General features: G+C 40.9%; 2 protein-coding genes across 2 annotated transcripts in view; one reads left to right on the forward strand and one right to left on the reverse strand.

Moving 5' to 3' along the window:
* xpnpep2 (X-prolyl aminopeptidase (aminopeptidase P) 2, membrane-bound) overlaps positions 1 to 3,224 on the reverse strand; it is an 11,208-nt gene extending 7,984 nt beyond the window's left edge. Inside the window, exons 1-5 of the mRNA XM_030765472.1 lie at positions 3,176 to 3,224; positions 2,327 to 2,382; positions 1,215 to 1,325; positions 948 to 1,011; positions 298 to 402 (exon numbers count right to left, since the gene is read on the reverse strand). Coding sequence (XP_030621332.1) covers positions 298 to 402; positions 948 to 1,011; positions 1,215 to 1,325; positions 2,327 to 2,382; positions 3,176 to 3,224 — 385 coding nt within the window. The remainder of the gene's footprint in view (positions 1 to 297; positions 403 to 947; positions 1,012 to 1,214; positions 1,326 to 2,326; positions 2,383 to 3,175) is intronic.
* A 38,688-nt stretch (positions 3,225 to 41,912) lies between these two features.
* apln (apelin) lies at positions 41,913 to 60,691 on the forward strand. The gene is made up of 3 exons (XM_030766558.1): positions 41,913 to 42,082; positions 54,973 to 55,145; positions 59,117 to 60,691. The coding sequence occupies exons 1-2, from the start codon at positions 42,016 to 42,018 to the stop codon at positions 55,137 to 55,139; spliced, it is 234 nt and encodes a 77-aa protein (XP_030622418.1). The 5' UTR covers positions 41,913 to 42,015; the 3' UTR covers positions 55,140 to 55,145; positions 59,117 to 60,691.
* Positions 60,692 to 62,909: the final 2,218 nt, after the last annotated feature.

A 62,909-nucleotide genomic window follows, 5' to 3' on the forward strand; every position in this document is an offset into this window, starting at 1 on the left:
GTCTTCCACTGTTTGTTTTAAAACCAGACTTGTGTATAGCCTGCCATAGGCCGCTTCATACACTGGCCTTGTATTTCTTCTCTATTTCTAATGTAGTATTTATTTATTTTTTGTTGAAGTTATGTATTTTAATCATGGGACACGTATGTTCTGACATTGCTGGTTTATTCCGCATACACAATTCACATTACAAGATGTTATAGTATTTTTTTTTTTTTTTACTTTTCCTGACGTTCTTATGAAGTCTGTTTATTTTTATGTTCCGGGTGTAGTGTTGATAGCATTCTGTGTACTCACCTTCTTTTTCCAGGTCCCAGATACAGTACATTTGGCGTTCAGCCTGAATCCAATACCTGCTGTCTGTAAACAGTGCTGCTTTGTTCTGAGTAACCACTGCTGTGCCTTTAGAGGGGAAAAGAGCCAAGTCAGTCATGTCTACCTCATTTGGCTTGTTGTTGTTTAAGGCCTAATTTCAGCTGTATACAGTTTCAATCAGATGTGTATAATAAGTTTGTATTCTGCATTAATTCCAGATGTAAATTGTAACCACAGTGTAATTGCAAAATTTGTAATCACAAGTAATATGGTCGTGTTGTTATTAGGAACACTAATCAACAAAACTCAGTAGGAACCACACAACAAAGGAATCATTCCAAAAAATCTTTGGAGCAAATCAGCAAAGATCCACAGTAACAGCTTAAAAAAACTATGTTAAACTTGTAGCTATCATGTTACATGTGTTGTTATATGTGTGATTAATGCAGCAGTGGCAGCTGAATTATGTCTTCAACTAAATATCACAACTAAACACGGAAGGAATGTTCTCACACATTCCCGATTTTAGAAATGACATGTTTTTACATTAAAACTACCGCCACTGAGGGAAAGGGGGCCAATACACAAGACATTATACTCAAAGGGTTTAAAACACACACACACACACACACCTGAGGAGCCTGTGAAGCCAGAAATAAATGTCAATCTGGCATCCCTTTGGGAGATGTACTCACTCTAAGAGAGAGAACAGAAAAAACCATCAGCAACACTATATACCTTCCTACACACAGAAGAGTACAGAAGAATACAAGACAATAGACAACATAGAGGAAATGCAAATCAAACACACCTATATGCTTTTAAGTTCAACAAATCAGTCAATTAAATACTGAAGAGAAGAGAAGAGAAGAGAAGAGAAGAGAAGAGAAGAGTAATACCAGGTGAGCATCGGTCCCGGGGATGATGTAAGCACCGATGTTTAAGCGCTTCATACCATCTCTCAACTGACGGAGTCTCTCAGTCGTGTCAACAGCCGTGGGAGGATGATACTGTCACAATAAGAAAATCACTCAGCCTTTTGCTGACTTTTCACTGTTTCCACAGATTATTACAACTACATCACCAAGATGCAAAGACGAGAACGACACCTTTTGACAATATCCAGGCTTTCTGCGCTGCCAAATCCGTTTTGTGAAATATTATGTAAGTGCCTGCGGAGCTGAGGGCAGTGAAAATGTTTGTTTACAGAAATACACTTCACTATCTGTTGTTACAAATAGAAAGGTCAGAGACCCCAGATTCAGTGCTGTCTTTGTCTTTATGTACCATAGATAACAATTGTTGAAAAAATGATGAAAAACAATATTGTACAGAAATAATGGCTGTCATCCACTGTTGTATTTCCCGACATATTTTTGTGACTGTATTTCTAAATTGACTTCATATTAGATGTCACAGCATTGGAGATTTCAATAAATCCAACTGAGTCTTTCACGCTTGGTCTCACTGGACATGCCCTAACATTCATCCCTCTTCAGTCTGCGCACTGATGCACCAGGCACAAGTACACACAACCAGACACGATAAAGACTTTTAGATAAGATCCTGCACATGACAGGATGTGTGTGCGAGACGCTTATGGAGAGACATCCTGAAAATTCTGGGCAATTTCTCTTGTGATGTAAGCAGAACAGAAATATAGTTTCCCATTTATTTACAGTAGAGTTATTCGGTAAACCAAAAAGGAAGATAAAAATTAAGTTTTGTCCTCTGTGTAGACTTGAACACTAACTGCAAGGACTTCAAACGTCAACCATTATTTGCTGATCAGTTTTTGCTGTGTGAATGTCTTGGGTATGGATTGCCTCTTCTTCCTATAAACTGTGACTTTGAGTGTGAATGGATGCTGGCAGCATGTGAATGGAACTGAATGTAAATGGATGCTGTGCAGTCAGGTATATGTTGGATAGTTGTTGGTAAAACAGTCAGATAAGGAATGATAGAGAGGGGAAAAAGCAGGGGAAGGAAAAAAACAGAGAAACGGTCGTACCGGAGGGGACACGGAACAGTTTCTCTCCTCTGCCTGAGCAGCGTTACTGCTGGCCCCTGTTAGAGAAAAGAGTGGCAATACACATGCAAAAACCTTTAGCAATTAAGCGCAAGCACTGTTCTTGTGGTCATGTCAGCAAATTTCAAGATCAAAGGTACAACTGGGAAGACTTTTTTTTTTTTTTTTTTTATCATGCACTGACAAGAGCAATAACGCCTCAGCACACACCTCCAGCAACATGACAATTCAGTTAACAGCCTATTACAAGCCTAACAAGCTCAAACAAGCTAACCTTGTTATAAACATGTATCGCCTAACACAAAATATTTACTCATACCTTCTACATTTTCAACTGCTTCCTCACACAGACATACAATCACCATAAACTACCTCTGGGACATTACAAGAGGCTCGTGTAAGTTTATAAAAAGACTCATGGTATTATATATCGCCTTCATAATGCCTTAAATGTGCTGACACTAAGTTAAGGGTTACCATTTAATGCTATTAAATTAACGCTATTAAAATAGTTCAATACAGGTAAACAGACCCGATACACATATTAAGTATAGCATTTTATATATGAAACAGTAGTTTCAATGAACATTCAAATGGATTAAGAGTGTGTTCTTGTACAGAATTAATCTTCAAGCTAATGACATGCACATATATTTTCCTCATAGAAACCAGCAGATATCAAAAAGGAGCAGCAGATGGCACGTTCAGATGGAGACTTGAAAAATCCGTCTACATAGCAAGCAAAACTCTCACACTGACCAACATGAACAATTCCAACAAATCCATCACATCACATTATGATCACATAAAACTTTTTCTTTTCTCTTTTACCTCCAAGAGCCACAAGACATAAAACTAGAATCCAGCCTGAGCGGAACATGCTGAACCATCTGTCACAACCAAATCCAGAGACTGCCAGTGACAACGGAGCACATGAGTGCCTGTGTGTGTGTGTGTGTGTGTTCGGGTGTGTATATACGAGCTCTATCTGACAGCGTGCACACACGCCCTATCTCAGCTCAAACCAGCGCTCTGATCTGAATCTTGTTCAGAAGCTCAGGGGAGGAGGGAATTCTGCCTGGCATTGCTAAATTTGCTGCCGCAATAAAAGTGCTGTGTGTCCTTGCATTGTGTGTGTGTGTGTGTGTGTGTGTATGTGTGCGTATGTGTGTGTGTGTGTGTGTGTGTGCCCCTCTCTCTGTCCCTCTGTCTTTGTCTGACTGCACACTGCTCACACACTCAGGGGTACAGCCAAGCCTCTGTAGGTCACAGAGTCTAATCGTAGGCTCTGGTACAACACACTGTCCTGTCCTGTCCTCAGCCGCATTCCACTCCTCACAGAACACTCTAAATCACACAAACACACACACACACACACACACACACACAGGCACACGCACACACACAGTACTGTCTTTACCCTCAAAGCTGGACTGATTCCATCCACTATTCACTATGTAGTCTACACACATGTAATGTAATGCAAACGCTCATATTTGTATGTCTTGTGTGTGTGTAGGACATTGTACTCTCTTAAACGATTCTGACAGGGGACATTTCTCATCACTATTGTGCTTTTAGCTCTACTGATTCTCTGAAACATTCTAGTTTCGGCTCTGCTTTCTTTTCCTTTTAATCAATAACCTGATTAACTGGATTTTATGGTCTTCTTATTTTATGGATATGATGCAGCATTATGAATGATGAACTAATGAATAGAAAAATGTGCATAAAAAAAAACAGTGTTAAGACATTTAGCTCCTTTAAGAGGTTCAAAATGGTTCCCGCTTTAGGATGTTGCAACTCATTCTAAGCATGATACAGATAGTTAAAGTATTGCTGAATATCACTTTACAGGATTTATGGATGTAGAAAGAGATAGATATAGAGATAGAGAAAGAGATGGAAAAAGAGATAGATAGAGACAGAGACAGAGATATAAAGAGAGTGGATACAAGCCTATAAAACTGATATCCCTTGTTGTTAAACTTGGGATTGGGATCTCTGAAACTTCCTACTGTCAGCAGGCATGGTTTGAACATTTACATTTCATTTGTTTAGAAAGATCCTAAATGGTATTTTTCAGTCAAGTCAAATCATGTAAAAATCATTGCTTCATCAACTTTACCAGCACACAAAAATACCATAATATTCTTTACTTGCTATGTAACGTAATATAGTGTCTGATCTCAATCATGACACCAGCATCAGGTGAATGGGTGTCACATCACCATTTGAGAAAGTGATTGCAGAAATTGATGTCTGTCTTTTTATGGTATCACAAAACAGTTGCTGAATGTGTTTTATTGTCAGAGCAGTGTGGTTTAAGGAAGGTGAAGAGGTGTTTCTCACTGATAACAGTCAATCTGTCTATAGCAAAGAGAGAGAATGAGAGAGAGACAAAGAGAGAGAGAGAGACAGAGAGAGAGAGAGGGACAGAGAGACAGAGAGAGAGAGAGAGAGAGAGAGAGAGACAGAGAGAGAGAGAGAGAGAGAGAGAGAGAGAGAGAGAGAGAAAGCGCTTTGTGGAGCTTTAGTCTCATAGCTCATTAATAGCCTGCACACAAGTCTGTCCGTTCCTCAGGCTTGAGACTCCTAGACTCCTAGCTACTGCATAGCAACAGTAGAATGAACAAGTAATAAAGAAAAACCGGAAAACAGGCCTTGCTTAAGGTGTGATGTCCTTATAAGAGGAGCCTTTGTCTCCAACTCTACAGTGCATCTTACGAGATTGTGTCATATGACTGGACTTTAGCCTTTGGGCTGGAGTCTGTGGTCCCTGAATGAATGACCTCAGTGCTGATATGGTGACATGAAATACAGTTAATATTTGGCCACAATCTACTCTGGGATCTTAGTTAGTTAGTTTACTATCAAGATAAATGATTGATATAGTCTAGAGGATGCATCTATGATTACTCAAGAACAAAATTTCTTATGAAACCTTTTAAATGAACGCGTGAGTACAATTTCTTTGTTTTGGAACGCCTTTAAATAGTACTACTATTTAATGCTGATTTTATAAATGTTTTATATTATGTATTTGACAGATGAAAATGAAATTTGGTCTTCAACATAAACATACCTCAGAATATGAAAGATGAAACCTGTCAAGTGAAACGCATTTAATATAAACACAGTTAATGCAATAATAACTCAGGATCAAGACAAAAATAAATGAAGTGTTCTCCCACATTTTCTTCAGGAAATTATTTCTAAATCTGTTTTCCTGAGGTTAGAACTCTGGCACGGATTTGACTAGTTTCATCGCAAGTTCCTGATTTCACTGAAATTGCTTTAACACCCTTTTATAAGAGAATGTGATAGTTGCTGACAACGCTTTATGAATTTAGTTAGATATGAGCAGCTTACTCAGTGCAAAATGGAAAGCTTATTGGCCCTTTCAAAGTTTTTCTAATGTATTATAAGGAAGAGAGTTATTAAAGCTGTTTAAAAATATATTCAATACCTGATATTGGTTCAGTAAGCAAGTTACAATTGTATATGTCTGTATTTTTGTAGGCAACTAGAGGCACATACTCCACATCCTTTTTCTGTTTATAATAAGTCTAGTAGGCCTCATTTTTGCATCAAAGCTTTTTCTTTTAACATCAAGACAAAGATTTCCTTCAAAAACAAAATTCCAGCCATTCAAATGTACAAATAATTGCAGATAATGCAAAGGGGGAAAAATGAACTCAGTGACTGCATGCAGGTGGAATTATCAGAGGCAAATCAAATCGCATCCTAAAATGTAATGACTGTTAATATGCCAGATTTAATGAAATATCAATTATCCATTTGATATTTATCCACATATACTATTTTTAATTATTCCTAATGGATCTTCCTTCATCACACCCTGCACAGAAGGCCCCAAAATGACCTGATCCCCAATTCCAATTCACAGTTCAACTGGGGTTTAGATGGTGCTGCCTGGTGTCAAAGCACATGGTGGGTACTTAGAATGTTTGAACTGGATGCCACTTCACAGAAGCTGATACTGAAAATAGATTCTGGTGTGGAAGGGGAGAATCTACTTCCCCATGTGTATACTGTGTGAAAAGAAGAACTGACATCACCACAAAGGAGTTTAAAGACCTCTTAAAGAGCACACTTATGGCCGCCAAACCGTTTGTAAATTTAGTAAAATCCAGTCTTAGGAGCTTGTAAAGGACACGTGGAGATGTCTTAACAGACATTCAAAGCTGAGGTATGGTGCCACCACAATAACTGAAACACAGGACTTCATAAGGGACAAGCTATAGTCTGGGAACACTGGTTTTCCAGAAAACACGGATGGGTCAAACTTGGGACAACAAAAGCCAAAAATACAACAGCTGTAGTTTTATTTCAATGTCATAATCGCTGTTCGTTAAGATATACAACAAGATAATTAGTAACATCCACAGAATCAATTCCATGACATTTGTGAAATTTCAAGATGGAAACGGCGAGTATTATTCTTGGAGGATTATGTCAAAAGCCCAGGAACTGGGTGTGTCGGTGAAATTATTTCTCATGCTCTAGGGTTGGGTCTTGATATTTGGATTGTACTTCAACCACTGTTGTTGAAGTTATTAGATGTGTGAAGTGCTGTGTGTGGGTAGTCCATGCAGTCAGGTATCATAAGTAAGTCATGAGCATCTCACTGCGCTGGAAGCCTGTAAACATTGTTCACATTGCAATAGGGAGTTGATGTGTCTGATAAAATCTGGAGGTAGCACATAGATTCTTTCATTGTAGCTACTTACAAACACCCTCCATCACCTCAAGCTTATCAAAGGCAGTCATAATGTCTTGTGTTTTTTCTACACTTTTATTAAATCTCTTTCATTTGCAAGATAATGAATGGCTTGTGATACAGCAACCTTACGGGGTTTAATTTGGAGTATTAACATAAATGGGAGCATTTTTATAAATGGGAACATATTGTTATCCACTATATTCTTCTAATCACTTATAATGTCCTACATTGCATTTTGCTTTATGGCCTTCTTTGGCTGCATTAAAACATTTTTGTATGGAAGCATTAGTACTTATGAGTTATAAGTATTAAAACCTATAAGTTATAAGATCACATGTTATATAGTATGATAAATTACGCATCGCATATGCACTCTGTGATAGTTCAAAATCATGTGAAACAGCTGCAAAATTATTCCACAGTTGACATAAACTAAGCCAGCCAGAAGGGGGCGCTTTAGTCCTACAAATATAAACCAGTGCATTGTTGAAACCTGACTGTGCACAGTGAACAAGTCAATATTGTATAATTCTGTACATTGTTTGAATATTATCAACTTGTTTACTTCTTTTTGGAACAGTGGAGTTTGAAACGCAGTCAGTAGAAGGTAGAATGCCACCTTTTTGAGAAAAAATAAACCACATTTTATAAAGGGGAAAAGGGTATAGAGAAGTTCTTGGTGCTAAAGTGAACACAGTCTATATAGATTATCACTGTTTACACTAATGCTCCTCATGAACTGCAGTGTTCACAAATGAAAGTAAATATTTATGACATCAGTCTATAAAACGGATATGTGTGACTCTTGCATAAACTCAGGGTTAGGCAAAATGCCATGCTAACATGATAACAGCAGAGAGAGCCAGTGACCGGGACCTTAACTGTTACAGAGCAAATAAAAACAGACAAAAACATCACTATACTGGGTATTGTATGTTTGACTAGACACACCTATACATATACACGAGAGCATGCACGAGAGCAAACAAGCAAAATCACATAAATCTACACACACACACACACACACACACACAGAGAGCAAGCGAGAGAGAGAGAGAGAGAGAGAGAGAGAGGGTATAGAGAGAGAGACAAATACACACATACAGAAAGAGAGAAAGAGAGAGAGGGAGAGAGAGAGAGAGAGAGAGAGAAAGAGAGAGAACATTAGCAGTATTCAAATGTCAGCATCTCATCCTGAGGAGCCGGTTGCTGCCTTCATTATTTGCCTAAATGAGCACAGAGCTCAAAGTTATAGATAGATATTAATAAATGGTAGCCTGGCAACAGTTCCCTGGTAATCTGGAGCAGCGCGGAGAGGCACCAGCAACACCAGGGCAGAGAGAAGCATGGACACTTAAAGACACAGTTCACTGACATGGATGATATAGGTGATACAGACGGCTCGCATACACAGCTCACATACACAGTCTGCAAAGTCTTCCACAACTCCACTGTATGATTCACTACATCACCCATAATAAAGAGTGAGTGAGAGAGAGAGAGAGAGAGAGAGAGAGAGAGGGAGTGACACTCGTGACAATACATACAAGCTTTGTGGCCTCAGTCACGTAGTCTGGCCTCAGACCCTGTGTCTCTATGCAAAGTAAACAGCCCTGGCTTTAGGCTCGACCTTTTTCACTGCATATATACACTTTTTGTTTGCAGTGCCATTCTGTAGTGCTCTAGATTTTGAATAAAACCATTTCCCCCAGATTAGACTGATTAGATTCAATGTTCTGGCATGGCCTTGTGTTGCTTTCCCCTCCCCCTCTAAATGATAATGAGCCCAAACTTTGCTAAATGTTTGTGATAAAAGCTTGCATAATTTTCTCAAACATTGGAATGTATTTGATGCCAAACCCCTTCAAGGTTTGAGTAAACCATTCAGGTTTCTATACAACACAGCAAGTCAAATGGGATAGCTTTGTGGTACCCTGAGATTAAAAAAAGAAAGAGAACAATTGCATTTTTTTTTTCACAAGTATGGTAAAGAATCCAGCTCCCAACATCTTGAGAACATTAAACATTTCAGCCTGGCTTCAATGAAATATTTTCTCCTCTTTTTTTTTTCATGCTGTGTAATTTCCATTGCAGAGCAAAAATACAGAAACGTTCTCCCTTTTCACTGTGTTGACAAAGTCCTCTTAACTGGAGAATACAATTAAAACCAGATTGCAGAAAGAGACAGAAGAACTTGAAGACAGGATGTGGAGTATATCAACAAAAATGGCTTGATGAGACGAACTGTGCTGCCTTTCCCAGACAAACTGAACATTTTGACTCTGAACCTCTTCCAGTCTCAATAATATGTAGTACAGAAATAGACATACTAAACACACACATAGAACATAGTTGTGTTCTTTGGGGTCTCATATCTTTTTCAAGGTGTATCTTTTGTGGTTGAGCCTCGGCGAGAACAATGAACGCATAATTAAGAGATACATGGACAGTACGCTGGAGGACATTCACATGATCCTGCAGTGGGCAAAGATTTTTCCCTTCCTCAGCCACATCACTAACATAGCTGATAATCAAGTCCTCAACATTAACTGATGACCTAGCACTCAGCATGTACGATGAAGGTCTTTGAAGGTTCACTCCCACACTGGGAATGCTGGGAGAGGTGAGAGCGGTGTCGGTCCTGGGTGCTGTCAGCTGCCACTCTGCTTGTGTGATGAGTGAAAGTGGGCTTTTGATGCCGGCGCTCGGGCTGGTCTGGTGTGTGGGTATTGAAATGTGAGGTAAAGTGTAATCAGGGACTGAGAAATATCTGGATTAGACAGGTCAGACAGGGGCATAGTTGATGGATATTAAACTTCCCTCTCTCGGCTTTGCTCGGGAGCACACGCAGACGGAGGAGTTTTACATAATCAGCGGGTGGTCTGTGGATGTACGGATATGTACGCACGCTTACACACACACACACACACACACACACACACACACACACACACACACACACACACAGCCTTAAAGCAGTAACCCTACTGCTCTGAGGTCTGCGAGAATGCAGCGCTCTGTTGGATTCTGTGTTCGTAGAGATTGTACTGTCTTTAATTTGTCTACTGTAATGACACTGACTAGCCTTGATAACTACCACACTGTTATCAAAGTGCTTTGATCAACTTTTAAGTGGGAATGAACTAAATATCCCTGACTAGACTGTCATATTAAATCACTGAAGCCTGAGTGTGACCTCTTATAAATATTTATGGTGGCCGTGGTGGGGGGTGCCAGAACCGGAATCCAGCGGAGGGTCTTTTCAGGGCGGGGGGGTGAAACTGAAGATTCTATTAAAGTCTCCTCTGTTAAATATTCATGGGTCAGAGGCTGCTTTTGGGTAAATCTTAGAGCACAATGGCAAAGTCAAAGACCCTGGATAACCTTACAGATTCCGGCCCAAGGACTCTCACCAACCTTATTTCTCTCACATAGAGTAGAGGGCTAATACTCGTGAAGAAAACAAATGTGTGACCTTTGTCATGCTAAAAAAGCTAAATTATCCCCTGTCAATGTTCAGCGAACAATCTGAATCAGGAACAGGTGGGCAATCAAATTTTTAACTTCTTACCAAATTCCCTCATTCCACTGAAGAACATATGAGGTAAGATAATAGGAATATGGAAGAAAAAGAAAGAGAATAAAATCCCTGCATCACTGTAGGTGGATAGCTGGCTGGACTGACACAATGGTTGGATGGAACTAGCATGCACTGAGACACAAAACTCAAAACATTTCTTCTCACTCGCTGTTTCTGTCTAAATCAAATCCAATGTTATAACCACTGAAGAATTTCATCAAAAAAAAAAAAAAAAAAAATCCATGGTAAATGCGAGACAGAATTGATATCTTATTAGTCAAGTATTCATACACCACTCCCTTGTTGTGCAGAAGGGTTTTTCATGCAAACATGCAAGCCATTCTAGAGCAGCGGTACATATTGATGTGTATATGTGTGCATATGTGTGTGTGTGTGTGTGTTTCATTAACACATGCTTGTGCTCTGAGAGAAGAGGTCGTCCAGTCTAGAGAGCAAAAGGACATGTCAGTAACCCTGAGTGCTTATCAGACAATAGAAGAGAAATCACACTTGATGTTTATCATGGACAATAGAAGGGAAATCACACTTAATGTTTATCATAGACAGCAGAGGAGAAATCACACTTGATGTTTATCATAGACAACAGAAGAGAAATCACACTTGACGTTTATCATAGACAACAGAAGAGGAATCACACCTGACGTTTATCATAGACAACAGAAGAGAAATCACACTTGATGTTTACTGTACTCAGAGTGTTTGGAAAGACACGTGATATAAAAGCACAGGGTTAAAATTTGAGGATACAAAATAAAGGCAAACATTTATTCAAAAGAAAAAAAAACAACATACAATACACCGTTTATTGACAGTAAACAGTATGTAAGAGATTCTGATGACATTTGCCCTTTTTGTGGGAGTTCGTATGGTGAGTATTCTTAACCTCTTAGATTGACAGAGTGTACAGTTCATTTGAACCACTTTAGATTTAATAACTGACTAGTTGCCATAACAAAAACAAACAAGCAAAAAAACCCCAAAACAAAATATCATAACAATATCTGATAAAAAAGAAAAACCTCCCTCTTTTGGATCAGAACCTTGGCTTGGCTGATCTCACTGCTGAGCTGGAATTTCAGTGTTCCAGATTAATGTTAATATTACACAAGAGATTAAACTACTGGCAAAGACAGTCACAGAAAACCAGTGTCTAATGCATGAATTATCTGAATATCACAAACATGACTGTTCCTGGATGAGAAATTTCCAAAGACGTAAGCAAATGCCAAATGGCCATTTTGTATGAATGAGTAGATCTTGGATCTAGACAAGGAGTGTAGTTATGTGTAGAAATGGACGAACATGTAAGGCAAAGCACGTAGTAAGAATCTTCAAAAACTTGTCTTATGAGTCAGAGCTGAATCTCCACTTAGAGTTACAAAAGACATATTTAATCCCTGATCAAACGGAAAGGACAGGCAGCCTGGGCACCTTGCCCTGCTCTAGGGTCAAACTACACAACGTCTGAGCCATCTTCACAGACACAGAGTTCAGAGAGGTCATTTTAGATTTGGTGGAGAACCGTCTGTGAAGATGGGAGGGTGAAAGACTGTACACTCCTCTGAATGATAACAGAGCTTTGCACAAAGAGCGGACATGCCAGAAAGAGACTTAAGAAAACTAGAAACACAGAATCCTAGCTGAACATGTGCCATTTTGGCATGAAACATGACATTGTTTAAGTGATATAAATTCATTCCTGTTTGTGTCTGAAATAGCCTTCTGACCATAACAATAATATTTCTTTCAGACACATAAAACATCTATTAACCTCAACAGAAGCACTGAAGTACTCATAACACTCAAGCATGGAATCTCTGTTTGAGGATATTCTGGAATATTGAATGTGCCGGAACAGGTTGAAAGAGGAAATCAATTGATTCCAGGGGAAGTCCTTGGGAAGCGACCTTGCTTCATTCCTAAATGTAGACATTGAGGGGGAGAGGGGAAAATAACTGCCTCTTCCAGTTGCTATCCGTCAACCTGGAAAAAAAAAAAAAAAAAAAAAGGGAGGTGGACGGAGCTCCAGAAATAGCAAGAGCCCAAAACCAGGGCTGCTTCAGAACAATGCACCACACACCAGACTCCATCAGACTTCCTTGGGTTGATATTCCGAGCCTTTAATGATGTCCGGCTGCCAGAAGAGTGCGATGAAGTCAGACAAGGGCTCGTGCGCCACGGCAGGACATTGACTTTGAGGGCTGAAGCAAAAACAGCCAAACAAACAGGCCAGCAAGTGTGTTGGTAAACAGGAAAACAAAGGGAGGAAGAAGACGTTCAAAAGAATGTTGAGTTTGAGGAAAGGGGCCAAACTGTGTCTCTGTACTGCTCAGCGTATGTCAAGTCTGGAAATTGTTTAAAAACGATAACCAAATTTATAGATAAATGATAACCATTATAGGGACTGTTAATTAGACATTGCAAGCTTTTAACCATGGAGGATCTACCAAATTAACCTCATTCACCCAGATCAGGCCAACTGTTCACACACATACACACACACACACACACACACACACACACACACACAAATACACATCGCTTGAGCTGAATGGCATAGTGAGCCTCTCAGATGACCAACTGGACCCTCTAGCCTGGACCCTGATTAAGGCTGGATATTTTTAAATTCCTCCTTCTTTGCTAAATCCTAATCTCGGATAAGCGGTCAAATTTCCTTGAGGCTAAGTATGATGGAATCCAAAAAGAGCGAATCGAACGGAGTTTACTAATAGTCAGTTAATTGACTATTATTTTATAGACCACGTGCAAGTCACATGTGAAAACATTCATCCCTAAGTTTTGTGTGGTAAAACTAATGATACAGAAATAATTGGTCAATCAAAAATCCCTTAGGTTAGGCCAAAGAAGGGCATGGCCAAGCTCATCTCGTCACATTCAGAAGACAATAACAGGGCTGCTGAGGGATTTACTTCTCGTCTAATCTGACCCCTAAGACCTCTGAGAAAAAAAAGACTGAAATTTCTGCTCGAAGACAGCAGCTGAAGAACAGATGCCTCCTGCCAAAGTGCACAGTCATTTTACTCCCTGGTTCCATCTGATACTTCTTAAAAGTTCTGCCTCAGTAGGTTGTGACCTTAATGTAATGGATGGATCTGGGTATTAGAGCAGCTAGTCAAGTTGGTCCAATTTGCAGTTGGCTTTTGCAGAGCTTGCCTGTATGTGTGTGTGTGTGTGTGTGTTCATGTATGTGTAAGTAGGTGTGGGTGTATAGTGGATGTGTGAGCTAGTATCATAGATTTTCAGTTAGAGATTTAATGGAAGTACAGAAAGTTCAACACGGAACAGTAAGCTTTCAAAAATTCTTCGATATCTAGGGAGGAACTTTCAAACTATTCCACTGATAATGATGATTCATACAGCCTCCTGAGAAGGATGAGGAGAAGGAAGATATTTCTAAACTGAAACTAGGTGCAGTTTCAGGGCGAAGTCAAAGTTACGTCCAAAGGTATATCCTGGATCTCAAAAAACAATAAATAAAAGGATTGGATATGGTATGGTGAAGAAGAGCAGACAAACATTAAATAAGCAGATTAAAAAAAGCAAAAAAAACATGTCAACTCATTGAAACAAAAGGTAATTCGAACTTGTGATCAAGGACAAAGCATAACCTTAAAAATAACAATGACATAGTTTGTTGAGCTCTGTAATGGTATTACAACATTTTAGAAATCAAGCTTTTTTCCAGATTTTTTCTTTTTTTTTTTTGCAAATTTTATTCTTGCACCGCTAATAACACCCTGATTTCTTTCCCTTGTGACTGAGAGATGGAAGTTTGGACCCAGTCCTGTTATACAATAAGCATTTGCAGAGTTTCATGAGTCGTGGAAAAAACAGGAGACACAGCTATCAGCACGCACACACGCAGGCCTCTTGCATATCAAAAACACAAGCAGCTCTGCTCCCTGTGACCCTCACAAACATTTTCCTGCATATGCTCTGCTGACAAGATCTATTTTTAGCACATTATGTCCCTAACACCCTTTATTCTGTAGCTATCATCTTTCACCATTCCCCACATCTAACGTTCAAAGAGATACTAAACTCATAGCCATTCCTATTCCCCTAACTTCTCATTCAATCACTGCTCTCCTCAGGCCTGACAAGGCAGTGATTTCTGATGGAGAAACCATCGCAGTACATTTTTTAGAAAGCGTAGGAAGAGGTCAATTACATCATGTCAAACAATTCCGCAATTACATTCCCATACAGAATGTGTTTGCTTTAGAATGCTACATTAGTGCTGAAACCATAGGGGTTCCTTTGAACTTGTTAGGTAAGTAAACCGGACTGTAAATGGGGCATAAACAAAGTGGCACATAATTCCAAACATGTTTCCTCAAAAGCTGGAGCTGCCACCATTTCAGACATCTACTTTTGACTGAAACCTTCGGTCTCTTTCTGAGACTGTTTTCTTTGCGACGGAGACTTTTTTATTAGCGTATGTTAGGTTGAAGTATGTTTGTCCTAGTCCATCACACAGTGGCCTCAGTCTCACGACGGGGAGCGTGTCCTCTGAGTCGTGTGGTAAATGGACGTAGCAGACGGATGGTCAGTGGAAGTGTCCCTCGGATGCCTGAACTTTCCCCTCTGTCTGTTGATTCATTATCACAACCTGGAGTCTCTAAAAAGCAAAACAAAACAAGCCAAGGGCTAACCAAACAAAGCAGAACGGTCATAAATCAGAGAGGAGAGTCCTCTGAGAGTGGGCGACCGGTCAGAAAGGCACTGCTGGGTGCCTGCTTACCACAGGCCGTGGAGGAAAAGGGAAGAGGCCGAGCTTCTGTCGGGGGGAATCCAGACACCATTTGGGGTTTAGGCCATCATGGAGAATTTCCTGATTGTACATCTAACTTTTCAGCACCTCATCACATCCAGTTGCCACTGTGAAGACAACAGCTGAGCTGTCACTGTGACAGAGAGAGAGAGAGAGAGAGAGAGAGAGAGAGAGAGAGAGAGAGAGAGAGAGAGAATTCTGCTATTTTTTATTTTTTGAAAATTGTGGCAGCTTCTTGGGCAGAAAGATTATTTTTCTGTTTGAATATAGAGAAAAACTATGAAATGATTTAAGAGCGGACATGGACTTGATAAGCATGGTTAATTATTTGAACTGATGCTACAACAACACATAAAAATACATAGAGGTTTTTCCTCACTGTCCCTTTCAGAACTTCTTGCCCATGAATCAGTTGTGATCCTGGTTACTACACTGGAGTATTTATTAAACAATGTGACGGCAGTATGCGGTACAGGCATGAGGTGAAAAACAAAACAAAACAAAAAGAAACAAAAGAAAACAAAAATCTTAAAAGGGATTAGCGGTGGAAAGATTCGTTTTGCTCTTTGAACCCTTGGCTGAAGTTCAGTGGGATTAATGTCTGGCACAGAGACCTGGCTCAGGGATTTACACTAGCATTCATTAACTTACTGTTCTACTAACATCAACAAATGGCCCATAGTGTTAGTGGGGCCATCATAAGTGCTCTCCTGATACACCAATAAGCACTTAAAATAGATCCAACACTTCTTAGAGTGCCTATATTCTATAAGTGATAGACTGTATGCTGTATGCAGAAGCTGATTATAGCACCTACTCAAGTGATATGGACAGTGATTGAATGTCACACTTGAAAATCCTGCTGGATTTGTGTTTGGCGCTGGACCCTTTTCCATGTGACTTACACAATTCTACAGCAGTCTGTGAAATATCAGAGAAAAGGGCTGTTACATCCTATTTTGTGTGGTATGGAGTGTTTCTTTTGTAGGAGTTACAGTGAAGTTAATCGTATGTAATATGTACCACACATAAGATATAGATCTAGAAACAAAAAAAACAGATATGTAAATGTATTTTATCATAGAATTATCATAAAAGGGAAATAGATAAAAAAAAAATGGTAAGATCAGTAAACACTGAAGACAAATAAAGGACCATGAAGCCAGTTGCGGTTAAGACTCTGTTTATCTGACACTGTGAAGGTCAAATGGTATATGCTTTGTTAATGGCAGGAGTCTAGTTTCATAGCTCTCTATTGTTCATTGTGTATGCAGTCTGTTCTGTGTACTGCACTTTTACCTTACACCGGGGAGAGAGAGAGAGCAGTCAGTTTGTCAATGACATTTCCAACTCACCCTCTGTCACACAGTCCAACAGGCAAAGTGCCAGTGCACTCAGTGACATTAACACACACAGAGCACAGTGTAAGTCTCAGCACATACAATCTTTCACCTCATGAATTGGTGCCCACGCATATTCCTAAAGAGTTGGTTTGAGCTCAAGTTCTAGTTCTGTCTCAGCATTAGATTGATTTAAGGCTTGACTGACTTCAGAGGACTTTGTCAGTCATTACCAAGGCATGTTGACATTCACTTGTTTTCCTGAGAGAGGACTTGATAATTCTGGTTTCACATTTTGAAGGAGGATCTTATACCTTTTCTAAGACTGTACTTGAGATGTACTTGAAATCCATGCAGTAGAAAAGCTGCAAGACCATACTTTGTGTTTATACGCTTTGACAACAGTGTTGTTGTTTCCGGAGACTGTTGGCTTGGGCCACCTACCTGACTAAAATACAAATAAATTAATGCATTAACCAAAAGGTCCTACCGCTGTCACACTCCAGTTATTACGCCTGTTGTCTTGTGACCTCTGTAGCGGACTACCCGTCAAAACAAGGGGAAAACCATAAACAATGGAGATGGGATATTATATAGAGTCCACAGGTGTTTATATGAGTGATATTGCAAGTGAACAACCGCTGAAACAATGCGCGCATTCTTGGCTGCCGGGATGGATGTGGAAGCGATGATCCAACTGACATTCTTAGCCATTTCCTCGACGCACGCTGCGCTACCTTGAGGGTCCTCAGCAGCTTGCATACTTTCCAGGCAATGCATCGTGTGCGGCAACACAGGGATTCTAAATGAACAAGATAGCAGGTGTGAGGCCACAATGGACTTTCCAAGGATGTCCAGTCAAAGTGAGCCTCATTACTGCTCTTCCCTTAGCTCTGGAAACAAAGGGGCAGGAATTCAGGAGGATGCATGGCTACATGCCTCAGATTGGAAAGATAGGCCCCTCTTAACAGTCTCCCAAACTGAATCGGGTGCCAAGACATTGTTTATACACTAGGCAGGAATTTTTCAGCCAGCTCAGGTAAATAGGAAAAAAGTACCTTGGTGAATGGTCTTTGAGAGATATAACAACAAAAGAACCCTGCAGGAGAAATGTGAGAAATGAGATTTATCAAACAGTATGCTCCATTCAAACGCAAGCACACGCGCACACACATACATACACACGCATACACACGCATACACACACACACACACACACACACACACACACACACACACACACACCACTATATAATTAACACTTTTCCCTCTGAAAATGGTTAGATATAAAGAGAAAGAACATTTGTTCACCAGGGTGTGCATTGTGTTTAATCACATTTTAAGCATCACCATGGCGATTATGAAAGATGGGTTTAAAGGCAAAAATTGCACATAATTGGCCTGTCTTAGCTTGAATGTGTTCTCAAAAAGCTTAAGTCATGGTGCTAAACAAATAATCCCACAGCTTGCAGAAATGACTATGACGACAGCAGAAAAGCAATTTCAAATGTGAAATGTGTTTCTATAAATGCTCAGATTAGATTTGTGCTTGGGAAAAACAGCTAACTCATTCAAATCAATACATTTTCCACTGGCCCATTGTGTTCATTAAGAAAAGATTTCATGGGTAATTTTGAACGGCATGCAATCATATGCAGATTTATTTTTTGAAGCACAGCTGTTTAGCTGTCTTTGATAAATGCTGCAAAAGTTAATAGTCAAGCAGAGGACTTGCATGGGCTTTCACTGAGATTGATGTTAGTCGATCATTCAGTGCCTTTCTGTGTTCTAGAATTAAATGAAATTAGAATTAGAATTAAATGTTTGAACCAATAAAACACATACAAAACTAGCGCTGCCTCCAATTTAGCATTAATGATAGGAGAGATTATTCTCAGGTTTCAGAGTAGCAATTTCTAAACAAAACAAAAAGGTAAACAAAAGTAAACAAAAAGGAGGACAAGAGGAACTTTTACATTGCCTCTGGCTATCATCAGAGATTACAGGTCCTGGCTACTATTTGTGAGTAAAATGGCAACCTTGAGTCTTGTCACCATGGCCACTGTGGAAGTCTCAGCTGGTTGTCATGGTATTTTAATGGGGTGAGTTGATTGATGACTCCATTACTGTACTGCTCTACACACTGTATCATCTCCAGCTGCAACCGGCCCTGCGTTGCTCTCCCTCCCGCCAAGGATGTCACCTAATTGTTTGTGCTAGTTGGAGACAAATACATTTGCAAAACAAACAAACAAAAATATCTCCCATCCGCCGAACTTCCCGATGATAAGAAAAGGGCTGGTGTGGTGCAGAACGGCCGGCGAAAAACTGTCAAGTGTTGATGACTGAGGTCATCGCAGCGAGGTCATTTCCTGTGGGATCGGACATGGCCCGCTGAAGATTTGTCCTGGGGATTCAGACTCCAGTCCAATCACTGGGGAAGTTTGCATGCTTCTAAAGCAGGGTAGAAAAAAAAGAGAAAGAAGGTAAGAAACAAAGAAGTAAAGAAAGAAAGAAAAAAAAGACCCAGGACAGCTGTTCTTTCATTTGCACGAATGAGTGGAGCAGAGCTCTGGCGGGGAGGGGACGGATAGGAGATAGAGCCGCCACAACAAACAAGGAGCTGCTCAGATCAAGGTGCACAGCCATCAGCACCCAGCACGCTATATGAGCCACATTAGTCAGGCCTGACAAGCCTCGGCACTCCCCCTTATACACACACACGTGCACACTTGCGCACTCAGGAAGGTGAAAACAGCAAGGCGCATACAGAGCTAAAGAGCCTGTAATGGCTCCAGGTAGGAAATATCAAGCATGGGACAGTGAAAAATAACTCCCTCCATTCCACGGGTCAGATCCTCACCAAGCCTGGAATTGGATGTATTATTTTATGAGGCAAGGCATGTCTCATTGGTTACACACGTATACACACACAGACACACACACACACACACACACACTCTGTAATCAAGCCCAGGCGTGCTCAGGTCTGAAAGGTGTTAACTCAAGAGGCCCATGGTCTGTAGCCTGAGGGGAGGTTTGGGAGCTTAGGTCACATACACTCTCCCATATACACACTCTCACACACCTTTTCCCTGCCAGACAGGGTCAGATGTTCTGCTGTTGTAGTATATAATAGCCAAAAAGAGCTTCAGACTGCAGGGTCAATTTGTAATTCACCTCAGAGGCTTGAACTAGTCTTGGCAGGTTAGAACTGGTGTTTTCCCGTCCACTTTGTAAGCCAAAAAATGATTAAATGACCAATAATGCAAATGAAACAAGGATCCCTTCTGATAATGCTAAAAGAGAATAACATAATGAATCAAGGGTGATTTAAAGCTAGCATTCTGCCTGAGAATGAGTAATTATGTATGTAGAATGAATGAGAATTCCCTACTTGTCTGGCAGGGTCATTTCTGCTAGGAAAAAAGAAGAAACACACACAGACACTCATAGATGCATAAACACACACAGACACACGAACGTGCGCATGTACACACACACACACACACACACACACACACACACACGCACACGCACGCAGCCCTGTGTAGGCTGTAAATCAGACAAGAACAGCCAGTGGAGACTTAACAGACAGGACAGGGTCACTTTGTAAAACTTTTTGGAGAGGTGTGTGTATGTCTGTAAATGTGTGTGTATGTCTCAAGGGGCTGGTTGTAAGGATGTTAAGGGATAGTCAGGGCTGGATTGATACAGCATACTGCATACCATCAGGGGTCCACTGAAATGGAGTTATAAAAAATTTACCAACTGGCAATAAATTTTTCACAGACAAAAAAAAAAAGATTCTTCCACTGTTCCAGTTAGCAGGGTCTAGAGAAGGATCAGAGATTTTGAGGAGAGGATATTTAAATTCCTGAAAAAGTCAGACTGCAGTGCACTTAAAAAAAAAGAAATAGAAAACAACTTTTAATGGTGCTGATGTTTAACTGAGCAACAGAAGAGCTGTAATGTGTTAAAGGACCTGAAAATCATAATTATGTGTGACCCGCTTTTGACAAATGTAAAACATAAAATGTCTATGGTACATGAACTGCAATTTCTCACTGATAACATGATAGAAAATACAACCTTAGGGTACAATGCCATTTATTCAAACAAAATTGAATCTGCTGTAAAGCAATATTAAATGCAGCTCTGCTGTGGTTATAGTCACAGGAATCTCAAATTACAAGCCTGTCTAATATTCTGGTTTATATTCATGCACTTTTAATTCATCCCTTTGGGGCAATTCACCTATAAAAAACATATGAATTGTAGTGGGAGGTCAATACAAATTTTTGTTGATGACTCATATTGTATTTCAAGTCTGTTTTCTTACCTTTGACAGTCTACCAGCATGTTTCTAGCACCAGTAAAACTGAAATGAATCAAACTGGCATGAAACAGAGGCAAAATATAAAGGCAAACACATGTTAAACGTGCTTGCAGCGTACAGTCCCCATCAAACCTGCAAAAATGAATTGAATTTCTGCTGTTACATTTCCTTACATTAAAACTAGTAATAATTTCATCACAGAGCAGGAAACAGGGGCTGGTTTCTGCTGAGGATGAATCCGGGACTTGGCCATTCATCACAGACCGAAACACAAGAATCTCTGACCTCCCTGAACTCTTCTGAACGTTCAGATATTCGGACACCTGTTTTCTGTAAACGCCACATAACATCTGTACTTCCCTTGACACCCCCTCAGGATCCCATCCCCTCCCCAGCAGAATCTTCACCCCTAGAGGAATTCCATCTCCTATCAGAATTGCATGGATCCTCTTCCGTGGATTATTCTGGTCTTGCGCAGTGGCTGGTAGGTGCCAGCGGGCCGCCACTGCGAACACAGATGGGAGCAGAGCCCTGTGATAGCTTCCATATGTCACACAGCTCCTCAGGGACTTCCTTTTTTGTTTTTCTTTCTCTCTCTCATCTGTCCCTCTGTTTTTCTCTTCAAATGCATCTACCATTTAGGGATATAGGTGAATGCACTCAAGGATGTTGTGGGTCAGTGGTGAATAGAGCCCATTGCTAAAATAAAAGTAACCAAAGAATCATGAATACTTCTTCAGACATGGACATCAAAATATCTGATGTGAGATGATTAGTGGAGTACAATTCATTATGAACTGGTTACAATAAATTTTGAAGCTTTTCGAAGGATGTTGAAAGGTTGAAATTCGATGATCTGTGCTTTAGGAAGCCTCTGGAGTCTCCAGGGCCTTGCAAACATTAATAATCTGTTTTTGCATAACTTATCTGTCACATGTTTGAGACTGTTTTACACCGCCCAAGGGAGGCACTGATATGAATCCATGTTATGTTATGGTAAGCAAGAACCAGTCGGAAGCAGAACAGATCCCTTTGACACCACAACCCTGGGAGGTTGGCATGTCTTAGTTGACACATATGGACCATAATATCCCCCGTCTGATTATAATCCTCACAGCCGACCTCATTAACCAGACATCCGCACTGAACCCTGTCTGAATAGGGGCAGAGAGCTGGGCTGTCAATCAACATGTCGTTGAAAGAATCGTATCAAGAGAAATAATCCGGCAACCCTAGAGCTCAGGCTGTCTTGATTTTCTCACCAGTCAAAACGCCTCCCACAGCAAAGGTGCAATTTCAAAGAAAGCAATGTGAAGTCACAAATGCATCACGGCAAGAATGTCTGTTAAGGCCCAAGATGTAATAGCTTGTCCAAAATGTAATAAGTTATTACATTTTTTGCCTTTTACATTTTGGGCCTTTACAACCCCTGTCTCCTGAGTGAGAAGAGGGTTGTTGGTTTTACGTAAATGTTTTCCAAAGCTATAGGAATTTAATTTATGCATTTCCACACTTGGCCCAGACCAACACTTCACACACCTTTCAACAGTCCCTTTTCCAGCCTGTGATGGAGATACAATGGTCTGTGAGACAAACCACAAAGGAACTCATGTTTGAACAGCCTCATTCCAACAACGTGCACCCATATGAACATTGTTTAAACTGTGTTGCTTGCACAGACATTAAGAAAGAAGTGTGGAGTAAACAACACAGTTTACAGTTTTCATTAAAGAGAATACAGACTGCCATGCAGTCCCAGGATTCACACTCATTCAAGCAGCTTTTGTCCTGGTATCCCTCAGTCAAACTCAAGATAACAATGCTAACCAGTTCGGTCGAGAGTTGTAATGTTTAAGATTTCGTTTACTCTCTCAGACGTCAATTTTCTCACCCCTCACAGGCTGGTGAACTAATACTCTCTTACTCGTCTCAGCACTGGTGTGTCAATTGATTGGAATATTTGGCTGTCTGAGAATGATTCGGCTCTCTTCTCCAGATGATCAGTGCAGACCGTGCTTTACTTTCCAGATCTGATGCTCAGTCTCACAGAGATGAAAGAAAAAAAAGGTGAAATGACACTGGCCACGGGTATGATTTCTGGGTTCAGAACACAGGCCTGACAAGGTGATTTATGGTGCGATGGCTTTTCCTGAAAGTGACAGAGGAGAGGACTACAGCTTAATGAAGGGACCCGCATGCTCTCGTAATATTCTCGTGACATTTGGGCAACAGACTGCGGTTGAAAATGATACGGTGTCTGTGGCATGCACCGTGTCATCAAGTATCGACAGCACCGAAAATGTCTGAACCAGAACCAGAAGTTCCTATAAGTGAAAAAGAACATGTTTTAATAGGAAACCGAAAAAATGAAGACCTCAAGTGAGAAAAGCAGTCATGTCTCATATTTTCTGCATTCTGTAACTCGATCACTCCACAACGTTAAACAAAAATCATCAGGTCATCATTCTTCCTCTCCTCCCTGGTTACGGGAGAGACAGACAAGGATGAGGTAAGAGGCTGTGCAGGATTAAAGTTCTGGCAGTGGAAGCAGATTTGAATTCAGTTAACCCTAATGGGGAGATGGAAGTGTTGAAGAGTGTTTAGAGCTGACTTAAGAGGACTACTCTGGTAAATACCTTTCCACTTGTGTCCGTAGGTGCCCTGTAGCAGTGACGGACCGCCGACTGTGAGGCAGATGGCAGGGAAACGTAGAATGACCCACCCTGAGTGCCAACATCACTGCTCAGCCTGTGACATGGTGCTCTCTCTCTCTCTCTCTCTCTCTCTCTCCAGAGAAATCCCCACATCATAATGGGATCTATATTCACATGAAACTAACAGGACACCTGAACCTCATTATCAAACATACTGTTTGACCAAGGCTTTGATTGCAGTTGATTATGCAAGTTATGGTGTGTAGTAGGTATTTGGCACTGTGGTTGGATACAAACAGAGAGCTGAGGGACATAAACATCAATAAGTGCATACAGATACTCAGCTAAACCCCTAAGAGTGGAATGGGGTTGGATCGTGGGGACATGAGCGGCTTTAGAAGGTGATCTGAGTTTGATGGCATGCATTGCATTAAGTGTGATCAGATTTAGACAATTAGTCATTTAAGAGGGATCAATGCCCGAGACATCTTTGGAGGGATAATACCCCATTTGCACTGTGGAAATAGATTAAATGGGGCACATACCCAAACAGATTAGGAGAAAAAAAACTAATCCACTCTTAAGCTAATACAGCACCTCAGGTATAGAGAAAAAAAAACCTCTGTTAGTAACTGTAAGACAATACAAAACAAGCCCACTTTCTCAAAAGAAACACACTTTCAAAAATCATATTTCTAGGTATTTTCTGGTTTCTTTCATGCAGATTTTGTATGTGGGTATAAGCTTTGAGGAACCCATGTTCAAAGGGGGGCTTGTCAAAAAAGATGAGAGCATTTTAATATAAGCCTATGAACGTACTTCACACCCCCTGCTGTCTTGTCTAATCTGCCTGAGAGGAAGTGATTTGATCTTTTGCAGGCATGGGGTATCTGACAATCTAACAGACTGACTCACAAAGGCTAGCTTTCATGGTTTGACCTTGAATGTTCCATACACAGACATGAAGAGCTGTGGACAGAACGGGCAGATTTTCTTGGGCTGTTTGATTCTGTTGATCTTATGCTGATCTGCAAAACCACCACTCCTATGTAATGTATGAAATCACTTTTCCAAAGTCAGGATGAAAAGGATAAAACTCATTATTGAACATTTAACAGAGCACAGCAACATAAAAGGGAAACTTCTACTCTCAGTGCAGGAGAGAGAATTGGATTTGAAATCAATTAAAAGGAAAAAATTGTTGGCGCAGTCAATCCAGCCTCATGTTAAATTGTAATTCAATATTTCTCATAAATATCCTGCTAACATGTTCAAAGTTTATGCTAGCAATAGATGATTTTATTCTGTAATCTATAGAAGAAAGTAGTTAATGTGAGAAACCACAAAATATGATTCAACAAGTTTCTTCTCATTTTTTATTCTGAGAAATATTCCCACTGACTTTCTCTCAAGAGATCAGTCAGTGGAACTGCTTTCAGTTCCAGCATGGGTTAATTGCAACTGCACATTCGATTTTCATAACAGCATGTTGGATTCCATCAAATGGAACATTTTCTTGCACCTGAATGAGGTAAAGGAAATGACCTAAGCACATAGCAATGCAGCTTTTCCTCCTGAACAAAGTGAGGAACATTTCAAAGGTGATCTTATCCTGAGCCTCGCTTGACTGATTTGCAATTCTGTCTTATACATTACGCTGGGGGTCACTGATTCGTTCCATGCAGCCTCACACATATACACACTGCGCATTCTATCCAGAGGTTAAGGTTATTTCTTTATTCTTTAAACAAGGTCACACAGTTGTCCTTGTGTACCTGAAACGTAACTCTCTCTTTATGGTTCTTGTAGGAGTGACTATCCCCACTGGTGATACACTGCCCTGTTCTCTCAGTCAGGGGTTCCCTTTGCTGGAGTTACCCTATACCTGCATGGATGCCCATTATTTGGGCTACAGACACCAGGATGTTCACTCTCTCACTCTTTTAGCCTGTCAGGCACAGAGCCAGGTCTCTTCATTCAGGGAACTTCACATCTGGATCCTTGGCTGCAGCTGGACTGGTTTGAGCAAAGGTTCAGATGGATGGCTGCTTTGAAGGTGGTGGAAGTCATGATTACCCTCTGTGGTCCTCTCAGATTTTCCTATTGGAGGTGATTAATTCTTCTCCATCTCCGGGGGTCATGTGTCAGAGCTGGTCCCACTCTAAAAAGTCCTCAGAGATGGTTGGTGTGGGTGGTGGGGGCTTTGTGGCTTTCCAGACGTAACTAAGGGTAAGGATCTGCTGGGTGTTTTCACAACTGACAGTGTGAAAGGAGCACTGAAAACAAAGTCTGAGAGATAATCTCTCTCCTGTCAATCAAACTGGGGGGTCTGTGGAGGCTGGGAAGCTGGAGACAAGGAAACAAACAAAATTTTCTGCACACACAATAAAAATGTTACTTTGAACAGAAGAAAATATTTCAGGACCACAGTTAGACTTTAGTCATTACAACCACTAATGAGTAACCAGGAAGTAATGAAATTTCCAAAATTTCACAACTTTTTCTGAGTAAAAATTTCCAAGCGTATTTCTTGGCTGACAACAAGAACGAATGTAAAAATTCACGTAATAGATGAAAAACAGCGCTGGGTTCCTGTTCTGGTGTTCAGAGCAGATATGGTGCAGGGCCAGATAAGCCTCCAGGAATCCATTCAGAACAAGAGAAACATGTCATATTTACCACAAATAGCTTGGCTCAGTGAGTTGAGATAGCTTAAGTGCTTTACTTTGGCTAATCAGTAGTAAACACCACCATTAAAAACAGATCAGGTGGAATACAATCATAAAACTGTATGTTTACGGCATACTGAATACCTGCGAAAGCTGAACCATTAACTATGTCATTAGACTGAATGTTGGAAATCTTAAAGTTTGGCAAGAAACTCTAATGCACAGGTGCTCCAAATTAAAAGCAAAATCGAACCGAGTGGATAAGTGAATGCCTCATTTACAAAAAAAAAATAAATAAAAAATACACTACCATCTGCAGCCTCTATTTCCACAGGAGACCCTCCACTTGAACTTGGTCCTCCATTTCAAAGTAAGGCTGTGATGATCCAAACAGCTGTCCTTCATTGTCTCTCTAGCCTTTTCCTGAGAGAACACATGCACGACAAGGTTTCTTCCTCTGCCTACTTGTCCTTCTTTCTGTTAAAGGGCCATTACTTTGAGGAAAATACAGTACTGTAATCTCTCCACTATGTCAGATATAGCGTCTCCCTTCTCTTCTGCCTCTAGAGAGCACTATTCTGTCCTCAGGAAACTTGATATCATATCATAACAGTGGGGAAGAGGATTGATACATGCAGAAAGTGCTGGAGAGTCTTTGAAAAGTGTTTGATGACAGAGGAAAATATGAAGGTTTAACAGACATAAAGATGAGCCCAGCTTGAAGTCTTTGAGTTATTCCATGGTCATAACCATGACAAGGTCAGAAACAGCCACTCCGTTTTTCATTTTCTCATCGCATTTTCAATTGAATGTTGAGCTCATGTCTAAATGTCCGTATGGGGTGTTTAAAAGAAGCAAATAGTATTTTAACAAGCTCTATCTGGTTGGCTGATGGCCAGTTTGGTCAGCACAAAGAACAGAAATGCCATAGAAGTCTACTGCTACTATAAACCTCCCATTTTAAGTATTAAATCCTCAAAGTAACGTTAAAGAAATTTCTAGATCTAAGCCTCCCACATACGTGACACGTTTGGGCATTTCACTGCACTTATTTTCTGTCCTCTCTGAGAAGAACCAATAGTTTCAGTTCAGGAAGTTTGGTCAAGTCTTTAATGCCAGCCGTAAATCAGGCAGAGAGTGGATTATTGCGCTGAATCCTATGAAGCAGGCTCTTGGCTCATGGCCAACTAGCGAACAAAGGCTTGTCTCAGGCCTTGTCCCACCAAAGTGTTGCACTTGTTCAACTCTTCTTGGGTTTTGTCTGCTTCAGTTTCCTGTCTTTAGTGCTGTAACCAAACTTAAGACGAGGCTTCTTGAAATGATTTTCCTCACACCCTCTTGCTGCTTCCCTCTCTCTCTCTCTCTCTCTCTCTCTCTCCCTTCTTTTTTTCTCTTTCTCTCCCCCTCTCTCAACCACAGTCAATCTCTCTCACTTTCTTTTTCTCTCATTTCTAATTTGTCGACCACAGTTAGAAATCAGCCGTCTGGGACTTGTGGGTAATTGAAGTCTCCACAGTGACTGCCTGCATCAGAGCTGGCAGTAATGCACAAGGGAAGCTTCCAGGGAGAAACTCAATAATCTGCTCACACTAAAGTATAGTCATCATCAGGCTTTTTCCACTATAGGAGACAGAACAACACTTGTTGATAAGTCTCTCAAAATAGCATCTGAAAAACACCTCCTTTCCCCCTGAGGTTATGAAAATATTGATACACTGTAAGCGTAGTGTTGTCGCACTATTAAGGTTTTTACCAAGTCAGCTGAAGTCAAGTATAAAACAATAAGAGGACAACAACAAGGTGAAACATCCACATACATTTTTAGAGTGCGATATTCCAAAACCATTCCCTGTGCGGCCTCACGTCCTGTATGTACTCCAACTGTACTTGGAGCTGTTGGCATACTTGCCTGACATCTTCAACATAGTCTGGGCTACACACTAAGCTCTACTCCCCGTCATAAAAGGCATTAATCAGTGATTCTCCTTCCCTTTTGAGGATTATGTGCTTACCTTGGAGCCCACTGGGCACCCTTATGAAAGCTTAAAAAGTGTTAATTGCACAGAAGGATTTTCAGTTAGTGCAGCACTAGGCATATAGAGGTCCACGATAGTTTAACTGTCTCCGTTCAAAAAACTTAGCATGTGTGCATTCATGTGCATTTAAGGCAAAAAAACCTGGGGTTTCTTTCTCAAAGCTTTCTAGATATATATGCTGCTCTGTCCCTTGAGGGTACTCAAACCTTGGAAAGTTAAACTCAGATATCTACAGTATCATGAAACCAAAACATACCCCAGAAGACCAGGTCCGGATCTGGGGTATATAGAGTGACCTTTAACCCTAGTTATGAAGTACATGCTTATGACAACCAGACCGGCGTTGTGGTTCAGAGTGAGTTGTGATCGTTTCCTAAATCTGAGGGCTAAAAACCTTGACAGTCTCACACCTGCTCTCCCAAATGCATGTTGGGAGTTTGACAGTCTGGTAAGTATGTTGTAACACAGTGATGGATGACTGACCGTTGGAACGTGTTTAATGCCCATTCCAAAAATGGGAAAATCTCACTCTAGTGAGCACAGTCTTTCAAAAACATCCATATAATGAAGCAGAACTGGATATGGATGGGTTGATTAAAGCTAATTTGGACCACTCATTAAACGCAAGGATTATATTCCATCATCATAGCTGTCAGATAATTATAAATTTGAATTCATTACACACTAAGTCATCTTGAAAATGCCAAAACTGTCCAACTAAACCAATTCAGACCCTTCTCGTGTGGAAAAAAAAAAAAAAACAAACGAAAAAAAAAAAAAACCCCATCACATCTTCAGAGCGTGTGCTCGGAGAGAGTGACGCAGTTCTCTCTCTGTAATCAGCATGGGGAAGGAAACTGATGACATGATTGGCTGTTAAGGGGCTGCTCTTCCTCATTAAAACAGGAAAAGTGAGGGCTCGTCTCACAGTTATCACACTGAGAGCCTGGGCTCTGGCCGTGACTCAGCAGCCCTTTGCTTTCCTCCTGATAGCACTGTCACAGTAAAAGGCAATGGATAAAGAGAGAAATAGGAACAGGCAGCATCCGAATGCCATCAGCACCCCATCCGCACTCTACCACATTCTGACGTAACCGATTATAGTCTGTTATGAAACATGATGCAATTTCCACCTTAAAGACCAACAATGAGCCGCTCGGCATGTCGGTGATAGTGTTCTAATTGGTGTTTATTTATAGAAATGAAATATGTTTTAGAGCAAGTTCAGAGTGACAATTTTCATTCCTTGATGTTTTGCTTGCATTAGAGTTGCTTGAAATAGCTTATGCTCCTCTCTTTATAATTTCAGTCAAAATTAGCAAAATTGACAGAAACAATGAAATATGTTGATTCATGTCTGTCAGATCCAAGCTTTTTTCTTAGTTGTCTTATTTCTATATCAGCCAGTCACGGGACTCTGACAAGCATATGAAGAAAATGGATTCATTTTGCCCTCTCATAAACCTGTCGATGACAGAGCCCAACTTTGTGAGGAACCATAGCAACAAAGAACAGTTGTTCAGAGGGGAGCAATATTCTCTCTGTCTGCTTTATAAAGAATTTGTGAAAAACCAAGTTGAGCTGGGAGTATTGTCTCAAATATAAATGGATAAACCATCATCACTTTTTATTTGATGTAACTTAAAAGAACATTACTTCTTCCGGTATGCTTCAGTTCAGCCTTCAGGTAAGGTATATCCCTTACTCATTGATTCTACCAGGTGGTAGAATTCAGGGTGCAATGCATTAATATGTACAAATCTGAATCTTTGTCTGAATCTCTCTCACAATCCCCTCTCTATGCTCTTTCACACACACACACACACACACACACACACACACACACACACACACACACAAAAACTACCTATCTCACACCATATACAAAACACACTCTCGTCTGCTCTTCTTCTACTGTCGAGTATTCATCGTATTACAGAGTATCATGATCTCCCACTTTAAAAAGAGCTCAGTAAACCATAAAGGTTCATAAACACATGTGCAAGGACGACATACAGTATCTCTTTATTGAACATACGTCATAGGAGGTAATTGCAGGACTCAGCAGATTGAACCATGACTGTTTCTCATGAGTAATGTTGTTGATGGTGCTCCTCAAGGCCTCCTGCATCTTCCCTTCTGTACACACCATCTTTCCACCACACGCTCAGTTCTGAGAGAGGGGAGTAAGCAGAGTAAAACCATATTCTCCTTACACGCTAGACTCAACACCCTCACACAAATTATGAGGTGTCTACATGAAAAACAAGAAAATGGGAGCCAGCAGAGAATGTATAAAGTGTGCGTGTTCATCTTATCAGTACTTTGCTGTTTTGCTAATGTGGGAATTTCACCTTCGTTTCCACAGGGCAAGGAAAAATTTACCACTGCTGCTCACCGGAATGTGTTAATGGCAGACTGCTAATATACTACCGTCTTCCCCATGTATTCACACAGATAACACTGATGTCATATACCATATCCTTTACTTTTAGTTTACATATTCTTTAAAAAAAGAAGAAGAAGAATAGCATATTGTATGGACACCACAAAATCAATGTCCATTTTTAAAGGCTAATTAAACTCATTGCTCCAATACTAGTGAAAACTGGAAAAACTACCCTTATCCAAGATTTTAATAAGTGCAATCAGTTCTCTTCCAAATATATCAGTGTATTTGCCAGAGGAGAGCCTCTGGGAGTCTGTGCTGGAAAGTGTTTATGTGGCTATTTCATATGTCTCGTGCCAAAGATAAATCAACATCTGCTGAAAATGCCCGGGCTCATTTCTTTCATGTACAACAAACAATCCACTCCAGCAAACCACTGTGGTACCCTGCAACTGCAGCAGGAGATCAAGTGTGAAAATGGTATTTGAATGGTGTGGAAAAGAACAGAGGCAGAAAAAAAAAACCTCCCAAGGTTTTCATTCAATTCACAGAGAAATGCCGTGCCTCAGAACATTTCAAGAAAATGGAAAGCCTAAAGACGTTAAAGAGGAAAATGTTTTAGTTACTTCTGAACCAACTTCACTCAGAAAACTGTTCTTTTTTTTTTTCTCCAGTCACACTCTGGCGTGAAGATTTTTACCGGCTCACTATACAGTGACATCACTCACGCAAAACCATTCCATTCTTATCTCAGTAAAAGTGCCTCCCACGTTTAAAAGCCTGTTTCAGTGTGGCATTAATCAGTGACAGCCGAGAGGCTGTGCATTAAATCTCGGTCACACACTGCCCAGCATACTAGCCAGGCTGACATGCTACCAGCTTGTTGGCTCTAACTATTTTGGCAGTAGAAGAAGTGATGATCAGAGTGTGGAATTTATACTGGCATGCCATGCTGTTTCCCACAGCCTACAGCTGTTCCTCTGGTGAGGATGGACATTGGTTTGTGCAAGTACATGTGAACGTCATCTCTCTCTGGCAGCCGATAAAGGGTCAGTTCTGCCTGTGCTTTGGTTAGGGTTGGTGGATTGCAGATCCAAATCAGGAGTCCCTTAATAACACAGCAAAGTCAAATTTAGATTTTTACCACAGATACACTAAGTATCAGTCACTTGAAACCCAGCTCTTTGAGAGTTACACTGCAAATTTGCTATGACATCTGATGTAGCTAAGATTCCACAGGATCCGAAAAGTATGATCAAGTGTATTGAAAGGGGACTAGAACAAATCCTGCATGAACACTATTCAAATTTTAAGCACAGTAAAGTATTATGCATAACATTTCTTTTCTTGTCACTGTTGATTCAGAAAAAGCATTCAGTTGTATTCACCACTGAAAACTATGGAAACTGACCTGCACAATGATTGCTAGGAAATACTGTTCACTATACACCATACACCTGAACAAGATAGAGAATACAGTGTACAAATTCTCTCTTAATCCATTAATGTGCAGTGTGGAGATCACTCTGCTGTTGTCACTTCACTGTGAGTACTGATTTAAGTTGAAGTGAGTTGTGTATTTTTACATGATTTGATCACATTGACCTTCCCATCTATACCAATACATAAGTACAAGATGGTCATACTAATGTAGCGTTATATAATTATGTTTTTGTAAATCGACTCATAATGACACAACTTAGGTTAGATCAAACAGACCAGCTCGACACTAACTCACAAATCAGTTAAACAACTGAACATCTACTGTAGATCTTTAACCGGCTTTGGCTGAACCCTCAGCTGATCAGCTGCTGTTTGAGCTCAAATAAGTTAGTCTTGAGTTAAGTTAGTCGAGCTCGTGGATCTCCATGCAAGTTAGTGGCGTTGTAACTACAGTTCTGCTTGGTCACCAGGTGTGGTCATCTTCAGTTGGCCACCTTCAGGGGTAGACTGCAGTTTGGAAAGGACAGTTGTACGTGAGAACTCACCACACACATACACACTTGGTTGTGTTTCATGACGTGTTTTCAACTGGACAGTTCTTAGTCTTAAGCGCTGTGTGGTGTCTCGGCATGGGTGGAATGTGACTTGCCCCTGATATTTGTAACCTGAGGCTGGGGCATCAGAGGACATCATGCTCCCTAATCTAAAACACATTGTTGGCATGGATCTACCAACCACTTCAACTTAACCAAGTTCCACTGCAGCACACCCAATGTGATCCACCACTCATTTCTCAGAGGCGTCCAAGCCCTGTCTTACATCATTGCTTACTAATGCAGTTAGCAATGTCATCCCAGTTCAGGGAAGAAGCAAGTAAATTAAAACATATTCCATACTCTGTGAAGATTGATGCTGCAATGAAGTCTTCAAATGATTTGATATTCAGATCTCTAAAACTGAATTTTCACTCCCTGTCTACAGCAAAAAGAAGGATTTGTTTCAATCTTGATGTGTAAACCTGAAAAGCTTACAAAGAAACAGAACATTGCTTGCACTAGGAAAACAGTTGTATGACAGACTTTGTAAAGATGTCCAAAAATGTGTTTTTGGAGATTTCACTTTGTCATTATGGGGAGTTATGTGTTGATAGCAAAAAAAAAAAAATCCTCTATAGCACAAAAAAGTGTTGGAAAACTGAACCTTGAATACTTTTTTTCTTTTTTAACTTTTTCAATTTTACCCATAAAGAAAGATGGAGCACAATAGTTTGCCACATTTTTATAAGTGTATTGTTGTAATATGATTTGAGGGCTGTGAAATATTTCACACTGAAGTAAACAATCATTGCAGCTGTCATGACTTAAGAGCTGAACGGACATTTTAGCCTGTGGCAGAGCATCTGTAGAGAAAGACTTGCACGCTGGAAGTCACTGATTGCGGTCAGTGGGGAGACTGAAGTGCCCTTTGAAAGAGAAGAATGCTTTCTTATTGCTGCACAGAAAGGTGGCCAACAGCTCTTGAATCAAAGTCAATTGCTGATTCATCTGCTAACATTTATGCACCACATTGTAGACATGTTATTTCTTTGTTGTCTATTACCTGAGTCACTGGAAAACTTGCAAATACCCAGCAAAGCTTTTGGACTTTTATTTTTATGTATCACCCAAAAAATAAATCTTATAGATCAATATAAAGACGACAGAAAATAGGTAGGTCATTTTCCTGAAAAAAATGCATTAAATAAATTTGTAATTCATGTTTCATGTCTTTAACAAGGCATAGCATAATAAGCTATAAGTCGACCTATAAAAAGGTTCGTTGTTATATAACAGACAGAGGTAAGTCTCATTAGGGGAGAGGGTTCCTCCTGAAAAGATAATTTATCAAATGTTACCAACATGTGAAAATACAAAGGACAACACATCCTTTGCTAGCTGCAATAGGTTTTTTTCCCATCTTTTTGCCCTTCATTTTTGCCTATTCATTTCTTCCACTGAGTCCACCCTCTCACATTCACAAGTAAATGCTGACAACAACACATATCAAAAATCCTGTTTCCACTGGAGCATAATGTAAGAAAAAATACATTTGTTATTGGGTGTGGGGGCAAGTGCTTCAGATTGATTGGCCCATTACCCCAATATTTCTTTACAATATTGACTGAATAGAATCAAGGAATGAAAGAATAGTCACTTACCTGACCTTGTCCTTCCCACTAAACTAAATGCTCTATTGGTTTTCAATGACAGGAAAAGGGATTTTCTTTTCAGGTGTTTTTCATCTTGTTTCTGTGGGTGTGGAGTGAAACTGTGCATAATAGGTCCCTGATCTCATGTTGAAAAATGATCCAAACCTACATTTTCCCCCCAACAGGTGGGGCGCAGGAGTGGCCCTCACCAAAAAGGAAGGATTTATGATTGGATATTTGGGGCACTGAGTTGGCCATTAAAGTCCATGGGTCATTAGTGGAGTCGCCTTTTCTTACTCATTTTCTTTTCAGCTGATAACAATACACAGCTGCAGGGATGGTGGGACTTGGGTCACGACTTTGACTTTGTACGTGACACTATATAAATTATATTTATTACACAGCATACAGAAGAATCATTAAATGGTGAAGTGTGAACTGTTGTTATTCTTCCCAGAAAGAGCAAAGGGAATGTATAATGGAAAAGGTGTCTGCACATCAAAGAGGAATTTCACAGAGATAAGACACAAAGAAAAACTGCCCTCAAAACACTGCTATTCAGTCAAGCACTTTTATAGGGGTTTCTTATTTCCTATTCACTGAAGTCCAGTAGGAGGAATCATCACCTTTTTCACACCTCTGTTTCATCCTCCTGATTTCTTAAGACATGCACTCAGTTTAGAGGAAGAAAATCGGTCCACTACTTTGAAGGCAGTCAAGAGAGTGAAACTCTCCGTGCATCCTTCAGTGCACTTCTGAATTGAGTGCAGTCGCTTCAATTGTGAACAAAAATCTTCTGCTTTTAACACGGCCGTCCTCGCATCAACACTTAATACATCTGTCACATTATTGACACTTTTCTGCCTCGGCTTTTGTTCACCTTGGCCTGATTGCATCCGAGCAAATAATGACCTTCTAAAGAAAATTACTGCAATTTTCCCGTGAAAGTCCCTGGTGTTGGCAGACACCCGAGGTAAAGCTCAGGAGTGGGATTCGGGGGTGGCGGCGGTGGGGGTGGGCGGGCATGCATATAGCTTAACGTTAATGATAAAATTAAAAACAGCAGCCGCTTAATGAGAACAGGAAATAGATCATTTAGAGACACCCAGCTTCAGTTCACTGTAACACATAGTTCCTCATAATTAACACTCTCTCGCTCACACACACACACACACACACACAGTGATTTGGTCCAACTCTAAGAATTTTCAATCCTGAAATTGCAATCTCTGCCTGTAGCAAAGTTTGTTGACATTTTCTTTAAGTTTGACTCTCACACTTTAGAACACAACACTAAAATAATCTACAGATCTGAAGTCAGGCAGAGACAGGAATCTGTAAATAGAGGGGGAATTCAGTGAAACGTTGACTGAGGAAGGTGCAGAGGTAGTGATCGTCTTCTCCTATTAGCAGATGGTGGCACAGGGACTGTGCACTTTCAAAGACCCATTCAACGATACCCTACGCCTGTCTTCAGAACCTCCTCCTCCTTCTCTTCTGTCTCTTATCTCTCATCTGTCAGGTCTCATCAGCCTCTCTCACAATGTAAAGCAGAACTTCAGCTAGAGCAATGCCAGTTCCCTCCTCTCAAACACTTAGGACCAGCATCTGTACAAACTAAGTCGTCCATTTCCAAACAGTGAGGGACTGCGTGAACTGATGTGATATTCTGATAAGTACAACAACCTCAGCCGGGTTGAGAAAAAATGGAAAACTATCTGCTACGGCTACTTTTTTTTTTATTTAATTTGTTTTGACTTCTTTTGATCTTCCTGCTACAATGAAGGAATTCCGGATCCTGATAAAGGGCATATCTCTTCACTTAGATCCATTTTTCTGAGATGTGAAAGAGAAAGAAAACATGTCGGGGGAACCTCTGTATAGTGAGAGAGGAAGGACATTGGCATTTAGTGGTGCACGGGACCATGGGAAAAGCTGGCATGTGTTCATTCCTATTCATCTATACATACAGTAAAGCTGAGGTGAAGAGTCAGAATACAGAAGCTTTGATCTGGCACTCAAGAGCACTCAACATTTCCATTGATATGTACAAATGCTGATGAGGTCAAGATCAGAGCTCGAATCAGCTGCCACCTGGAAACCTCCTCTGAAGATTGTAAAGCTGATTAGAGACTAGCAGCAAAAGAATTCAAAGCCATTTTGTGTTTGTTGGTTTAAGAAATCTATGGCATATCCCGACATGACAAGGATATGTGGGAATGTACAGGTTATTCTGACATTCATTTTTTAAAATATATGTAATCTATGCTTTAAGAAAATGAAAATAAAACATGATACAGGCACAGCCCTGGGTCAACCTCACAGAATTCTCCAGATCATGAGCCCATTTGACAGACAGCTCCTCTACACAGATTCTATTTTAAAAATAAAAATATAAGGAAAAAATAAGGTCAAAAGTTGAAACATTGTAACTTTTCACATAGAGAATAAGCACAGGTGCAAGTTGCCTGTCAGTGGCCCTTTTACTGTGTTCAACTTCTGGAGAATATAAAAGTTGCCAAGCCCTTGGGTTAATTTTCTACTGTTCAGATGACGGCGACCCTAAACTGTCGTCCCCCATGACTTAGCCCTAGACAGTGCTCACTCACTGATGGGCCGGATAACCTGGATTACTGAGACAGCTGCTGCAGAGTCACGCAAGAGTGGAGTAAATGGCCATGAGAGATAATTGGCCTGGACAGCTCTTAGAAGGTGCTAGAATGTGCTGGAAAAAAAGACAAGATCTGGGAGTATAAATTCCTCTTTTGGAGTTTATTTAATGATCAGTATCAATTGGTTAGTGGATTTATATATATTTTTTATGTTTTGCTGTTAATAATCAATTGTCAACAGTGATATATATATATATATATATATATATATATATATATATATTTTTTTTTTTTTTTTTTTTTTTTTTGCTTTGAACGACTGTCATAATGAGACTAAGAATGCAACAAATCCAGATTTGCTCTGTATTCTAGAATCATATCAGAATTTTTAACTGACATTTTTTCATGTCTCAATTTTTTTGCAAAATCAAATTTCTCTGTTATTTACATTACAAGTATTCAGTGTTCTTGTTTTTCATTTTCAATGTTTGATGGACAGCTATTATATATTGTGATTACTCTTGTTCTTTAGTAAAAAATCTGGCAAGTTTTAATCTGGAGATTTCAGGCTCTTTCTTCAGACGACATCTTTTCTCTCCCTATTCCTTCTTCCTCCTCTTCTTCTTCTTCTTTTTTTTTCCAGAGGACAGCACGTTTCTTCGAGCTGCATAAACATTTACACAAGGAAAATTGTTAAGGTGCTTGCTGAAAGCATACTGAGAGGAGAGAGTCAAGAAAACAGGCTGAAAATCGCTGTCTTATCTTGGAAAGCATTGGGAAAGGCATGCATTTCACAGATGAATTACCATAGCTATGACAGAGTTGTGATTACGGAGAGATAAGTTAATCTGGAGGCTCTCAGATGTGTGACATTTGTAATGTGGGGAAGAGAGCCTGGAGGATGGACACAGTCGTTTCAAAATGTCTGTCAAAAAGTGAGAATCATAAAAAGCCCAACCAAACTCCTACAGATATATGCCAAAAGGACTTTTATTACAGCTCAGTTATAGCTAGTTAAAAAGAGATTGTTAAAGATGGGAAAGCATGCAGTCTTCTGCCATAAGAGTCAAGAGCTGAATTTACTTTAGAGTAAAATCACATTTCACACGGCCACATTTCATACTGAAGTCAAATGCGCTATACTTGTGTGTAGCTTTTCGTGTAAACACATTATATTCAGTGCTTTTACGAATGCTCATCACTACACTGTCACTGAAGTTGTGCTCGCTCCTTTCTAGCAAGATTACAGCTAAGGCCTTATTTGCAATGATTTCAACATTGTTATAACAGAGAAAACGGCAAAAGAATTAAGTCACTCTTAATGTAAATTGTTTCTGTTATGTTCAAATACATGCAAACTGTTGTAACCTTGTTTTCAGTTATCACCTGGGCACAATAGTTTGTATTTTAATTCAAAATTAGTTCCATGGCTCCACTGGGCGGGCTGAGGTAGTATTTACCTCAACAAGACAAACGCCGTCATTCAGGCAAATGTACTAACAATATCAACAAAAACTTGTCCCTGTTTACTTTTGGTAGCAAGGCAAGTCCCAAACAAATTCTGCAGGTCCAATTAAGGAGCGGATAATAAACAGGAAGTTGGTTATTCATGATTGCAGCAAAATAATGAGGTAAACATTTTGTCAGATAAGAAAACCTTATTTTAGCCCCGTATGAGGGACCACCTGTTGATATTTTTACCTACTATAGATTGGTATCGCTCATAAATATGACTGCAGATGGAGTCATCTTTGTTTTCTTGTGGCTTACGCATAATTCTGATGATTTAAGTGTGTATACATGCATTCCAACTATTCAAAGCATATATCGGGATGGTTTTAACATGAATGAACTTCAAGGGCATCCGAAATATCGTCACCGGCAGCCAAAAGGCAGCATAGCCAGAATTCCTTTATTGAATGAACTTCCTGTAAACACCCAAGAGCTTCCTGTGACGGGTCAGATGGCACTGCAATCCGGCACGTGCCGGGCATGTATTGAGAGTGACTCAGATCAGTTCCGTTGAGGTGCCCAGAGAAAAAAAAAGAAAGAAAGAATTGCATCCATATGGAGACCATTTGAAGTCTTTACAACATACAACGGTGATGAACGTTAGAGCTTCATAGTCTACTTCATAAAGTCACTGAAGTCTTTGTTAAAATAATTAACTGAGTCTTGCCAGTGACACACCACAGGAAAATAAACATTTAAAATGCAGTCACTCACATGAGAAATGTCATGAAAGACATCTGAAACAAATAAGTCATTATTGTATGTTATCAATAAAAACTTTATTAATCATCTGCACTGCAACATAGATTTTATTTTGTAATTTTTAAAAGGTGAGAAAACTCATATGCCATTTAATTTATATATGTATGAGATATCAGTGCAGATTTCTAATTAATAGCAATTGTTACTCCGCACATTTTATCATGGAAAAATTGAAGCTCAAATAGCCAAGATACAGTGAAAAATTCAACAATGTGTGAGACCCCTTAGGTACACCTGTCACTGACTGACCCTGGCTAGTCTGTTTCAGCAAATTATCTTAAAGCTATTAAAAGGACAGTCATGGATAAGCATCTTTAGCCTAGACCCCGTTCACCCACAGGCAAGGGCATTACGGCCCTAAGACGTGAGGGCTTCAAGTGGCTCATGTAAAAATGGAAGGTGCCTCAGTTGTTGGGTTTCAAGTGGGTGACACGGACATGTTTGAGCCCCGAGGGCGTTTCACCTCTGAGAACAAAAAAACGATCTGTGTGTGTGTGAGAGCGTGTGAAGCTGCTGGTCTCTATGAGCAAAGTGACTTTTTCAAACTGTACAGAGAAAAGAGAAGAGTATTTTTTTTTACTCAAAAAGCAGTAAATACAATATCATATGTCCCTGTTCTGTTGCTGGGACTTTACTGTCCTGAAGTAAATTACCTAAACTAATCCATATTTTGGATGGAAAAACTGTTTTTTCACATGGTTTGGGTTATGTTATATTTTGCAAAAATGGAAAGCTATTTCCCCACATTAAACAGACTCAAAAGTCTATAAAGAATACTTATACATTATTTGCTTTGGATGTTATCTGTCAAACCAGCTTTAAAGAGAGTTTACATAATCGAAAATTCATTTCTGTGTGTATTAAACCCAGGAACAAATGAAGTGATATAAACTAAAACCTTTGAGATTTGTTTGGAATATCCAGTACAGGGCTGCGCTATGGAACTTGTGGAAATCATTAGCGTTAAACTCCATGTCACGGTTGAGATGCAACAAGTTGTTAAGCCACCTATAGTGAAAACATTGTTTATAATTTATGCTATATGATCTGTTGAAATGATCTTGATGAGAGTAAAGCTTCCATTATCCAAATCTGCTTTTGAGTACAGCCCTCTTGGCAGCTCTTTCCACATTTGTATTTGATTCTGTTTGCATTATTTCACAATAAGGCTTGCAGTTCTATGCCTCACAGCGTTGTTTGGACTTGACGTAGTATGAAGAAGAAGAAAAAAAAAAAAAGACAGGTGGAGTAAGAATATGACAGTCAAGCGTTTGTGTATTCAAAGATACAAACAAAAATAATTCAAGCAGACTAACAAGCTGACTTGAACAGCAAAGAAGCAGAACCTCACGTGACAAACTCAGTTGCCGGCTGACTCAGATAAGAGAACTCATTTTGCTCTAGCTGTTTTATGTCATTCTCACAATTCAGCCAGAGAAATGTAACCTTTCCTGTTTACTGCCTGATAGACACAGATAGACACATGATTTCGTTTATGCTATGAGTACTTTGCTGATTTTTTTGTCTGCTTTTGTTCCCTGGGAGAATATAATTGTGTGGGAAAAAAAGAAACAAAATAAAACAAAATGACTCAGAGAGTCAGTGAAACAAACAAAAGATACAATGAAATCAGGCACAGAATCAGATAAGCTCTACTAAGGCAACTCCCTATGTCACAGACACTGACAAGGAATACTGCAAAACACACCTGAAATATCATTAGACATGAACAACACAGAGCGGGATGAGATGACTATAATTATAGCAACAGATGAGAGATATGAAAGACATAACATAACTTTTTTCACTTGTGTCATCTTTCTCCCCTTCTCTCTCTTTAAGAGTTTCTCCAAAAAGCTGGTACATTGATTACTGCTTCCCCAGTAAGCCTTCTCTTTGCAATTCAAAGACTTTTTAGAACAAGAGCATCTGTTTGGTTATTATCATAAACCTGAACTCCCCCTCGCCCTCCTTTCCTCTTTTCCTCTCTCTCTCTCTCTCTTTCTCTCTCCACTGGGAGGGCTGAATGTGTATGGGGGGGCAGGATGGGGGCAGAGGGTGGGGGTGGCCCCTTTTCTGAGATCCTGAGTGTGAGTGATACATAAAGCACACAAGTGACTGTGGACATCTTATCCAAGGCAAACAGCACCATAGACAGATCTACTGCAAGTCAAGACAGAGCACATTCAAGTCTCTCTTCAACTTTGCATAGGGAATCTTCTCTACGAGGACAAAACATACACACGCACACACCTCCGCGGGAGAACTCCGATAGAGACGTGCCTTCAGTCTCTGAGTGGTGGTGTCACACACTGGCATACCGACACACACACAGACACACAAACACAAACACAGCCGTGTACATACACACACACACACACACACACACACACACATAGACACACGCGCGCACACACACTCAAAGGGAGCAAACAGTCTTTCTCTCTCTCTCTCTCCCTCTCTCCCTCTCTCTCTCTCTCTCTCTTGCTCACCCACTCTCCCTCTCCCTCCCATCCTCACACACATACACACCACTCCAGTATATCAGCTAGCGACTAGTGGAGCGCCAGAGGGGAGTGCAGAGATGAATGTGAAGACCCTGACGTTGGTGGTTCTGCTGCTGTTGTCTCTGCTGTGTTCAGCCAGTGCTGGTGAGTACAGGGAGCAAGGGACTGACACTCCCAGCCTCCCCCTGTTTGTTCTTCTCTCTGCGGTTAGCCTTGAACACAGCTAGGCAGCTGTAGTTGATCAGTTACTCAGCATGGTTAGCCTTCCGTGGCTCCGGGAAAAAAAGACAAGCAGCACCTGTCTGTATGGTGTAGTCTACCGCACTGCACTGCAGAGGTTGTCTTCTGTTTTTGTTGTGGCTTTTTATTGACTGAAGTTTACATTGGCTATTTGTGATTTGGTTTGAGTTAAGCTAGAGGAAGCCTGGGACGGAGAGTTTGCAATGGCAAATGTGTGTGTGTGTGTGTGTGCGTGAGGGGTGTTTATGGATGATAACGTCTAATTCACTGTGTCACATGCTGTACCATACTGTATAGGAGACGGATATTTATGGATGGCTGGGTTTGGTGAGATTTACCACTGTGAGATACATGATTACGTGATGTTATGGAATATGCCGTGCAATGTTAGCTATAGCAGCTGGTTGTATAATTCATTCAGCCTGGCCAAAATGTTTCTGTTCCAAACATCCAGTGCATTCAGAGCATTCGCATATGCTGTGTGTCAGTAAATGTTGACTCCAGTTAATGAACAGAGACAATGCCATGTTTCTCTTAGTTGCCGTTCCTTTGGCAATATTAAGAATATATTTTGAAATGAAAAGCTTATGTGCTCTGATAGAGATACATTCCTTTTGATAATTCTGATGCATGGTCTTTATGCGTAGACAATGTGTTTACCAATGCTGCATGTTTATTTTATCTGATGTATTTAATTAGATGTGAAGAGTTTCTGTAGAGCTTCTATTTTATTAGACAAATGTCTGAGCTTGTTCTCTACACAGTCGTATACACAAGTCTCAGAGCTGTGACAGGGACTTGATCAGGTGACCCCATGAGCAGTCTGCAGATGTGGTGCAGGTAGCAGGAGAGTGTTAAAAAAAACAACAGAGAAGCTTTGTAAATTTCCAAAAAAGACTGACACCAATCTACGAACAACTGTTGGGAAGCATGTGTGTGTGTGTGTGTGTGTGTGTGAGAGAGAGAGAGAGAGAGAGAGAGGGAGAGAGAGAGAGAAAAAGAAGAAGAAGAGGAAGAAGAAGAAGAAGAAGAAGAAGAAGAAGAAGAAGAAGTGAGTGAGTGAGTGAGTATGTTTGGGCAGGATTCTGGTCTCAAACTGTGTATCAAACTGTGAAGTACTGAACACCCCCACATACACACACGCGCACACACATGCACACAGACATTCACGCACGCACACATGCACACACACACACGCACGCACACGCACACACACACACACACACACACACCACGATGACCGCGATTCCAAACACATTCATAACGGCGACGTGCTTCTATTTTTGTCCACGCACGAGTAAATGGGAAGCAATTACCGAGCATTACGGTCAGTGTCGTCTTTCATTCCCTGCGTTTGCCATCAATCGAGGCGGCTCCATGCCTCAGTCAGACGCTGCTAAGAAGGGCTGGATCTGCGGTGATAATACGCAGTCTTAGCGACGTGTTCCAGGTCATTCATTCCTCTCACCGACTGCAGGTTTCCTAGCCTGGTCGTATTAGCTCCAGTGACCGAGCACTGAGCTGCGGGTAGGGACAGCGGGTATCTCTCTCTCGGAGTGCGTTGCGCGCTGTAAAGTGTTGGAAATGGCCTCGATGTGTAGGCAACGGGTGTGAACGCTTTCATCTTCAGACAAACGCTTTTTCCAGTTCACTGGGAGTTTGCCGGGAATTGCAATCTATTTCAGTCGCGCGCGCGTGTGTGTGTATTTGTGCGTGTGTGTGCGTGTGTATTTGTGCGTGTGTGTGCGGAGGCTGAAGCACTGGTTCTTGCAAACAGAAAGAGGGTGTGGACGTAGATTAGAACTCGCCGTGCAACAGGCGACAGCATCTTCATTCTCCGTTGCCTCAGGCAAGCATTTAGTGCCACAGAGCAGAACGGTTGTGGCCTTGGAAATCTCATCCTCTGCATACCTCAATTTACGTGTCTTGTAATGTGCTGCTCTTTTAGAATTGATAAATCCCCCTGACACGAGACATTCATAATTCATTGTGAAAGCAATCTGTCTTCCCCTCTTATTGCTGTTACGTGTGGTATGTAAACAAGACATATTGTGGAAGCAGATTAGTCACTCAGGTCTGTTAACCTGCCTGAGTTATATCAGAAACGCATCTTTCACAGTCACGGAATCGGGGATAAATCCCTTAACACATTCTGTGGAAACACAAAGCTGAAAAATAACAAGCACACACACGCAAAACACACATACAAAGCTTCCGAGATGTATAATTTTAGCCGACTGGTTTTATCTGTCCATCCTGAACGCAGTTGAACAGGTGAGAGGGACGGAGATCAGATCTTTGGCATTATCTCTGAGAACTCATCTGCGTGCGAAGGGCCAATTTCACGCCAGCTGTCAGCAATGCTATTATTCAGTATTAAACTTTGATGTATTGTGGAGCCTGCCTCTCACATGGGTCCATAGCACTCACCAGACCCAGCCAAGCGTTCTGGGTCACCAACAACCATGGAAGGGCCTGTTCAATGAATACTGCTCTCATTAAGAAATCCAGCGACACACAAAATATTTCCTTTCAGAATAAAGGGAACAAAGGCCAGGATATTATGTTAAACAACATCAGTGGTCCTGTATCAACAGCATACAGGAAGCATTAAATTATAACTCTATTTTTTTTTAACTCTTCGACCTAATGTAAAGAAGGTGTTTGTGCCCAGGGCCACAGAGAATGCAAAAATATCCAAACTTTTCCAGATGTTCAGCAATAACAGAATTATAGGCAACGAACACTGTTGTGGAGGAAGCAGGAGTGATCCAGACGTTTATTATAGTATTATTTTGAGGCACTGGGGGGTTTTTTGGCAGACAAACCTTCAAGCTCCTGAACACACATGTGCGCGCGCACACACACACACACACAAATTCTATTTCAGTAAGTACAATTAGAATGTTCTTTATGGTATTTTGCCCACTTACCTGCAGTCACCTAAGAAACAAAACCTGTAGAACCAAAGATGGATGCATCTATGACATTTGAACTGTTCACATACTCTGAGGCTCACTTGATTGTACCTGGGTTGTATTGCATCACAGGAGCACACTCATGTCAGCAAAGCAGGCAGGTAAACAACTGGTTCATTAGTTCACTTTACTAACATCAGCCACTTACTATGCCCAGCTGTGTGGTCTCTGTGTGTAGTCTTCACCAAGAGAGAATTACTGTATGATTAGCTACATCCTCCCATTGTGAATCGGAGCATTCATGACCCAAAGTTTATCTGTTTAATTCCCATGATTTTGTTTTTGTTTGGTTCGAGAATTAAAATTTCATTCATTTCTCAAAAGGACTGAATTACAACAACTGTACCCAGCCTTTTAGCAGATAAAAAGAAAATGTAAAGATGATGGAAGATTCTGGAGGTATATTATAACTCACTAGGGTTAGGATATAAAGGGTAACCTTGGAGAAATGCAATTCAGGTCCCGTTTGAATAAATCAGTTCACCTGGACTCTCTAAGCTTAACGGATACAGAGGGGAAAATATTTACAGAGAGAGTTGCAAACATAAGAGGTATGGTGAATGAAGGACACAGAGGGCAGATGCAGGCATGCACGCACAGGCTCTGTGAGTGCAAAAAGGGTCTGGTAGGCTTTCAGATGTCATGAAGAACACATACCACTAAAATATTTAAAAAAGCCTCTAAAACTTCACAGCAGGTGGTCATGCTTGCCTTTCTAAATTTGCAGGTGGATGTATACAGAGTGTATAACAAGCTCTGGGCTGTAGTAAAACATACAGTCTTTGAATGGAATGCCTTCTGCCTGTTCTCTCTCATGGCCACCTTTCTTCATCTGGCCCCAGACCCACCTCTCTCCTGCAACTCCTGCACACAGTGTAGAACCTGAAAGCCCGGCAGCAATCACCTTAAACAGAGTCCCCCTCCTCTTTTGCTGAACATCAGAGCTTGTATCGTTTCTTAACACACCATCCAAATCTCCCTCTCTGTTTGACAGCTTAATTAAAGCCAGATATTCCAAACGCCTGACTGAATCTACTGGGACCCAATGTTTACATGATTTATGGCCCCCTTTTCAAACTTTTAAGTGTTACATTTATTGTGGTTGCTGATCTGATAGGATCAGAGTGGACATTTTTATGAACAGCAAGTCAAACTGTTGCATAAATATTTTAGGTCTTGGAATAAATGTGCTTTAATTATTTTCATGGTCAATTTGGAAAAAAAAAAACACGGAATGAGAAAATACTACTCTGACACAGAAGTCTTGCCACTGATATCTGTGCCTATATTTACATTTGAGTGACAACATTCTGTTTTAATGTGCTTTTATATTGTGCCGTGCCAGACATTTCATTTCAAACTTCTCAAAACATGAGGAACATTTACTGAGATATCATATCATGTTAAACACGGTAGATGCCGGAGAGTTTTGAGGCAAACATAGCAATCTATCTCATTGATCACATGTAAGAGCTCAGAGTTGGACAATCCATTTAGTCCTTTTAAAAGAAGTGAGCAGCTGCCATGCATTAGTGGACACTGTGAGAGTTGAGGGGTTTTAATGTGAACTCTTGAAAATGGATCGGACATGAGATGCTTTGTAGGGTTTGGGAACACTTATTAACGCCTCCACCGGGAGCAGGCATAATTCCCAGCCCTGGGCTACAGGATATCCGTGTATTGCTGATGCCTTTTTCTCGCCAAAATGTCGAGTACAACAAACATAAATCCACATTTCATTTCTTCTCTTATCCCCTTTGAGTGGACAATGAAGAGCGATAAACTCTTATTTTCTGTGTTTGTGTAAATTCCAAGATGACTGAGAACATCTGATCTGAAATCTTCATTAAATGTAACAGTGCGAAAGTGAATATCTGGCACATTTATTCAGAATCAGTGGTAAAATTACTTATTTAATATTACGGCATGGCATTATAGATGCTTCTGGTATAATTTCATTAAGTATTCATCTCAGAAAATTACTTACAGCTAGACTGATTACTAATTTATACCAAATGATAAAAGCTATTGTCCCTACAAGATCAGTGAGTGTAAATATTAAAATGGCTGTCATAATGTGAATAAATAGAAATTTCTGATTCTCGCAGAGGCTCCCAGATCTGGACAATTCAGGAAAGACTCTCTCTTTGGTTCCTTAGAGTGTGTACATAGTCTGTTTGTACAAGTTACAAAAAGAAATTACAAATGGAATTCATAAACATGTATCCAGTTCAGGTAAACAGTTTACGCAGAGGATTGCAGAGTGCTACATTTAGTCTTACTGGAGTTATACACACTAGTTAACATGCCTACACACAAAATGGTGTGTGACCTCCCTAAAATGACCTTGCCTGTGTTTTCACTGTTGACCCAAACCAGACTGTGAAAATAAGGGCAAACATTTTCAGGCAAGACTTGTTAACTCCCACAGTTTATTTTAATTTATGAAAATGAAGATAGCACTGCTTGTCTTGTAAATGTCAACTTATAGAACTGATTTACAAGCTTAGAAATGGGTCAGGTTAGCATCTTTAATGCTGTTACAATTGAAATCTACGGACTCAGATAGATTCATCTGCCACAAATAAACATTTGTTCACCATGCATGTCTTTGGACCAGCATATCCAAGCCTTTTGGGTAGCTGACACTTTACTGAACTCTGAGGACAGGGCAGAATGCCCATAGGAGGGGAACTGCTGCTGACCCTTGGCAACAGCTTCACCCATTTTCCTTTAAAGAGATGGAGTACATGGGGACTCACAGCTGAGCTCTGCCTCGCCACAATAGCAGAAGGGAGGATGCTGTTCTCATCTGATTACTGCGGCCATGGAAACGGGCCGTTGGAGGATCCCTCTTGCCTTGCCATGCTGTCTCTCCAGAGATTAGCACTCTGGATGAGAACGCGCACCTCCCAGACGATTTACCAGTTTGCTGAGTTTGAGCACACCATTGCTGACTGGTAGAATATTCAGGTTCTCTAGAGCTAACCCCCCCCCCCCCCCCCCAAGCCTACCCTCCCAGTCAAATCCTCTTTGAGACAGCATGTTGCCTGCTTGGCCCAGTCCTTGAAACCAGTTCAAGAGAAATCTCACTTAAGATGCTTTGCGTGATCTGCCTTCTGGTTTCCTCGTATTTAACAGCCCGACCTGTGGTAACCTCTACCCGCTTGTCACCCCTGCCATTCAGAGCAATGGAAGTGAGAGAGAGTCTCAGTCAGGTACTCAGGGCACTGCCTCATTAACAAGCCCGACGGCAACAGCAGTGCTTTGAACACGCTCTCCTCTGATCATTCCAAACCAGGCCATTTCTCACCTCATCATTAAAGGAAAACCCTAATTTGGGTCGTGTGTACTTCCCTTGCATGCCTGCATGCCATCCGTGGGTGTCAAAAGAGATCAGAGAACAGAGTAGTGACAAGGAGTTACAACTCTTTATCATAGAACAAGGGTTTTTTTTTTTCTTTTTCTTTTTTTTTTTTTTGTTTAAATCTATCATAGAGCCTTAAGTTCAAAGTTCAGTGTTTGAGAGAGATTTAAGACAAGTCTGTGCTAGAGGAACTTTTCATGTACTTTCCCTTCCTTTGTTGAGTCTCAGTACATACAAAGCCAGCTTTCATTCCCCCCTTTTCTTGCCCAGCACTATCACAACGGCACAATGCTGCATATCAAATAGGGCCCGGCTTCACAGAAATACGCTCGCTCTGGTCACAACAAACAGCCCCCTTGGGTAACACTGAAACCTCAGGGCCAGGAGGTAAAAGGGTTAAAAAATGCTGCCTCACAAACACTCATCATGTATGCAGGGCGCGTGCACTGAAATTTGTAAACGGGGGAAACCTGATCCATTCCTACTGACAATGTTATTCTTTTTCCTCCTAACTGAATGCCTTTCACGGCTGCTGCCATGGAAACATGGACTGAAAGTCTGCTGGATATTGGTACCAGTTACTGCCAAGGCCCTGAGTTACTGGTAGCCATGCGATAAGCTGAGCTCTGACTGCCAACTCAAGAAAGGCAAAAATATTTCTGAGTAAATGCTGTGGATTTCAGACGAGACAACACAAGATGAGCTTGTGTTGTCTCCTCCCCTTCATTTCCATATTCACTCGCAGTAAACAGAAAGGCAGCATATGTATTGTTAGCATGGCGCGTGTGGCATAATACAATAGACAGCTAAGTCTGGTGGTGAGTCAAGCTAACGTTTTATGGCTGGTTAGATATTCATAATTAATTAACCAACTCGTGGTTATTCTAGCAATGTTTTTCCAGTCAGGTAGACTGAGCTAGTTAAATAGCATCCTGAGGGAGCATTTGTGGAAGTGGGCCAATGTATGTGTAGGACCAGGAAATATTTAGATAAAGTTCCTCCGGTTTTAGTGAATGAAGCTCTACAGGGACATGACAGGATTTCGCCTCTGACGTCCCACTGACTGCTATGGTTACATGCTTAAGGGAATCCACATTTCCGCTTAAACACACACGCACAGCTGCCATGAATAGCACACATAGTCTTGGGCTTAGGGAGCGTACACTCAGGACTACACACAGTCACTCACAATGTAAGGAAATGTGTAAATGTGAGTGGAGTAACAGTGGTTGATCAAATAAATCACATTTTCATTTTTCGGTGTCACAAACTTCACTAACTCACTCAGAGTACACCAGCATGGAGCTGTAGTGAACAAAGTAATAATCTCTTTCTCTCTTTTTCTCGTACACACGTGCACGCACACATAGACACACACTTTATCCTGCTCTTTCTCTTTCTGTCTCTGCTTCCCGCTCGACAGGGGTCTTTCTCTCATATGCTAACTGCGGCATCTGCCTCGGGCATTTGACGTTATGAAAAAGGAAAGATGGGAAAATAAACCGATAGAGCTCATTATCGCATCCTCTCACCTTTGACCCGAGGCGCTTTGCTGGTGCCAAGATCAATTACGCTGCCTGGCTGCAGCCTCCCTATAAGAGGTGCACATGCCGTAGACTCACACTGTGTGCACTGCAGATACAGGCTTAGTTAGGCAACCAGACTACATCACTAGCTGTAACACTAGCTCTATGCAGCTTCTCTCCTCTCCCCTTGCCATGGTTACTGCCTCAGACAGTTCCAGGCTTGAGCTGTCATTCCCACCCCATGACAGATGCTTGTTTACACACCAAGGGCATCTGATGCATCCTATTTGCAGGTTGACGGTACGGAGAGATGGAGAGTGAGATGCAGATATGGACATATGGGAGATATTAAAGGAGGGGAAAGAAAGGTAAATGTTATGGTGAGAATGAAGGAAAGAAAGATGATGGATCGAAAGGTAACATTAGCTCATTGTTTCCTCAAGGCATGACAAAAATCAATCAATAATATTGCTCTCGATTTCATAAGTATACTAATCAAGCAACACAGTTTCAATATACAAACGAGAGCATCCAGTTAAATAGCTTATCGATCCATTATAATTCACCAAAAATGATGCAGTGAGACAGGGCTGCAGGTAGTGAATCAGACATACTCTGCTTTTGGAGTCGTGAGTAACATTCATTAAGCAAGATACTTCATCACGCTGTTTTTTGCGGAAAATGTGTCATTTCAGTACTGCTGGAATAATCTCCAATATCTTATAAGTGGAGTAGTGGACAGCAGATTAATTTTACTTGCACAACTATTTTAGTCTCAGGTTGCAGTGTGTCTGTCAGGTACATTACTGTTTCACAGTCCATTCCTACAGGAGCTATTTCACCAAACATTTTCCTTTTTCACATTGACGACACGCCCAATTTTTCTCAACAGCTGATAATCAAGCCTTTGATTAGATGGGCCAGTGCCAGTTCAGTACATCAGATACTGGAGAAATGCTGTGTAATTATGAAGTGGGAAACCACAGTCAAAGCTCTTATTCGAATACACATCAAACCACAAAGACAAGTCATAACTCATGATATCCAATCTGTCTCTGTCTCAAACAACAACAACTCAGAGATATACAAGTTTACTGGCTGAGGGACAGCTGGGAGGGTTTTTTTCATCAGAGACAGGGTAGCAAAGAGACTACGTTGTCTAGAGCAAGGCACAGAGAGAGAGAGAGAGAGAGAGAGAGAGAGAGAGAGACATGAAAAAGCCAACATAATAGATAGCACCTGAGGAGGATGGTGGAAGAGGTGTGGAGGAATGAGATAGCAGCGCTTGGCTATCCATCACCAGCTTGGAGAAAAGCCAGTATTTGACGTGAGGGCTGAGCCACTCCCATGGTGCCATCCTCAGCAACGCTCTAGAAGTGACTGCAGTCTTCCAGCATTCCCAAAATTCCAGCTTTATTAAACTTTAAGCAGGGAATTACGGGCCAGCAGACCAAGCGGTCGTGTTTGGGTGGGATCACATCAAAGCTGTCTTCAGGGTCAGATGTCTTTAGATAAGCGTGCTGGTTATCATGAGAAGTATCTTGCAGAATATTGGTTCCTGCCTTGTTTGTCATTATGCAGTAAACCAAACGGGTATTATGTCAGCTGGAATGAGGTACACTATCGCCAGCATCAGTTACAATTCAATAAGATCACAGACTGCTTTTGTTTTTGCTCTGGACTTGATACATAAAAAGCGAATTAGGGGATGACCATATCATGATGCACAATCAATGACACTACATCCACTGTTATTGCGCCTGTCACTCTGCAGTCCTGATGGAACACAAAAAGATTCTGTTCCCAGTCCGCTTAGGTTACTTAAAGTGCTATTTAGCTTGAACAACAGCCAAGAGCTGTAGAGTAGGTCAATGGAAGTGACTTTGATGCCTTAAAATTGATTTCTTTCATTCGCACACTCACTCACTCATTCATTCACTCGGTCGCTCACTCACTCATTCACTCACTCACTCACCCACCATGATTCAGTTTCCTTCAACACGAGGCGTTAATTCATAAATTCCAGTTTTACCGCTCTCTGCATGAAGCTTATTTTTAGTAGCTTTCATTACACCTCTCCTTCCCAATCCGTGACCACCCGGAGTAGTCCAAGATTGTTTTAGGAGATGCGCTCCTCTCAAAAACCAAAAAGGAACAGAGTGTCGGATGACAGGCTAGCTATGACAGGGAACATCTAAATTGTCTCATTACAGAGCTGGGGTTATGACAAGTAGAAGAGCGATGGTGATGTGTGCTGTGTTCAGCTCTTCCTCGACCAGGTGTAATTACAGCCTCACCATCCTTCCTGTCTTCCTGACTGGCTGCTTGATGCACTGCCCGTGCATTGAGTGTTTGGCTCCGCAGAGACAGCCCAGCTCTCTCTCCTGTCATGTTGTGGGACTCATTCAACAGAGTGATGGCTGCACTGAGAGGCTATGAAATACTAGATTGGGCTGGACTTCTGGTCTCTCTAATGCCACTCAGGCGAGAGTTTGAGGGGCCAGTCACAAAGGAGCAAATCATCTGTCTTCTACTTCTCTAAACCTACTCACACTTAGAGATTTTTTTTTTCTCATACATGTTGAACCCCCCCAGATTAGAAAGAAATGAGTTGAATGCAGACAGAATGTCTAAACTTCCTTCATTCATTCTGTATCTGGTACAATAACAAGAGGATAATGGTGGGATTAGAGCGCCTGGGGGAAAGATGGGTTTAAGGGTTTTTTTTTTTTTTCCCTTTTCATGAGATGCTGAAATATGCAATGGAGCCTTTCCATGGCACAAATGAATCAACCCACTGTTCTGCTGCAAACGTGTAATGTGCTGCTTAAAGACGATTAGTAGAAAAGTACAACTTGAGTTGTCAGGAATTTGCAAAATATAGATTGAAAACACTTAAGCTGTAAGAGCAGACGTGAAATTCAGCACTGGAAACTCAGTCAGGTTCACTGGTCAGTCCACGTGGTCGAATGTCAACACGCTGTGCTCGTAGTTATTAAATATAAAGTAAAACTCCCGTATCGAGCAATAATATATTTCATTATGTTGAATACAAATATTTCCCACCATTCCTTTAACATAAGTATCCACAGTTAGAGTATTTGTGTATTTAGCATTCTGTTCAGGGTAAATGCAGCACCGAATTAATTTGACTTGTTATCAGGAACGGGGAGAGAAAGTCTGAGAGCTCTTGTCAGAAAATCTACTACCAGCGGTCCTGATGTTTGCAAGTTCATTAATTAGCTTGAGAGTCTTACATCTCTGTCTCAACAAAGCACTCAGGTCCAGCACCACTGGATTTCAAAAGCAATTATGAAAAGTAAGCCTGTGCTGTGGTAGATTTTTTTTTTTTATATAAAGGGTTTGTGAAGCTGAAAATTTACAAAATACAAAAGTCCTGGGCAAATATGTGGCATTGCCGTATTTGGCAGTCCTTTTGTTTCACGGTACGTTGTATTGTTCTCGGCTGTATTTTGAGCAAGGCTCGGTCATCTCGGAGTAGTGTATTCAGGGAAAAGGAGACTGGTCTTCTGAGACTTATTAAAACAGGTTGCGGGTCACTCTCAAGAATGGGGGTTGGAATGTCTTGACAGAATGTGAGTGATGTCACTCAGTTTCTTGACAGGAAAAGGTTAATGGGATTCTGTGTTGACTTTCTAAGAGAAGATATTTGTTTAGCTCTCAGTGAAAGATTCCTTTTTTAAGAGCTGAGGGAGGCATTTGAGTCGAGGAGGGGGGCTTAAGACAAGTTTTAGGTTGTGACAAAGACAGACACGAAAGTTAAAAGCGAAGGGACAGGCAAAACAAGATGAATTTATGGAGGAGAGGAAAAACAATGGACTAAGTGCAGTGAACTAAAAGAGCTTTTCTGATATATGGGGTAGAGAATTCATTTGAGGGGAGTGGCCTAAATTTTGCATGATACTGGTGAGCCAAGAGACACGACTGATGATTAGACTGAGTAAATTTTTACAAGCTTGTCATCTGTTTTGATTAATTGAGATTACAGAGATTACAAACTATGGTCCTTCTCGGTTCATTTTTTTTATACTATGGCACAGTAACTTTCCACTGGGAGACAATCAATTTCTGTGATTTAATGTAGCTAAGCAGATGTCAAACAAGTTGATGCAGAAATTGAGTAAAAATAAACACCCCTGGTTAGATATCATGAGGCCACTGAGGATACTGTGCAAAACTCAGGGAATATTATTCTCCTTGACTGATTTCTTTGATTTTGTTACAGGGTTAAAGGTTGTGTAGACAGAGATGTGGACCAAATGTGGAGTATGCAAGCAGCTTAAAAGATCTGCCCACTCTTATTGACGGATGACTGAAAACATCTGGGCTACATACACATACACACACACACACACACACACACACACATGCAAATACTGTATATACTTTTGGCAAGCTGCTCTTTGGTATGCTTGCATCAAACAGTCAGTCAGTGATATTAGCAGTTCAGAACTGTATGTGTCAAACATCTGTGACTTAGCATAAAGTGACAGAGGACATGAAACATAGGAGGCTGAGTTTCCTCCTGCACTTAACACACATCTGTTCTCCTCAGCTCCTCTGAGATGACACACTGAAATATACAGCAGGATTGAGAGAAAGAGATCAGACACACACACACACACACACACACACACACACACACACTATACATGAACGTTATTTTCAAATTCGACTTTGTTCTAAGATTGATTTTTCACCATGTAGGGTGAGTGTCCATTTCTTACGCAGGGGATATGAGTGAACATGATGATGAGTGACACTGGCAAGGAGAGAGGGTGCAATCTAATTAGTACATTGTTTATCTGGAGCAAAAGTAAGCCTGTGATTTTGTTAACGAGTGTTTACTAGTCAAGCTTCTAACACCTCTCTCCCTCCTTCTTTCCCTCCCCATTTCACTAGGTCCCATGGCCTCCACCGAGCATAGCAAGGAGGTGGAGGAGGTGGGAAGCATGCGGACTCCTGTTCGGCAGAGCCCGGGCAGAGCCGGCCGGAGCCAACGACCCTCCGGCTGGAGGAGGAGACGTCCTCGACCCCGCCTCTCCCACAAGGGGCCCATGCCGTTCTAGAGCAAGGTCAGTACTAGAACTAGATGACTACCTCATAATGCTGCACTTTGATACCCTTTACCTCTGTTAAAGCTTTCTCTTGGCAAATTCATTCATATAGTCATGCAGGTTTTATTACTTTATCGGGAACCAAGAAGAGGACACCTAATTTAAACTGGCTGTTGAAAGGATCTGATTGAAGAATGGGATTTTTCTTTTATATCCCTTAAGTGGAAGATAAAAGTAATAATGTGTGTGATGCTGATCTAACAATAGACAAACGTTGGAATTTCCCTGGAGCAAATATCTAATTTTGATATGAATGAAACTGTACTATTTCACTCTTCTGAGGTTCAGAACAGGGGATCAGCTTCAGTTTTTGCTGCTGTATCTCACAGCTTGTGGATAAACATGTGTAGCCTGGCGTAAAGGAATCTATAATTGACAGCAGATCTTCCCCATCCCATTCTCATTCATTTCAGCATAAATCATAGAGGTTATTAAAAACACATCCTGATGAGATTATTGGACCACAGGCAGCAGGTCTCATTTAAAATCAGTAACTGCCTGTGAAAAGCAAAACTCATTATGTTGCATTTTAGGGGAGTGTTTTAAGACAGAGAAACATTAATTACCTGACTCATCTTTGCTCATGAAAAGATTTCCTTTATGTGGTTGAAGTCAATTAAAAGTGTTTACTAGATCCAATATGAAGTGGATTTGTGTTTCTCACCAATTCCTCTTCATCTCATTTTTCACATGGGAATGCTGGACTTGAAGTCTGGGCAAACAAGAGCCTTAAGGGACATTTTCTTTGAGAGATCTATTTTTTTCATCTTGTAAGCTGTGAAAATATTGTATTTTCATCTTATGTCCGTGAGGTCTCCAAGACGTTCTGAGAATTGCAGCTCGAACAATGTATATAAAACATAGGAGAAGACAAAAGAACATCTACAGTGCCTAAACGGATCTATTGAATGTGTTTAGCCATGATTAGTCAGGTTTCCACATTTCATACAACACTGCTAGTGATGTAGTCAAAAGCTCTCAAGGACTTTATAGGTTTTGAATAAATTTAACTAAGTCTGTGTATTATGGAGGGAGCTCATAAACCTACTGACACCTTTCTCACAAACGGCATATGGAACGGCACAGCTCCACAGGGCACAATACCACTGCAGGAGGTGCTAAGTCCTCAACGCCAACCTGCAGAGTTTTGTTGTAAATTAACACCATATGAGAGGTAGCCTTTCAGTGTAAAGACATACAGGTCACCCCTTAACAGCATAGTTAATCGCTCTTAACGGCACAAGGGATGGGAGCCGAAAAAAGGCGACAAAGCCACAATCCCCGACGTCCACCACAGTTTTACAATCTACAGCGAATTACGGTTAGCTTTTGTTTTGCTCATTTCTTTATCTGGGAATCTCTCTGGGAATACATTTTCTATTCACATGACTTGAGGGCCAAACTCAGGAGCAGCGCGACAGAATCAAACACAATGTGAAGGGCCCCGGCCCACTCACATGACGACATAGGACTTCAGAAGTTCAATGGCCAGCCTGGCCAATAAAATGTGAGGCATTCTCTCTGTGCGTTGGGCAGTAAATGCTTGTTTTCAGCCGTCAGAATGCTGGCGGTACAAAGAGGGGAAACTGCAGGAAGTTGTGTAGCTCTATTAAAGGGAACGGCTCACTGACTCACAATGTGGGCTCAACAAACAGCACTTCAACCCAAAACAAGACGAAGATTTCTCTTTCGCCCGGACTCTTTCTCTCCGGCTCTTCTCATGCCTTTGCTGAGTGCAAGGGTCACTTCATTCAGCACTTTCACCCCACGTCTCACACAGACACGGCTGGATGAGCCAGTGCGCCACACCTGACCAGCATGCCAATCAAGCTTATAGCTCTGTTCGCCATGTCAGAGTTCGTAGCCGTGCTCTGAGTGCTCTAAAGAAGAGAGCCTGTCGTCAGCTTGACAGTAAATAACTTACTCTATACGGTCTGTATGGAGCGTGTGACATGTTCTTGCATTTTTAATATGATTAGGTTTGAACCAAGCCCAAAAAGATGTCTTTGCATATTGTTTTTAAAAAACTCAACTCAACTTACGGTTTCCATCCTCAGCAGAGACTGCGCTATTGCCACATTCTCTGCTCTGTTTTAAGTTGTCCCGTCAGCATGAAAAGAGAACTTGCCTGCAAATGAAAAAGGTAATCAAATGCATAGCAAAGATCAAATTGGATATTTTTCGTTTGGACACCCACATTCTTACAGTCATGTCAACTCACAGTTCATAATTCACTCATTGTGATTTTAACATATTGAGTGATGGATAATACCCTCCACACTGCTCTCCCAGGGAAAGGAAATATGAACTATACAGTAAAACACTCACTCCATCTCCTGGAGCTCTGCGGTGAGTTTCTGGCACAGGTCTGGTCAGTGTACAACATGTCCAATTGTGCTTCTTGTGAGAACTTCAGCCCCACACTTCATCATCTCACACCTCCACTGAGGCAGCAGTCTGGCTGTGAGAATTTACTCTTTACAAGAGCTGATAAGCACTGGGGAACCAACCCAGAGAACAGAGCTACAGGGGACACACGTCAACTTTAAAACCCTCATCCGAAGCATAGCCTCACTCGTTTCTTCTTCTCTGTGATTTTTTACCGATGAGCGGCATAGCATGAACAACCTCATGAAGCAGCTGGAAAAGGGTATTATTCCACGCTGGAGAATACGATCCAGCATCCCAGATGAATTTCAAATTTTGAGTTTTGAGTGGACGCCAAAAAAAAAAGTTCTTTTGTTCTGCATGATGGATAAGTCATAATTGGACACATACTCAAACTAATGAGCAATGGGAGGAGTGGAGCTACTCGTGGCTGTCTATCCCCCAGACCACCTTATCTTCCCAAATACAATAACAAATAAATTAAAGTAACTTTCTCTCTCATCACCTCCCTGCTCCAGTAGGCAGAAGGAGAGTCATACCTTTTTTTTTGCACTGAGAGATTTGAAGGCTGTGAAAGGGAACAAGGACATCACAAGCTCAAACAGTTCTTTATGGGATCCAGATGCCTAACCACACCAGAGGAGCAGCCAAGGGAGTCAGTACTTCCTTCCAGGCTGTCCTCTAGCCAGTGAAGCACTGCAGAGCAATAGGAGAGATTGTTGCATTGTTTGCCATAGGGTCGAACAGTTTATTAGGAACTAAGTAAGAGGAGCAATTTCCTGAGACTGTATTTCCTTTGATTTTTTTTTGTTGTTGTTGTTGTTGTTGTTCTGATAATGTGCGCCTGCTGGAGTCGGTGGTCGGTTTGTACATCCCAGGGAGGACAAAGACGTAATGCAACTAGGGATCATAAAACATGAGCAGACATGAGGAAATAACAGTACACAAGCAAGTACATGTAGATATGAATCTGAGCCTTGAGCTTCAATGTTACACCACTGCTGAAATATGTTTAGTCATACCAAAGAACTTCAGAGATGACTCTTATCAATGAGTGAGAGCTGTTGTCATTGAACAAAGCTTAGTGAGAGCCCTAGTCTCCAACAGAACAATGGAACATTAAGGCAGAGAAAGGATGACAGAATGATTTCATTGTCTCATTCATATAAACAAGCCGAACGCTTAAAGGGTATAACAGGATAAACATGTAATCTTCCGCTCTAAAAAAAGGATAATTGTTTCACCACATGAATAAAACGGAGATTTGTTTGTTTTTGCTCTTCAGTGAACTGGATTCGTGTCTTTGTGTTTGATTACCGTCTCGTTTTTTGATTTTATTTTTCAACAGTCTTTGATATATTCGCATTTACATAAGGAAAATAGCTGATTTTCTTCTTTAGAAGCTTGCCACATGGATGTTTGGATGTTCGTGTCTCTGCTTCTTTCAATTAAATGAATGAAAATAAACAGTAAAGACAATGAGTAATGAATTTAATATGTCTTTCCACTTTTCTGATTTTTTTTTTTTTCTTTTTCTGCAGGCACTGCTTATAGCGCCCTCCCCCAGGTTCTGATTTCTGTGCTCTTCCTTTGCCTTGGGGGGCCTTGCAACACAGGGCCTATGCTAGCCCAGCCTGAAGAGTGATGTCCATAGCACCTGCTGGTTCTTCAAGCAACTCTTCTTCTGTCCACAAAAAAACCAGGACAAGCCACTCACCCTCAGCTCTACGAAGAAACGCAGGCCAGGAATGGGGTTTGGGGAGGTGTTGAGCCCAAGCTACCAGATTCTGTATCTCTCTCTCTCTCTCTCTCTTTATTGATCTATTCCACTCTCTCATTCACTCTGTCTCTCTCTCTCTCTCTCTTTCTCTCCCAGTGGTTCTGTCATTTGCTTTCTAGAGCCCTTTCATTGCCGTCCCCCCATTGCCACACATTTTGCATGACGTGTGAGCTCTGAGGAGTCTGGTTCAGACAGTCTTAGTCCAAAAGCATCAGTTATTTCTCTGAGGTGTGTTTGTTCCATTCTCTCCAGTGTAACGGTGACCACAGCCCTTTGTGTAATTGCTGTGTGGACTATTGATGATGGTTATGAGGGAAAGCAATGGCAGAAAAATCAATTGTAAAAAAAAAAAAAAAAAAAAAAAAATCACCACCCGATATTTCTACATTACAGTCACCACTTCAGATCACCAACATGTAACAAAAGCTATTTTTTTCACCTGTCCGCTGAGGAAAAAAAAAAAAAAAGAAAACAATCAGATTGTTGAGTTGGTAATAGATACATGATTACTGTTTCATTCAGCCATCATTGTTAATTACAGTCTACTACGGCTTTTTTTTTTTTTTTGTCCCCCTAATTTGAGTACATGTGTACTCACACGTTTTGCTTTAAACTTCACTACTGTTCATTGAAAGATTGTGCAATCCAAAGCCTATTACTTACTGACTGGCCCCAGTGACACTACTTATACTCTTGTTGTAAGTAGTGAGCTCCAGCCCCATGATGACTTAATGGGATCTGGACTGCCCAGTCTTTAGCCCTCACTTCCTCCCCCACAATGCACTGCTGTTAGCAGCAGCTCTTCACGACTGTTAACTGCCCGGGGTGGCCAGGCATACCGGCAGACCACCTCTCCTTTTAATGAAGTGCCAAATAGTTATCTACTCCACAATGCTGCCAGGAGAGAAAGAAGGAAAACATGTTACCTCTTATTTTGAGTCTCAAAACACCCGTGCGTACACATGTATGCATCACGACACATTTATTTTGACATCCGACGCAAAGGCGATGGTAGCACAGAGAGAACAGTTTGAAGAAATTTTAGACCAAAAAAAACCTTTCAAAGCAGATATTTGTGAATCTCTCAGTTCAAGTATGTTATTCCCGTCAGTAGTGCACTCTTCTCTGATTGTTCCGATGGAGGTCAGATAAACCCAGTGACCGATATTGTCGATTAGCGGACAGGAAGATTTGCCTTTACTTCACATCATACTGGAATTTATGAACTTTTAATTTTTGTTCATAATTTTTTTTTTTTTCATTTCATTTTTTCTCAGGGTGCTTTACCAGAACAGTCTATATTTTGTGCATTTATTTAAGAAACACACACATGTATCTACTATATAAATATATATATATATATATATATATATACCTACATATATATATATACATACATACATACATATATATATATATACTTATATATATGTATATATATATATATGCATACACACACACACACACACACACACACACACGTATTTCCCGGACCACATGTGCACCACTATAGCTTACGTATCCAGCTTTAGTCCTTGAGAACTGTCCATGCTATCCTTTTGTTGGGGGAGCAGTTGCCTTTTAGCATGAGTTTCCTCAGCACAGGTGGCCATGGCTTTGATCAGTATGGTCATTAAATCCCAGGGCTAATCTATCTCAGATGGGCCTTGCTCGCTGGAAGCAAAGCTCAAGCCAGAACCCTTTAGTGTCTGAGCTCATTGTTCTATTGGTTTAGATGGTTGCCACACCTACTTTCCTCTCCCCAATCAGTTGATTCACTATAACCAGGAAACACGCAGCAAAACAAGACATGTCGAATAGGCACATTTCGCACACGTTCATTTAATCACCAAAGGCAGTGAGGTCTGTTATTTCTTATTTCCTTTGCTTTTGAGTCTGTTTATGACAGTAATGCAAAGAGTTTATGAGGCTCTTACGAGACTGTTACCCAACACCCTACACATATGGCTATGATGGTCAGTCGAACAGCACAGTTGTTTTTTTTAATGACTTTTTAGTGTCTCTCTCTCTCTCTCTCTGTCTCTCTCTCTCTCTCTGTCTCTCTCTCTCTCTCTTTCTGTTCCCCTCTCTCCCCTGACTGCCATTTCTCTCTCTGAAATTGGAACAGATCACGGCTGTGTACTCTGCAGCACCAATGCCTCACAGCAGGAGAAACTCTTAATAAGAGAGAGTGCCTCAAAAAATCACAGTGGTGAAACACCCAGCCAAGCTCACCTTGATTAAAAATGTATTAAATCTTAGGGGCACTGTGAATACTAATAATTTCAGTCGCACCATTATTATTTCATACCCTCTCAGACAGAGATGTAGTTTTCATTAACGCTCCTTTTGAATCGAGACAGCTCTAAGCAGCATATCTCATGCATTAGCAGAGTAGGTTCTAGAGCTGACAAACTGCTTTCCCCATCCCTAAGGTTTGGGGTGCTGACTTACAGTAGACTGGATCAAATACAAAACAAAACAAAACTAAACAAAAAAAAAAACCAAACGAACAAAAGTTTAAAATCAATATTTTTCTGTCCGGGACATTACTGTTGAGGTGCAGAATGACGCCTGTATCCGCACTGTTATTCATGAATGTATCTTCTTCATCTGCACCAGCCTAGCTACCCTTCCAGGGAGGAGAAAGGAGCTGTGTTTTCGCACAATGCGAGATCTGAGACTGAGAGAAACTACCCCTATCACTGCAACAACACCCTCAGTAAAGGGTTATCAGACAGAGCCACCATCCAAAGATGACTAAAAAAAAAACAAACAAAAAAACCCAAAGCCTCCGATGTATCAGAGACCCCTATCAATCTTCTAGAGATCCAGCCCCCCCCATCCCTCTCTCTCTCTTTCTCTCTCACTCTCTCCCTCTCTCTCTCTGTACGGGCACGCAAGGCTGCACTTTTGCAATTCCATTTTGCTGCTGGAAAGATAAGTCCTGAAAACAAGTCTCTTGGCATGTAATGGTTTTCCAGTGTGTTGTGACAATTTCTGTTTTATTTCTCAACTGATTCTTGTCTAGCTGGTTGTCCAAAGCTTACTTTGAATACAGTGTGGAAAAAAAAAAAAACCTGTATTTTTTATTTTTGCGTGGTCGGTCGTTTAACAGTACAGAAAAGAGTCTGCAGCACAGTATGCTGTGGACACATGAAAGCTCTCACGCCTCCTTTTTCAGCAGAATGCAGCCCGCAATTCCTTGCAGCACATCAGGTTAATGGGGCTTGTGGCGTCAAAAGGACAAGTGCGTCCAGACTCTGAACTGAAATGGTAAACCAATACATTGTACTCAGAAAACCAAAACCATTTTCTTAATGGTTTTCCTTGCTAAGCCCACAAAGAAGAAATCCTTTCCATTCTCCTCTTTGCAATTTCACCCCCTTGTGAAATCACAGAGCCTGAGTAATGTTCCTATGCACTTGTAAGCATGTTTGCTGGCTTGTTCTTAGACATGGTATTTTTTTTTTTTTTTTTTGTGTTTAGTTCCTTTACACTCAAGAAACGTGCACTTGGCTGGGCATGTGTGAGGGGCAGAGATTAGGTTAAGA

Source organism: Chanos chanos, chromosome 2, assembly GCF_902362185.1.
Source record: "Chanos chanos chromosome 2, fChaCha1.1, whole genome shotgun sequence".
In the NCBI taxonomy this organism is placed as follows: Eukaryota; Metazoa; Chordata; class Actinopteri; order Gonorynchiformes; family Chanidae; genus Chanos; species Chanos chanos.

Coding starts and splice junctions, on each gene's coding strand:
- apln (XM_030766558.1), top strand. CDS start 42,016: ATGAATGTGAAGACCCTGACGTTGGTGGTTCTGCTGCTGTTGTCTCTG. Junction 42,083..54,972: donor GCTGTGTTCAGCCAGTGCTG/GTGAGTACAGGG, acceptor CCATTTCACTAG/GTCCCATGGCCTCCACCGAG.